The following is a 72,089-nucleotide window of genomic DNA, read 5'->3' as shown; positions in this document are numbered from 1 at the left end:
GTGACTAGGTCAGGTCCGGGCTATACTGGAATATAATAATAAGACAGATGATATAATAAAAATGAAGTAAAACGGAGAATTTAACAGAAAAAATTCACAGAGAAATAACAACACAACACAATGAGATAACAACAGGGGCGCTCCTGAGATACCGTCTCGTAGTCCCAAAAGTAAATACTCAACGGGGGATCTCCCGAGATACCGTCTCGTAGTCCCAAAAGTAAATATGCAGGGAGAACTTCTGAGGAACCACCTCGTAGTCTCAAAAGTAAATACACAGCTCAAACCGATAAATACAATAGTTAACAGCAAGAATTCTATAGTTAAGACTAATAAAGATCAAGGAAGAACAGGAAAACAACTAGGCATGTTGCATAGTTAAAGCACGTAGACATGCGATATTAGACTAAACAGGATAACCACACATGTTGGTATAACTTAATTAAGATGAGAATAGGTTACTACTCAGTAAAATGGTATAACTCAATAAACATGAAAACAAGTTACTACTCAGTAAAAAATCGGGTTTTACAACAAATAGCCCGTGTACGTACTCGTCACCTCACGTACATTGCGCTCACATATCACAACAGTACCAAATCTTAAGGGGATTTCCCCCACACAAGGTTAGGCAAGCCACTTATCTCGAACCAAGCTCAGATCAATCCGTAAGAATGCCTTTTCCTCGATTATCCGACTCTGAATGGCCCAAATCTAGCCAAAAATAATTACATACCATAAATACAACTATAGTAGACTAATCTAATTAATGAAATCAAGACTTTAACAAAAGTTTTGAAAATCGTCCTAAAAAGTCGACCCGGGCCCACGTCTCGGAATTGGATAAAAATCACACAATACGAACACCCAATTAACCACGAGTTCACTCGTACCAAAATTATCCAAATCCCGTATCAAAATCCTAACCAAAACTCAAAAACTTAGTTGAAGAACTTCCAACCTTTTTCCCCAAATTTCTCACCCAAATTCGTTAATTTAATGATGAATTCAACTATAGATTAATGGAGAATAGCCATAACTGAATCCCAATCCAATAGATTTCTCTAAAACAACTCTTGAATTATCGCCTCAATCCGAGCTCTGAAAGACCCAAAATTGAAAATGGAATAAAACCCTCGAACTTAGCCTTTTCTGCCCAGCGATTTCGCTTCTACTGGCTTCCAGTCGCACCTGCGATGCCGCACCTGCGAAAATTCCATCGCAGGTGCAGACTTGACTTAAGTCCCCTGGGTTCGCATCTGCAAGAGGAGAGCCGCACCTGCGGATGCACTCCTGCGACCTCATCGCTACGAACCCAGCCTGGGTTGCCCAAATACGCATCTGCGCTCCTCCTTTTGCACGTGTGAGTCCGCACCTGCGGACTCCCCACCGCAAGTGCGAAAACACCAGAAACCAGAAAACTTCAGCAATTTGCAAAAGTCCAAATTTAATTCGTTAAGCATTTGTAACACACCCGAGGCCCCCTGGGCCTCAACTAAACATATCAACAAGTCCTAAAATACCATACGAACTTAGCCGAGCCCTCAAATCATATCAAACAATGCTAAAAACACGAATCACCCTCCAATTCAAACTTATTGGACTTTGAAACTTCAAACTTCAACAACCGATACCGAAACCTATCAAATCACGTCTGACTGACCTCAAATTTTGCACACAAGTCTTATTCGACATTACGGACCTACTCCAACTTTAGGAATCGAAATCCGACCCCGATATCAAAAAGTTGACTTCCGGTCAAACTTTCCAAAAATTCAACTTTTGCCATTTCAAGCCTAATTTAGTTATAGAGCTCTAACTCACAATCCGGACACGCTCCTAAGTCCAAAATTACCCAACGGAGCTAACGGAACTAACAAAGCTCTATTCTAGAGTCGTCTTCCTATAGTTCCGACTACAGTAAAAATTCTAGAACTTAAGCTTTATCTTTAGGGACTAAGGGTCCCAAATCACTTTGAAACCACAAATAAAACTTCCCGGCATGTCACATAAGCAGAAAAAGATATGGGGAAAGCAGTAAATAGGGGATCGAGGCTAATACTCTCAAAACGACCGACCGGGTCGTTATATCTTCCCCCTCTTAAAATAACCGTTCGCCCTTGAACGAGCATATAGACATACCTAAAGTGGTAAAAAGATGAGGATAATGGCTGCACATATCATGCTCGGTGTCCCAAGTAGCCTCCTCGACCGGCTAACCCTTCCACTGAACCTTCACAAAGCAATGTTCTTTGACCTCAGCTTTCGAACTTGTCTGTCCAAAATAGCCACTGGCTCCTTGACATAAGATAAATCCTTGTCCACAATCACCCAAACTGCATCAAACTTCCGCTGAATCCGTGGAAGCCCAACAACAAAATCCATAGTGATCCGCTCCCATTTCCACTCCGGAATCTCTAACTTCTGAAGCAATCCACCTGGTTGCTGATGCTCATACTTTACCTGCTGGAAATTTAGATACCGAGCTACATACTCCACCAGTAAAGTTGCTTCAAGTCCTGATACATCTTCGCGGTACCCGGATGAATGGAATACCGCAAACTGTGAGCCTCATGTAGGATCAACTCATGCAAACCATCTACATTGGCCACACATAGCCTACCCTGCATCCTCAATGCACCATCATCTCCAATAGTGATCTCCTTAGCATCACCGTGCTGAACCGTGTTCTTAAGGACAAGCAGATGGGGGTCATCATATTGACGCTCCTTGATACGATCATAAAAAGAACACCGAGAGACTACACAAGCCAACATCCGACATGACTCAGAAATATCCAATCTAACTAACTGGATGGATAAGGCCTGAACATCCAACGCCAATGGCCTCTCTGCTGCTGGTAGATATGCTAAGCTCCCCAAACTCTCCGTCCGGTGACTCAAGGCATAGGCCACCACATTGGCCTTCCAGGGATGGTACAAAATAGTGATATCACAATCCTTAAGCAACTTTAACCACCTCCGCTGACGCAAGTTAAGATCATTCTGTTTGAACAAATGCTGCAAACTTCGGTGATCGGTGTAAATCTCATAAGGGACAACGTATAAACAGTGCCGCCAAATCTTCAAGGCATGAACAATAGCTGCTAACTCAATGTCATGGACAGGATAACTCTTTTCATGCACCTTCAACTGTCTGGAGGCGTAGGCAATCACCCTACCTTCCTGCATCAACATCGCGCCGAGACCAATCCGCGATGCATCACAATATCCAGTATAAGATCCTGGACCTGTAGGCAATACCAATACTGGGACTATAGTCAAAGCTATCTTGAGCTTCTGAAAGAAATCCTTACATTCCTCTTTCCATCTGCGAGAGGAGAGCCGCATATGAGGATGCGCTCCTACGACCAAGGAGCCGCACCTGCGACCTCATCGCTCCTGCGCACCTTCCCACCACAGAAGTGAGGTCGCTTCTGCGTAAATCTTTCCGCACCTGCGAACCCAGCCTGGGAAGCCCAAATCCACATCTGCGCTCCTCTTTCCGCACGTGTGAGTCTGCACCTGCGGTCTCCCCAACGTAGGTGCGAAAACACCAGAAACCAGAAAACTTCAGCAATTTGCATAAGTCCAAATTCAATCTGTTAAGCATCTTAAACATACCCGAGGCCCCCGGGACCTCAACCAAACATACCAACAAGTCCTAAAACACCATACGAACTAAGTCGAGCCCTCAAATCTCATCAAACAATGTTAAAAACACGAATCACCCTCTAATTCAAACTTATTGAACTTTGAAACTTCAAACTTATATAATCGATGCCAAAACCTATCAAATCACGTCCGATTGACCACAAATTTTTTCCACAAGTCATATTAGACATTACGTACCTACTCCAACTTCAGGAATCGAAATCCAACCCCGATATCAAAAAGTCCACTTCCGATCAAACTTCCCAAAAATTCAACTTTCGCCATTTCAAGCCTAATTCAGTTACGGACCTCCAATTCACAATCCGGACATGCTCCTAAGTCCAAAATCACCCAACGGGGGGAATTGACGAAGCTCCATTTTGGAGTCGTCCTCCCACAGTTCCAACTATGGTTAAAATTCTAGAACTTAAGCTTCAGCTTTAGGGACTAAGTGTCCCAAATCACTTTGAAACCACAAACAAAACCTCCCAGCAAGTCACATAAGTAGAAAACGATACGAGGAAAGTAGTAAATAGGGAATCAGGGCTATTACTCTCAAAATGACCGGTCGGGTCGTTACATCACTGCCTTGGCAGTGTCGGCAGCAAGGTCTGGCTTCTCAGACTGGCCAGCCAACGGTATTGTTGGTGCTGTAGGATATGGGCCTAAATGGTATGGGTCAATAAGCATGTCAAAAGGGAGATATTCGGCTGTAGCAAGCCTGTCACCTTTCTCCAAAGCTTGTCCACTGACTTCTTGTTGGCTTGGGACTTTCTCATCTTCTTTACTTTTTTTTATTCGATCATTGACCCGTGTTATACCTAGGTAGCCATAATAGTGTTTTGGTTCTCTAAGAGTTTCTTCAATGTTTCTTCAATTGTCGGGGGAAATTGAGGTGCTTGAGCAGTTGACTGTGCTGTAACAGTACTGAATAAGTCAGACAGCTTTGTTGTGGTTATCTGCATCCAGTTGTTGAGGCTCGCCAATGTATGAGAGACTCACAATGCAGAAAGTAGGACAGTAGGCATGGGCACTGGCTTCAAAGCCGAAGTAGAAGTTGTGGAAGGAGGTTCGGTAGGGACTGTGGATGATGGCAGAAGTATAGCTGCGACACTGGAGGAAGGCTCAGATGAAGTGGATGAAACATCAACTATCTCAGTAACTACCATGGCTGACTCATCAGACTGGCCCGCAGTGGTAGGAAGCTGAACTTTCTTCTTCGGATTGTTTGCATCCATCAGTGAATACCAAGTAAAAGGCTTTTTCGGCTTCACCTTTGTGTCATAATCCCTCGGCTCAACCCTTGCAAACATGAGGTATTCTGTAATAGTATTGGGATACGGGTAGGACGAGTCATCTTGCCAAGCAATCATTGAGATGTTAGCTGACATCATAACACCCACATTGATAGGCTACCCGGCCATAATAGAAGCATCCAAAACTGCCCGAGGAATCGGAAGGTATGTCTCATTCTAACTCGGGTCCAGTCTGCTATAGACAATTGTTTTTCACCCATTTGCCTCGATATTGAGAGTGTTCTGGTGGATAAGAACCCCAGTGATAATCCATGGTGGTGCCCTGGTTCTGCTAGAATCTCCACCAACCAAGGCCAGACTGCGTCTCCCATTTCATACTTCTCCAAATATTCCTTTGGCTCAACATCTTCACAGCCCTAGTACGTGTTGAGTGTATGTTAATCAAATCTCACTTTTAAGTTACGTACTTTAGTCACTTTTATCCCTTTTTTTTATATGAGCCACATTTGAATAGAATTCTCGGATTAAGTACTCTTTGGAGTCCACTACACTTTGAGTGAACCACATCCACCCATTTGTGTTCCCTGAAATTTCTCAACACTGCTGGGTTGTACCTCTCCAAATCTTTAAATAGAAACTGTCGCTTGAGAGTTAGCGACCTCACTGGCCACATGTACGAAAGCTGGTGAGGCAGCCAAGCCGAAAAATCGGTCCTCCCAAACCTCTTTCTTCTTTGAACTTTCAAGGCCGACTGTTGTAGCATATCCCCCTCTGCCATCATCGGGGATATCCTGAACTGGTGTATCTTGTGCCTCGGGGACAAGTGTAGCGAGTGGATCCAAAGCCTGACTAGCACTCTCCGAGTCCTCGGAAGTGCTATGAGATGAGGACGGCTCGTCCCTGAGTTGGTATCTTCCTTGCGGCCTTAACTGTACGACCGACTGCCCCTGAACAGAGGTTGAGTTATCCTCTGATGCTTCCCTAGACATTACATATGAGCTCGTCTCGGAGAGATCTGCAGGTCTCCCTCTGTCGCCTGTAGATTTCTTTGTAATTGTCTTTTGTTGGCCAAGAGGTAAGGCACTCTTACTTCAACCCCGAGAAGGGCCACCCCTCCCTTTAGATGTGTCTCCTCGTGCCTTAGATCGAACCATTGTCTGTATCAAGCAAAGGTGATTTTTAGTTGCAATTCAATGTTCAGACATACCCAGGAGATATGCAAGTAACATATAAACCAGAAGACACAGTGAGGGTACACAGTCAAAGCATGCTTACAGGAAACCAGATTTGTGGTCCGCACAATTTTCTTACAGCCATAGATTTAAACTTGCGGACAACACAATTTTGTCTTGCGGCCACAAAAGTAAAGTGCGGTCTGCACAATTTCACTTGCGGTAGCACCTTTGAATCCCAAAAAGTGCCAACTCTCTACTGACAGGGAATTGGCTGATGTGTGTCCACAACCTGTTTTCTGCGGTACGCACAATTAGACATGTGACCGCACAATTGAGTCAAAACGTATAGACTCTCTGATGACAGTAAAAGGGCTATTTTGCGATCGAAAATGGAAATTTATGGTCCGCACATTTTATCTTGTGGCAGCAGATACCTTCTTTCACTATGTTGCCCTAAAATCACAATCTGCGGACTGCACAATTTCTGGTGCGTCCGCGAAATTCAAAAACTACGAACAGTCCAGTTTTTTTCTATCTAGGTTTTGCAATTTTGTGCAAATTTTGACATGGCAACATCATAGAGGCTTGCAAATATCTTGACCCAGTCCCCATAGAGAATGTATTAGTTAACCCATTATAGATTTACCCCCACATGAATGCACAATTGAATTCTATTGACAAATGGCCTGAAAATGACTAAAACTCTACAGATTAAAAGAAAAATATTAACAAGGAACTGAAGGATACCAGATGAATAAGTGTGATGAGTGACAGAACAAAGATGTTGTGTGTGTGGACAGATAGATTCACCAAGAAATTTCAATAGAGTATTGTTTTTGTGCTCAGAGAGGGAAAGAAAAAAATGTAGAATAGCCTTTATTCCACTATTTATACTACTTGGTTTTGCTAAGGGAAGGAAGGGCGAGTGGGTCCGCACAATTTTGTGTGTGGCCGCAAATTTCATGTTGCGGCCGCAAATTTCCTTTTTCGGTCGCACATCGACCTTTTCTCAAACAGACTAAAATTCAGAGACTTTATATTTTCCACCTTTCATTTGTGTGGTCCACAAGATAATAATGCGGTTGCATTGCACTTTTGCTGCAACAACCATAAACGTGTGGTCCGCACTTCTTTCAATACTTAGCCACATCTTTGTCCACAGTTCCTGTAAGTCACACTCAGCTCTGTAGCACACTTCAAATCAAGTTATAACACAAATAACAACTAACTACCAAAGGAAAAAGAAAAGAAACATGGGTTGCCTCCCAAGAAGCGCCTGATTTAACGTCGGGACACGACGCAGAATACCATTAATTGAAATGAATGACCGCCACGATGTGGCTCTCTCTAACTTTTCCCAAGAAGTGTTTCACCAGGTGACCATTGACTCGAATTACTTTATTGCTTTTATTCTTCAAGTCCAATGAACCAAAAGGTGCCACACCCATAATTTCAAAACGACCACTCCATTTAGACTTTAGCTTCCCAAGAAACATCGTCAAAGTCAAACAACAAGACAAGATCGCCTACCTTGAACTCTTTGTTCCAAATGTATTTCTCATGAAGATATTTTATCTTTTCTTTGTACAAGGAAGAACTTGCATAAGCTTGGTACCGGGACTCATCTAATTCATTCAAATGTGCAACCCTCAAGTTAGTGGCTACATCCCAATCAAGATTCAACTTCTTTAGAGCCCACATGGCCTTGTGCTCAAGTTCCACCGGAAGGTGAAAAGCTTTCCCGAACACCAACCGGTATGGTGACATTCCGATAGGTGTTTTGTAAGTCGTTCGATAAGACCATAGTGCATCATCAAGCTTCTTGTCCTAATCCGTCCGATTAACATTCACCGTTTTGGACAACATACTTTTTATCTCCTGGTTGAAAACTTGCACTTGACTGCTAGCTTGTGGATGATAGGGAGTCATGACTTTATGAGTGACACCATACTTGCTATGTAAAGTGTCGAAAGCCTTGTTGAAAAAATGTGACCCCCCATCGCTTATAGTTGCCCGCAGAGTACCAAACCTTGTGAAAATATTCTTCTTCAAGAATGACACCACATTGCTCGCCTCATTGTTGGATAGAGCAACAACCTCAAGCCATTTGGACACATAATTCACCGCGACCAAGATGTAGGTGTTTCCACATGAACTCACAAAAGGACCCATGAAGTCAATACCTCACACATAAAAAATATAAATCTCCAAAATGGTAGTGAGATGCATTTTATTTTTCTTTGAGATTCCACCGGCCCGTTGACATTCATCACATCTTTTCACTAGCTCACTAGCATCCTTGTAAAGATTGGGCCAATAGAAACTTCAACTCAGCACTTTGGCCGCCGTTCTTTCTCTACCATGATGAGCACCATATGGCGACGAATGACAAGCCCCAAGAATTTTACCTTGCCCTTCTTCCGGTACACATCTCCTAATCACCCCATCCGTACATATCTGAAAGAGGTATGGTTCATCCCAATAATAATCTTGACAATCCCGTTTGAGCTTCTTTCTTTGGTTTGAAGAGAACTCATCTGGGATGATTCCACATACAAGGAAATTTGCTAGATCCGCGAACCATGCCACATTTTTCATTGAAATAGCCAAGATTTTCTCATCAGGAAAGGAGTCATTGATTTCAAGGCCATCATGGACCTTCCCTCCTCCTCCAAACGAGACAAGTGGTCCGCCACTTGATTTTCACTCCCTTTTCTATCTTGGATGTCAATATCAAACTCTTACAACAAAATCACCCATCTCATCAACCGAGCTTTAGAGTCCTTCTTGATCATAAGATAACGAAACGCCGCATGGTCTGTGTGGACAATAACCTTTGCACCCATAAAGTACAGGAGAAACTTATTAATTGCAAACACAATGGTAAAAAGCTCTTTCTCCGTAATGGTGTAGTTGACTTAGGAACTATTGATGGTTTTACTAGAATAGTAGACTGGATAAAAAGTTTATTGATGCATTGCCCCAAAACAACTCCAACCGCTACATCACTTGCATCACACATGAGTTCAAAAGGGACACTCCAATTTGGAGCGGTGATGATGGGGTAGTTGTCAACTTGAACTTCAACAATTCAAAATCTCTCATGCAATCATCATTGAATTTGAACTTAGAATCCTTCTCAAGAAGCTTGCACAACAGATTCACCACCTTAGAGAAATCTTTGATGAAGCGCTGGTAGAAACTCGCGTGGCGTAAGAAACTCCACACACCTTTTACCGAAGTTGGAGGTGGAAGTTTAGAAATCACCTCAATTTTTTACTTGTCAACTTCAGTTTCATTCTTTGATATTTTGTGGCCAAGGACAATGCCTTCCTCGACCATGAAATGACATTTCTCCCAATTGAGCATCAAATTTGTTTCTTCACATCTTGCCAACACTCTATCCAAATTTTTAAGAGAATCATCAAAATAATCTCCAACCACCGAGAAGTCATCCATGAAAACTTCAAGGTAGTCCTCCACCATGTCCGTGAAAATAGCCATCATACATCTTTGAAAAGTCACTAACATATTGCACAAACCAAATGGCATCCGCTTGAAGGTAAAAGTACCATAGGGACATGTAAAGGTTGTTTTCTCTTGATCCTCAAGAGCAATAACAATTTGGTTGTAGCCCGAATATCCGTCAAGAAAGCAATAGAAAGCATGGCTGGCTAATCTATCAAGCATTTAATCTAAGAAAGGAAGTGTAAAATGATCCTTCCTTGTGACTTTGTTGAGATTGTGATAGTCCATACACACCCTTCATCCATTCACCATTCTTGTAGGAATCAACTCATTCTTGTCATTGGTGACCACCGTCATGCCCCCTTCTTTAGGACACATTGAATCAGAGAAATCCATGAACTATCGGAGATGGGGTAGACAACCCCGGAATCCAACCACTTGATAATCTCCTTCTTGACAACTTCTTGCATAGCTTCATTGAGTCTCCTTTGATGTTAAATAGATGGTTTGGCGCCTTCCTACAAGTTGATCTTATGTATGCAACATGTGGGGCTTATCCCCCGAATATCCGCCAAAGTCCACCCAATAGCCTTTTTCCTCTTTTGTAGCACTGCGAAAGTTGAGTCTACCTGCACGTTAGTCAAACAAGAGAAAAGAATAACCGATAAAGTAGAAGAAGGACCAAGAAATTCAAATCGAAGATGTGGAGGCAATGACTTCAAATCCAAGGTAGGAGGCTCCTCAATAGAAGGCTTTGTAGGAGGAGTTGTCCTATTTTTAAGATCCAAGGATAATTGTTGGGGTGCATAGTTGTACGAGCCAATTTCTTGCAAAGATTTCACACATTCCATGAAGCCATCTATCTCGTCATCATCAAAGTTGATCAAGACGGCCTCTAACATATCACCAATATTGATCATAGCACTTGATTCATCAACAATAACATCGGTCACCAAATCCACAAAAGAGCACACCTTATTACTATTTGGTTGCCGTGTGGACTTACACACATGGAAGACCACTTTTTCATCACCAAACCGGAATGTAAGTTCTCCGACTTCAACTCACAAAGAGCCTTCCCCATAGAAAGGAAAGGAATTCCAAGAATAATCGGCACCTCATAATCAACTTCATAATCTAGAATGATAAAATCTGCTGGAAGAATGAATTTATCAACACGAACCAAGACATATTCAATCACTCCCAAAGGTCTCTTCATAGTACGATCTGCTATTTGCAATCTCATAGAGGTGGGTATTGGTTGCCCAATTCCCAAGATCTTGAAAATCGAATAGGGCATCAAATTGATACTTGCCCCAAGATCACAAAGAGCTTTTGCAAACTCGACACTTCTAATTGTACAAGGAATTGTGAAAGCACCGGGATCCTACAACTTAGGAGCCATTGAATGCACGATTGCACTCACTTTATGAGTGACTTTTATGGTTTCAAAATTCATTGACCGATTCTTTGTCACGAGATCCTTCATAAACTTTGCATAGCTGGGCATTTTTCCAAAGCATCAACTAATGGCACATTGATTGAGAGACTCTTCATCATTTGAATGAACTTCTTGAATTGATTCTTGCTATTTTGCTTGGCAAGTCTTTGAGGGTATGGAGGTGGAGGCTTAGGCAATGGTGCCTTATACTTTTGCACTACCTGCTCTGGTATGTCAATAATGTGATCCCTAGATGGGTTCACCTCCTCTTGATTCTCTTCCACACTATCATCAATATCAATTCGAACTCCATTATTTGATTGCACCACATTGTTTGGGACCTCTTCTTCTTGTACGTCTTACTCACTATCCATAAGTTACAGTTGACTTGAGGTGGGTGCATTCCCACCTCTTTCATTTCTTGTAGTAACGGCCATGGCATGCCCTGTGTTGTTTCCACCCTTTGGGTTTACTACCGTGTCACTTGGTAGTGCCTCCTTAGGATAAGAATTTAGAACTTGAGAGATTTTCCCCTTTTGAACTTCTAAGTTACGGATTGATGTGGTATGTGAGGCAAGTTGGGCATCTTAATCGGCATTATTTTCCATTATTTTCTTAAAAATATTCTCAATACGCCCCATCTAATTATTTGAAGACTTTGGACCATGGGAAGGATAAGGAGGCGGGTTGTTCAGTTGTTGATACATCGGGGGCCTTTGAAAACCCAACCCCCGGTTGCCTTGATTATTTTGCCATCTGCCTTGATTGTTACCCCCCCCCCCCAATTTCCTTGATTATTACCACTCAAATTTCCTTGTTTGTTGTTGTTATGCTAATTCCTTTGATTGTTGCCACCACTCAAAATTTTAGAATTCTAATTGCCTTGATTATTTTGAGGTCGCCATTGTTGTTGGTTTGGTACTTGAAAGTTGTTTCTTTGCCCTTAAAAGTTGTTCGCATATTGCATCTCCTCTTCTTTTTCATTGTAAGAATCATCTTGATCAAAACCACTATCCTCTTGCACATAATTCTCCATTTGATTTTGCACTTGTGGACCCTTAGTCCTTCTTTTGTTTACCGTCATATTCACCCCTTCCATGGCATTGACTTGCTTAGAATTTTGCACTTATTGAAGTTGAACCTTTGCTAGTTGATTCATGGTGGTAGTCAATTCGGCAATGGCTTGCCTATGGTCATGCAACTCTTTGTGAAGGTGGATCACGTTCAGGTCACCTTGTGGAACATTATCCCAAGATTTCCACGCCGATGATGTTTCCGCCATTTCATCCAAAATCTTGCACGCCTCCGCATACAACGTAGTCATAAAGTTACCACTGGCAATTTGATTCACTACACATTGGTTGGTTGTGTTAATCCCACGATAGAAGGTTTGTTGAATCATATTTTCTGTCATATCGTTGTTGTGACATTCCTTGACCATTGTTCTATACCGCTCCTAAATCTCGTGTAGTGGTTTATTCGGCTCTTGCTTGAATGCAAATATCTCATCTCGAAGTGTAGCCATATGCCCAGGATAGAAGAACTTAGAGATAAACTTTTCCGTCAACACATCCCAAGTACGAATGGAATAATTCGGTAGTCGTTCCAACCAATCTAACACTTTCCCCTGTAAATATAAGGGAAAATGCCTTAGCCTCAATGTATCCTCAGAGACATTTGTTTGTTTGCTCCCCCAACAAGTGTTACACCCTATATTTTCGTATGTAAAAATGCGTCGTAAGCAAACTAATGTAGGACAAAAAAATGAGATAATATTTAAAAGTATATAAAGTAAGTCAATCATGTTACCTCTGAGGTTACAAATATTGAAGATCATGAACAACAAGTACAAAGAGGGTTGGACAGTTCAGAAGCTAAAGCAATTAAATAAAACAATGTTTCATCGAAAGTCGACAAGTTGGGAATGTTATAACATGTACCTTTGGGGTGAGACTAGGGTGATTAACATGATAAAGAGATTATGTTATGATTTATATTAGTCGTATTACATCCGTGTGTTATATTTTTAAGTCAAGCGAGTTGTGGAACAAAAGTCGATGAAAGTCATCACAAGTTACATTCATAAGTTTTACTGAAACTTTGGGTCAAATGTAACTGCAATTTTCTCCCAATATACTTAGAGTTATGGTGTGTTCCACCCATCAAATTAAAGATCTATGAGTCTATTTTCCAACGCATTAAACCATTTGTCAATACGACATCGGAGTAGAGAGATATGTGCATTTTTGCGATACTGCGCAAGCTGCTAGGTGACAAGTAGGTGTGTCACCTACTTGCTTAAATGAAAGCCCAAAAATGGGCCATTTCGGGTCGTCCAAAGAGGCCTTTTAAGGGCCTATTTTCTTCATATATTAGACTTAAAATAGAGCATAATAACCAGACATAAGCTCTGCAAAGAATCCTCCCAAAAATTTCCCACAAACCCTAATTGATTTTCTCTCCCTTTCAAGTTCCAATTGGAGGTAAAACTTAGAGTTTGAAGAACCAAGATAGGAGCTGAGTTATCCAACAAATAAGGTGAGTTTACTGCTCTCTTTCATCCATTTTTTCTTCTGTAAATTCATGGTAAGTCGTTCTATACATGTAAGAACTCACGGGATGGTGATCGGAAGCCGTGAGTTCGAGTTATTCACTTGTAGCGGACTGTTTTGTGGACTATTTTGTGTTGCTGTTGGGCTGCGTGTTTTATTACTATTTTGTGGAGTTTTGGAGGAGGAAGGGGGTTTATAAACACCATATAAATGTAGGGTGGTTGGCTGGTCATTCGTCATAACATTTTCGGGTCGTTTGACACTACTACGGTGGTCGTTTTGTGTACGAAGAGATTGGGGTGTGTTGGGCTGTTTTGTAGTATTTGATGGTGTATATAGGGCTGGAAAATGATGTATATATGTTGTTATTGTTCTGTCCTTGTATTGTTGGTGTTATCTTGAAGTTGGAGGAAGGGCATATTATAGGGGAGATGCTGCCCGTTTTAATACAAAATAGGTTTGTCGTTCGTTGTGCGATAGTTGTACCTTTCGTAACTTAACGATAGTATTATTATCATTCTTGTAGATTAAGGTGCGAAGAGGTGAGTTCAACTTGGTGATTGAAAAGATTGTGATAAGGTATGTTAAGGCTAAGCCTTCCTTCATTTTGGCATGATCTCGTAGCTACATGTGTTAGTAATGAGACAAAAAGAGAAGTTCATATTCATGAATTTATTCACACTATTCTAGTCTCATAAGTTACAATATTATTCCTTATCGAGACTCTATATTCAATTTTAGTATTGTCTTCTTTCAGTCAAGAGAGCAGCAAGCCTATATATACAGTATTACAGTATTTTCATTACCATCGAGCTATAATCGATGGGCAGGCCCCTATTGGGCAACCTCTGATCAGATGAAAAGTTATATACCGAGCCTACTGTGGCCGAGCGCCTATGAGCGAGCCCAGCATGGTCGAGATACATAGCCTAGTATGGCCGAGCGCCTATAAGCGAGCCTACTATGGCAGAGCAGTTATATATATCGAGCCTTATAAGGCCGTACAATTATTTTACTTACTATATTGAAGGAGTTGAGTCAGTATCAGCAGGTAAGTATATCTCCAGATCATCTTTGACTCCCAGTTAATTTCAGTTATCATATTATCAGTTCAGTTTCAGATTTCAGTTATTTTATTGCCTTACATACTCGGTACATTATTTCGTACTGACGTCCCTTTTTTGGGGGCGCTGCATTTCATGCGTGCAGGTTCAGACAGACAGACGGGTAGACCTCCTCAGTAGGTGTTTTCCGAGTTCCGCCTGATCGGTAAGCTCCACGTCTTTCGGAGTTGCCAGGACTAGAGTTTTGTGTACATCTTATGTATATCTGTATATATGTTATGGGTAGGTCGGGGCCCTGTTCCGATCACAGTACATCTATCAGTAGAGGCTTGTAGGCATATCCTGTTGGTTAGTGCAGTATGTTGGGTTTGTATAAATTGGTGGTTTGTCAGCTGTAGTAGCTATGACGGCCTTGTCGGCCTAGCTTTATATTGATATTTAGTTAGTGCTAGTTTCCATTCAGTTTTATATTTTGCTTCGCAAATTGTCTTGCAAGGTGGCCCCATGGCCAAAGTATGACATTATGTGTTCAGAGTCCCTTAGTCGCAATTTGGTACGCCAGGTTAGGTGAGGCACGGGGTGCTTGTCTCGCTCCTAGGTTCGGGGCGTGACAAACTTGGTATCAGAGCAGTTCTGTCCTAGGGAGTCTACAAGCCGTGTCTAGTAGGGTCTTGTTTATAGATGTGTTGTGCACCACATTATATAAGCAAGGAACTACAGGGCATTTAGGAGTTGGTTACACTTCTTTGAAATCTAAATCGTGCTATAGAACTGAGTTATAGGAAATTTGAATTAAACTTATGTGTTGGTGTTTGCATGCACAGATGACGGTGACTAGGAAGACTACGGCTAGCCAGAGGAGAGATACAGTAGTAGGTGAGGGGACCAACAGGGTACCCCCAGTAGATGGGGCCCAGTCTGAGGCTCAAGGGGAGACCCCTACTCAGCCATTACCGGCTCCTCCACCAACTACGGAGATTCCTAGGGAAACCGCACATCCAGTTCCCCCTCCACTTCCATCAGATCAGGACTTAAGGAGTGCGGTGCATTTGTTGACACAGTTGGTAGCTACCCAGCAACATGCTAGGGCATCAGCTAGTGCAGGAACTTCTGAGGGGTCTGGGAGTTCAAGGGTCCGAGAGTTTATTGCTTTGAGTCCCCCAGAGTTCACGGGGACAGATCAGAGGGAGGACCCGCAGGATTTCATAGATCAGCTTCACAGGATCTTTCGTGTTATGCATGCCACGGAGAAAGAGGCAGTTGAGCTAGCAGCTTTTCGACTCCGAGATATAGCCATCCTTTGGTATGAGGGATGGGAGAGGTCCAGGGGACGTGATACACCTCCAGCTATTTGGGAGAATTTTTCAGATGCTTTCCTTGACCAGTACTTACCGCGGGAGATCCGACAGGCTCGAGTCGATCAGTTTCTAGCCCTCAAGCAGGGTAATATGAGTGTTCGAGAGTATAGTCTCCGTTTTGACTCATTGGCCAGATATGCACCATCCATAGTTTCTACTATGCGGGACAGGATTCACAGGTTTATAGCAGGGTTAGCCCCAGAGTTAACCGAGGCATGTGCCACTGCTGCATTGCAGGATAGTATGGATATCTCCCGGATTCAGGCATTCGCCCAGAATATAGAAAGGGGTAGGCGTCGGCAGCAGGGTACAGAGAGGGCTGAGCAAGGGCAACGTAAGAGGATGAGATTTCCCAGGTCTCAGGAGCAATCTCAGGGTAGTTATAGGACCCAGTACTTCAGACGGCCACCTAGGCCTCCGCCACCTCAGTTACAGGGTTACGGGTATGACCGCTATACTCAGTCAGGACCAGGTGAGAGCTCACGGGCGTCGGGTTTGCAGCGACAACGAGGTTCTGCGCAGACATGGTCATTTCCTCCGCGGTGTGACATCTGTGGTAGAGGACACTTGGGTCAATGCCGAGCAGGTTCTGATGCTTGTTATACATGTGGGCGTCCGGGGCATATGATGCGAGATTGCCCAAATAGAGATTCTGGGGGAATGGCACAACCAGCGAGTTCAGCAACAGGATCGTCTATGTCCGTGCATCCTTCAAGGCGTGAGTCTCAGTCTTCGGTTGGTAGAGGTCGAGGCAGAGGTAGAGGTTCCAGTTCAAGTGGTAATCAGAACCGTATCTATGCTTTAGCGGGTCGACAGGACCAGGAGTCTTCACCAGACGTTGTGACAGGTATATTAACCATTTGCTCTCACGATGCTTATGCTTTGATAGACCCAGGATCTACTTTATCGTATATTACCCCATTTGTCACGAGGAAGTTTGGTATAGTGCCTGAAATACTAAGTGATCCTTTTGCGGTATCTACACCGGTCGGAGAATCGATTATTGCTAGACGGGTTTACCGAGGTTGTACGGTGACAATTTGTAGTCGTCAGACCTCAGCTGACCTAGTTGAGCTAGAGATGATGGACTTTGATGCTATCATGGGCATGGACTGGTTGGCAGCTTGCTATGCCACAGTTGATTGCCGAGCAAAGGTAGCCAAATTTCATTTTCCGGGTGAGCCAGTCCTTGAATGGGTAGGTAATACACCAACACCCAGAGGTAGGTTTATTTCCTATCTGAAGGCGAGGAAAATGATCGCAAAAGGGTGCATTTATCATATTGTGCGAGTTAGAGATGCAGATGCTGAGATACCTACACTTCAGTCTATTCCCATAGTCAAAGAGTATGCAGATGTGTTTCCAGATGAGCTTCCAGGTATTCCTCCAGAGCGAGAGATTGATTTTAGCATCGATTTGCTTCCAGGAACTCAACCAATATCCGTCCCTCCGTATAGAATGGCACCTGCCGAATTGAAGGAGTTGAAGGAGCAGTTAAAAGATTTGCTGGAGAAAGGTTACATTAGGCCCAGTACCTCACCTTGGGGTGCACCGGTACTATTTGTGCGGAAGAAAGACGGCTCGCTGAGGATGTGTATCGATTATAGGCAGTTGAACAAGGTAACTATTAAGAATAAGTATCCACTTCCAAGGATCGATGACTTGTTTGATCAGTTGCAGGGAGCTAGATGCTTTTCCAAGATTGATTTGAGGTCGGGGTACCACCAGGTCAGAGTTCGGGAAAAAGATATTCCGAAGACAGCCTTCAGGACCCGATATGGCCACTTCGAGTTCCTTGTCATGTCCTTCGGGTTGACTAATGCACCCGCTGTATTTATGGACTTGATGAATAGCCTATTCCGGCCATTTTTAGATCTGTTCGTGATAGTATTTATTGATGATATTCTGGTTTATTCCCGTTCAGAGGATGAGCATGCGGACCACCTGCGAGCGGTACTCCAAACCCTCCGTGATCGTAAGTTGTATGCTAAGTTTTCTAAATGTGAGTTCTGGTTGAAGTCTGTAGCATTCTTGGGGCATATTGTATCAGATGAAGGGATAAAGGTGGACACTCAGAAGATTGAGGCCGTGAAATCTTGGCCTAGACCTACCACTCCGACAGAGGTTCGTAGCTTTCTAGGCTTAGCAGGATACTATCGGAGGTTCGTAGAGGGTTTTTCTTCCCTTTCGGCACCATTGACGAAGTTGACACAGAAAGAAACTAAGTTTCAATGGACAGAGGCTTGTGAGCGGAGTTTCCAAGAGCTTAAGAACAAGTTGACCTCAGCTCCAGTTCTAACACTTCCAGAGGGTCTAGAGGGTTATGCCGTGTATTGTGATGCATCAGGTGTCGGGTTAGGATGTGTCCTGATGCAACATGGGAAGGTAATTGCATATGCTTCAAGGCAGTTGAGGAAGCACGAGAGGAATTATCCGACCCACGACCTCGAGTTAGCTGCGGTTGTCCATGCACTTAAGATATGGCGGCATTATTTATATGGTGTTCATGTTGATATATTTACTGATCATAAAAGCCTACAATATATTTTCAAGCAGAAAGAGTTGAATTTGCGACAGAGGCGATGGCTTGAGTTATTGAAAGATTACGATGTTAACATTCTCTACCATCCAGGGAAAGCTAATGTTGTAGCAGATGCCTTAAGTCGCCGATCTATGGGTAGCTTAGCACATGTAGAGCCCGAGAAAAGACAATTAGCTAGAGATATTCATCAATTGGCTTCGTTGGGGGTTCGGTTAGTAGATTCTGAGGATGGTGGAGTTGTAATCCAAAACACTGCAAAATCATCCCTCATAGCTGAAGTCAAGGAAAGGCAGTACGAGGACCCAGAGTTGGTCGAGTTGAGAGAGCGAGTTCCGCAGCAGAAGAAGCCATTGTTAGAGCTCAAGGGAGATGGGGTTCTCAGATACAAGGGTCGTTTGTGTGTTCCAGATGTAGCAGGGCTACGAGACAGGATTATGTCAGAGGCACATTATTCATGGTATTCCATCCACCCTGGATCGACGAAGATGTATCATGACATTAAGGATATGTACTGGTGGAATGATATGAAGAAGAACATTGCTGAGTTTGTCGCCCAATGTACTAGTTGCCAGCAAGTGAAGGTAGAACACCAGAAGCCCGGAGGGCTAATGCAGACTATAGAGATCCCGACATGGAAATGGGAGGCGATAAACATGGACTTTATCATGGGTTTACCTCGTTCTAATCGTAAGTTCGATTCCATATGGGTGATAGTCGATAGGCTCACGAAATCAGCTCACTTCCTACCGGTCAGATCTACATATACAGCAGAAGATTATGCAAAGTTATATATTAAGGAGATAGTGCGGCTACACGGAGTACCAGTTTCTATTATATCTGACCGTGGGGCTCAGTTTACAGCACATTTTTGGAGGTCATTTCAGAGAGGTCTAGGGACTCAGGTGAATCTCAGCACAGCTTTTCATCCACAGACTGATGGACAAGCCGAGCGCACAATTCAGACGCTCGAGGATATGTTACGAGTATGTGTGTTGGATTTTAAAAGAAGTTGGGATGAACATCTACCTCTTATCGAGTTTGCATATAATAACAGTTACCACTCCAGTATCCAGATGGCTCCGTACGAGGCTTTGTATGGGCGTAAGTGCAGATCTCCTATAGGGTGGTTTGATGTTGGAGAATCTGGGTTACATGGGCCAGACCTGGTTCAGCAGGCCATAGAGAAAGTAAAGGTTATCCGGGAGCGACTGTTGACAGCTCAGAGTCGTCAGAAGTCATATTTTGACGTGCGGCGATGAGACTTAGAGTTCAGGATTAATGACTGGGTATTCTTAAAGGTATCACCTATGAAGGGCGTGATGAGGTTTGGCAAGAAAGGAAAGCTTAGCCCACGGTATATTGGGCCTTATAGGATCATTCGGAGAGTGGGCCAACTAGCTTATGAGTTAGAGTTGCCCTCAGAATTGGAGTCTGTCCATCTGGTTTTTCACGTATCTATGCTACGGAAGTGCATTGGCGATCCTACCCGAGTGGTGCCCACGGATGATGTACAGATTACAGAGGACTTGTCATACGAGGAAATTCCAGTTGCCATCCTAGACCGACAAATCCGCAATCTACGAAATAAGGAGGTAGCTTCCGTAAAGGTTTTATGGAGGAGCAAGAATGTAGAAGAGATGACGTGGGAATCGGAGGAAGAAATGAAGTCTAAATACCCCCACCTATTTCAAAATGAAGATATGGTTCGAGATGGGACGCTACAACATAGCTCTATGTAGGCTAGCAGGTCATCAGGTAAGCTTTTATTTTTCACTTTCAATATTTATGATTTACGGTCGGTGAGGCAAATTGCTGCTATTTATAAGATTGGCCATGTGTGGCATGCATAGTATGTTTCTGGCTACGTGCAGGTTGGTTTTAACCTAGTGTACGAAGGATACTCTGGAAAAAGTTTCCAAAGTCTCCAAGAGTAAACATTCGAGGACGAATGTTCCCAAGGGGGAGTGATGTTACACCCTATATTTTCGTATGTAAAAATGCGTCGTAAGCAAACTAATGTAGGACAAAAAAATGAGATAATATTTAAAAGTATATAAAGTAAGTCAATCATGTTACCTCTGAGGTTACAAATATTGAAGATCATGAACAACAAGTACAAAGAGGGTTGGACAGTTCAGAAGCTAAAGCAATTAAATAAAACAATGTTTCATCGAAAGTCGACAAGTTGGGAATGTTATAACATGTACCTTTGGGGTGAGACTAGGGTGATTAACATGATAAAGAGATTATGTTATGATTTATATTAGTCGTATTACATCCGTGTGTTATTTTTTTAAGTCAAGCGAGTTGTGGAACAAAAGTCGATGAAAGTCATCACAAGTTACATTCATAAGTTTTACTGAAACTTTGGGTCAAATGTAACTGCAATTTTCTCCCAATATACTTAGAGTTATGGTGTGTTCCACCCATCAAATTAAAGATCTATGAGTCTATTTTCCAACGCATTAAACCATTTGTCAATACGACATCGGAGTAGAGAGATATGTGCATTTTTGCGATACTGCGCAAGCTGCTAGGTGACAAGTAGGTGTGTCACCTACTTGCTTAAATGAAAGCCCAAAAATGGGCCATTTCGGGTCGTCCAAAGAGGCCTTTTAAGGGCCTATTTTCTTCATATATTAGACTTAAAATAGAGCATAATAACCAGACATAAGCTCTGCAAAGAATCCTCCCAAAAATTTTCCACAAAACCCTAATTGATTTTCTCTCCCTTTCAAGTTCCAATTGGAGGTAAAACTTAGAGTTTGAAGAACCAAGATAGGAGCTGAGTTATCCAACAAATAAGGTGATTTTACTGCTCTCTTTCATCCATTTTTTCTTCTGTAAATTCATGGTAAGTCGTTCTATACTTGTAAGAACTCACGGGATGGTGATCGGAAGCCGTGAGTTCGAGTTATTCACTTGTAGCGGACTGTTTTGTGGACTATTTTGTGTTGCTGTTGGGCTGCGTGTTTTATTACTATTTTGTGGAGTTTTGGAGGAGGAAGGGGGTTTATAAACACCATATAAATGTAGGGTGGTTGGCTGGTCGTTCGTCATAACATTTTCGGGTCGTTTGACACTACTACGGTGGTCGTTTTGTGTACGAAGAGATTGGGGTGTGTTGGGCTGTTTTGTAGTATTTGATGGTGTATATAGGGCTGGAAAATGATGTATATATGTTGTTATTGTTCTGTCCTTGTATTGTTGGTGTTATCTTGAAGTTGGAGGAAGGGCATATTATAGGGGAGATGCTGCCCGTTTTAATACAAAATAGGTTTGTCGTTCGTTGTGCGATAGTTGTACCTTTCGTAACTTAACGATAGTATTATTATCATTCTTGTAGATTAAGGTGCGAAGAGGTGAGTTCAACTTGGTGATTGAAAAGATTGTGATAAGGTATGTTAAGGCTAAGCCTTCCTTCATTTTGGCATGATCTCGTAGCTACATGTGTTAGTAATGAGACAAAAAGAGAAGTTCATATTCATGAATTTATTCACACTATTCTAGTCTCATAAGTTACAATATTATTCCTTATCGAGACTCTATATTCAATTTTAGTATTGTCTTCTTTCAGTCAAGAGAGCAGCAAGCCTATATATACAGTATTACAGTATTTTCATTACCATCGAGCTATAATCGATGGGCAAGCCCCTATTGGGCAACCTCTGATCAGATGGAAAGTTATATACCGAGCCTACTGTGGCCGAGCGCCTATGAGCGAGCCCAGCATGGTCGAGATACATAGCCTAGTATGGCCGAGCGCCTATAAGCGAGCCTACTATGGCAGAGCAGTTATATATATCGAGCCTTATAAGGCCGTACAATTATTTTACTTACTATATTGAAGGAGTTGAGTCAGTATCAGCAGGTAAGTATATCTCCAGATCATCTTTGACTCCCAGTTAATTTCAGTTATCATATTATCAGTTCAGTTTCAGATTTCAATTATTTTATTGCCTTACATACTCGGTACATTATTTCGTACTGACGTCCCTTTTTGGGGGCGCTGCATTTCATGCGTGCAGGTTCAGACAGACAGACGGGTAGACCTCCTCAGTAGGTGTTTTCCGAGTTCCGCCTGATCGGTAAGCTCCACGTCTTTCGGAGTTGCCAGGACTAGAGTTTTGTGTACATCTTATGTATATCTGTATATATGTTATGGGTAGGTCGGGGCCCTGTTCCGATCACAGTACATCTATCAGTAGAGGCTTGTAGGCATATCCTGTTGGTTAGTGCAGTATGTTGGGTTTGTATAAATTGGTGGTTTGTCAGCTGTAGTAGCTATGACGGCCTTGTCGGCCTAGCTTTATATTGATATTTAGTTAGTGCTAGTTTCCATTCAGTTTTATATTTTGCTTCGCAAATTGTCTTGCAAGGTGGCCCCATGGCCAAAGTATGACATTATGTGTTCAGAGTCCCTTAGTCGCAATTTGGTACGCCAGGTTAGGTGAGGCACGGGGTGCTTGTCTCGCTCCTAGGTTCGGGGCGTGACAACAAGTGTCCACAAACCCCTTCAAATGTTTGTACGCATTTTGACATGAAGCACCGGTGAAGAAACCTCGTTGCTCTAGCAAAGTGAGCATCACATTGGTGATTTGAAAGTTGCCCGTTCTAATACGGGGATGGACAATTGCACTAGCATATCCTTCATTGGGTAACACCCGGTATGGAACCGCTCGTGGTGGAGGTGGGGGTGGAGCGGGGACATTGTCATGGGGCACTCGACCTCTTCTATTGGCTTGAGGTTCAAGAGGAATCTCATCAACTTGCTCATCCTCGACGTCCACATCCCCCAAAGGCAAATTTTTGAGCTCATTGTTCGCCATGGTTATACCTAAGATTTCTCAAACAAGTTAGTAACACGGAAGGAAAAGAAGATATTCCAAAAACACACTCAAATATATAGCTAACACCGTTTTAACTCTCCAGCAAGGTCGTATGCAATAATAGTTACCCAACTAGGAGTCGGGATCGAATCCACTGTAGTTATGATGGGAGTTAGGAGTATATATTTAAAGCAAGCAAATAGGTTATCTAAGATTGCACTTCCACAATAAGGTTTTGTTTTATATTTCTATTGTTACTCTAAAATAAATGCAAGATAAAGAAAATAGATTATTAATAAATATTTTTGAGGTTTTTTCCAATTGGATTAAAGGCCTAGGGTTGCGACCACAACCTAGGTGTTTGCCTAATGGAATAAAGACGTTAATGCTTGTTTTGTTGATTGGGGAGTCACAACCCTAGTAAAAGTCTAGCTACTCATAATGGAAATTGCAGAAAATAAAGAAGAGAAACTAATTAAACTCTTAATGGAAGATTAAAATAATGAAATCTAATGTTAAAACGCCAAAATAATGTAAAACTTCCTAAAGTAGTAAAGAAAAATGTTTACAGCGGCTTCAGATGTTCAAACTTGACCTAATTTTGTGAAACTCGTCTATTTATACAGGGCCAAAAATCTCAAACAAAAATGCCCCCCGGAGGTTCTGCGGCCGCACAATTCCATGTACGGTCCATAGATTTCTTCAGCTGGCAGGAAGTGGAGTTCTACGGCCGCACATATCTGAACTGCGGCCGCGAGGCAATCTTCTGCAGCCGCATATTTCTTGTGCAGTCCGCAATTCACAAAGGCTCCTGGACTTGGTCTTTTTGCATACTCTCTGATCTTCGACTCTTAGCCCAGTTCTGCGGCCGCACAATTCATGTGCGGTCCACACATTCCTGAAAGTTCTGCTAAACTTTTCTTCTTGGTTTGCAGCCGCAGATGGAGTTCTGCGGTCTGCAATTTCTTTTGCGGACCGTACATTTGTACTTTTGTTCCCTTTATTGCTTTGTGCTTCGAAACATTCCTTTTTTAGTCGGATTTTATCTCGGGAGACCAAACTTCCAGTATTCCTATAATTTTGTACAATTTTGTTAGTTTTGGGAACATAATTAAATACTTTCGGACTAAAATAAAAGCTAAAATGTGCTAATAACCAGTCAAAATACCCACTTATCAATGTCCTCGATGGAAACTGCAATGAACTGTTCCATCTACCCACGATTGTTGTCATCATCCATGCTGGTTACCAGAGCATGGTGGCCACGTTTGCTGAAATTTATCATTCCCCCGCGAAAATTCTTGGGGGAATAAAAGTTCATTAATCGAGCTAGGGTTAGCTCCTCTCCCATCTCCTGGCACAGACACCGACGACAAGCGACTGTCCTCCACATATGAGGACTTACTTGTGCCAGGCATACCTGGTAACGGATGCAGAACTCCACAATAACAGAGTCAAGCTCCCCACTCAAAGAGAACGGCCCAAAAGTGAAGGGATACGTATAAAAATACGTGAAACCCTTCTTGGGTAAGGTAATCTGCTCTGCCAGATCCAGGAGTGATAATGTCTAAATCTTGGCAATTGTAGTCTTCCTTCACAGCAGGAATACTAGAAGGACAGATGAAAGAATGGTACATACCGACAGCTCATGTACGAGGGTTAGCGGAAGAATACTTTTCTTCGAAGTCTTTAGTTGTGACAAGACATCTTGGGATGATGGTGCTCATCGTAGGAGGAGGAGAATCATCAGCTTTACCTTTATTTTTTGAAGAACTATGGTTTCTGGAAGAATAGGTCATTGTTATAAGAAGAGAGAAGGCTTTTTTTACTAAAAAAAAGATTTGAGAAAGTTGAAGACAAGTATGAGTTAAGCAAAGAGAGTTCGAGAGATCTTGGAAAGTTAAGAAGTGTAAATGACGTGCGTCTAATCAACCGTCTGAAACTTTTCAGAGAGGGTCAGAGAATTTTTTGCCAAAAAAGATATCTCTACCAACTTCCCGGTGACACAAAGATATGCCACCGTAAAGTAGGGGGACTATCTGTATAGGGTAAAATATACTCATATTAAATAATCGCATGAGAAAATGACATGTGGTGCCGAATACAGAAGACAGTCGGGTTCGAAGACAATGATCTCGTTTGTTATCGGAGAGAATGATGTTCATAAAAGCGAGATAAATGCTTGCCCCCGGTAGAATGTAATGGGGGATATTCTAAAGCATTAAGTATATGGTCCGTTACAGAGAATATGACATTCATTGCCCACCATTACACATTCTTCAATGACCCTCATAGTTATTATTAAAGAGTGGCTTGATTCTAGGACCTTCTTCCCTAGGTGCAACTATAAATAGTGAGTCATATTATCATTGTAAAGGGTGCACGAATTTTCTGACAAGCATACACTACACTTTGTTCAAAGCTCAATAATATTTTACTTTCTCGCTTATTTTTATTGTCCTTACTGCCTCCAGAAGCTTTGTTCCCGGGCTCAAGATCTCTATCGTCTTATCTCGATTTTAACACTAAGTCTTACATTTTTTTCTAATTCATTTATCATTTTAGGATCAAATCGATTCACTTGTATATAAATCACATATTAATTCAATTGTACAGTTTTACGGGTAAACAATCACCTAAAAGATATATAATTGTATATAATTGTCCAATAAATGGGATATTAATCTCGAAAATGAGACAAATAGGCTACTGTAACATGTTAAAATACACTTGTGGTGTAAACAAATATACAATGTCACTATATATAAGTTAAATATTTTTCTATTTTTCCATCATAGATAGGTCCTCCCAAGTTAATATTTGACTCTATGAAGATGATTGTGAGGAAAATCTAGAGCTTGTGGTTTGTTTAAGTAGCTAACTGAAGACCGCAGTTGAGAGAAGATACCAAGAAGAAAGACTTAGAAAACTCTACTGACAGAAAAAAGAGACGACTTTGACCGGAGGCAGAATAACAGAGTGTAGAGAAGTGGCTATCGTGTACTCATTTTTATGCTTTCCCTAGTCTTCCTATGAAAAAGGAAACTATATTTGGAAGTCAAAAAAGAACGAACTTAATAGAGATAGTTCAACCGAAGATTCTTGAAAGTGGAGTCTTCCACTTCGTCAAATGAAATGCGGAGTAGTTTCGTGCTTGATATATTTGCTAAGGTCTATTCTTCTCTTTGAATTTTCGATCTAAATTACTTCCTCTGAGTTTTTCTTACGTTTTCCTCGTGTTTGACACCTGAAAAGGATGGACAATTAAAATCAAATCCGGTTGCATCTCTCTTCTTCTCGTAAAAAGCATTCTTTTTTATGGTTTTTTACTCTAGTTTAATACTCTTGGAAAAGTGACATTATATAGCCGCTGTAAAAATAATAGTCGAAAAAATGTATAAAATTTGTATATTTTATATATATATATATATATATATATACATTCTGTATGTTATATACAAATTTTATACACTTTTTCGACTACCAGATGTAAATAGTTTCTGTCGCGGGCTAAAAGTGATAATAAGGTTAAGGACTAAGGACTAGAGTGACATGTGTTCTCCTTTTCTCAATGACTTGTATTCTTGTTTTCACCATTTTTATTCTACTTTCTATAAAATAATAATAGGTAGGAGATTAAGGACTAGAGTTAAACTATGGAAAAAGATGCTTTTATAAGAAGAGGAGAAATGCATTTGCAATATGGATGTGTCTTAGCATTTGATTTTATTTAGCGGGTGAATTTTTATTTTTAGCAGGTTAGACTGGCTGTTTGTGTGGATTTTTGATGTTTTTCTTGGGTATTAATTATTTTATTTGGTCTAAATATACAAAAAAATTATATTGACTGCCACATCATATTTTTTCACCAAAAAGTTTGATAATTTCGGTTGAGTGATCATTTGTGTGTAATAGAAATAGTTGAGTGACTTTCTTGTTACAAATGAAAGAAAAGTGACGTTAGTCTATAATTTTGGATTGTTGAATGATCAGCTGAGTTATGGACTACGCGATGAATAAAAAAATTTATTTGTTTACTGATTAAATCGAAGAATGCGAGACATGTACATTTCTATTCATATATCTAGACAAAGATTTATCAATAAGCATGGTTATGTGATATCTACTCTTACTTTAATTTGTAACTATTAAAAATTAAAATTCTAAGTTTGGAATAATACCGAGTGCAAATATATTTTACTTGAACTGACTTAGCTTTTGCAGGGGTATATATCTATAATGTAAGAAATTGAAATAGGTTTCTAGGAACTGTGTTTTCTTCTTTTGTTTATTTAATCTTTTCTAGATTTCTAGAGTGAAAATAGACCCGTAAAGAGTATAGGAGAAAACAGTACAAGAATTGAGGAAAATATATGGGACTGAGAGCTGCAAAATTTAGACAACTCCTCAAAACACAATGTAACTCATCATATATATAATTCTATTCATCACTGTAAAAGAAAAGAGGAATAAATTGCTTCTAAGTTGATTATAAAATATAAGAAACAATTTTATGGGCAAGGATATGTAAAATCTTGGAGAACAATGGGTGTGTTTGGTATAACGGAAAATGTTTTCCAAGAAAATATATTTTCTTGGAAAATAAGTAGTAATATTATTTATTTTTTGGTGTTTGGTACGTAAATTAAGGAAAATAACTTCTTAAGAGTATTCATAAATAATTTAGATACAATAAACATGAAGTCATAAACTTTCGAACCAACAACCTTTCGAACCCACAAATTTCATAAACTTTCGAACCGCTAAACTTTCGAAACCGTGAAATTTCAAACCCGTAAACTTTATAATTTCTAAACCCATAAACTTCCAAACACATAAACCTCCGAACTCATAACTTTGGAACTTGTAAAATTTCAAACCTGTAAACCGAAAGATGAAAAAACTAAAACTGAAAATATATAAAAAAAATATTTTTTTTCCCGAGAGGGGCAGAGGCGGCAGCGGGGGAGGGGGGTGCAGAAAAATAAAAAAACAAAAATTTAAAATTATAAAAAAAAAAGTTAAAAAAAAAAATTGTGCGGGGTGAGAGGGCAGTGGGGTGAGAGGTGGGTGGTGCAGAAAAACGAAAAAACAGAAATTTAAAATTACAAAAAAAAAAGTAAAAATATTTTTTTTTTCGGGGGTGTAGGGTGGGTGGTGACGGAAAAAATAACTAAAATTTGAAAAGAAAAAAAAAGCTTTTTTGGAGAGAGGGATGGGGTTAGGTGGGTGGGTGAGGGTGAGAAGGTTGAGAAGGAGTTTTGAAAAATATTTTTCCTTCTCTTGATAAGAAAAATATTTTGGAGGAAAATGAGTTCATAAGAAAAATATTTTCCAAAACAATTAAACCAACAAAACATAAAAAAAATTCCAATATGTCATGCAATTGAAATGAACGTATTAACATGAGTTTTATCCGGAGCTTAGAATCTACAACAAAGACAAACAGCCTCAGCTCCTAACATAAACAAAGGACGTAGCAACAAAATGCACTCTATTTATTTACCGCACTTATCATGACAACATATGATATATTTATCTGACTTTAACTTCTTTATTATACTTACAATATATAGTTATTTTTTACATAATCATATATGAGTGACGTACATCAAACAAGTAATTGCCTATACCAAATCTAATAGTTTAATAAATAGAAGATTAAGCTAAAGAGTGTACGGGAAGAAGAAAATAGCAGACTGGGGTATGAGGGGACCATTGATCGTTTGCTGTAGTTTTTATGAATTAACTTGAAGTCTTGAATGAATGCATCAGCAGCATATTCGTGAAAGAGTGAAAACAAAATTGAGCGTGCACATACTATCAAGTTTCACCTTTTGTTTTTGATTAACTTTTTTAAGAATACAAATACCAGTTATCATAAATTAATACTCAATCCATCTTGATTCAACTCATCTCAGTTCATCTAAAGTGAACCGATTTTTAGCCCAATGATCCATGAGCAACTTTGCAAAATATTTTTAAAATAATTTTCTTTTTGTTTGATATGTTATATAAGTCCATAACAAAAGAAGAAGTTTTTTTTATTTGGTAATTAAACAATTCATAAGAAAACAACACACATTAATTAAAAACTTGGTAAGAGTTGGGAGGGTTGGGCTATGACCCAAATTTTAGCCTATTTTGATCCCGCTCATCTCGCCTAAGTAACTTTTGGGTAGGTCATTAACCTACTTATTTATTGACTCACCTCATTTTGACCTGCTCAAAATCTGTCCAACCCGTACATTTGATGATAAATATATCATATGCTGTGATGATTAGTTGTGATAAATGGAAGGGCAAATCCATGATTGTTCGTAATTTGAATTTTATTATTGCAAAATAAAGACCAGCACGCTTCAGTCTTAAAAATCTTTTGCGCTTACACTCAACGATTTTCTTTGTTGCACTCACTTGTTTCTCACCTTCTCTCTTGCAATTCTTTCTTAATCACACACTTTTGGCTTTGTTTGCACTCACTTCTTACTTGAGGACACACAACTCAAATGGACCTCCTCTGCTTATAGGTGGTGATGGAAGAATTTAGTGGAAGTAATATTCTAAACTATACCTTTCATTTATTTCTAGAGTTACTCTTAATTTCTACAATAGTTCTAGACTTCTCAGTCTGTAATGTGTTGAGTGATGCGTCATATGTAACCAATCCAGGTCATAAAACAGTTTAAAAAATTAGTACATCCAATTAGCAATATCTTTCTTTACTTAAAAAAATATGAAAACGGACACACTTCTATCCTACGGCCTACACACAACTTAATCTTTTTGACATGTTGATTTGGGCTTATAACCCTCTTGTGACCCGTTACATATTTAATAGTCCAACCCAATAAAATTGAACAACTTACATAAGAAAGACACACACACACACACACATATGATAAAAATGGAACACAATGGACGCAAACATGTGAATATGGTTAACTAATTACTTAAAAAAACACAAGTAGTTTTTCTAGTTCAAGCAGATGTATGACCAAAGTTGGTCAAGTTCTAGCAAGTTACAGCATCATTAAGTAAAATATTAGGTTGAATACACCCTGCAGAAAAATGAAGGATGTTGGATTAGAAATTGAACAAAGAAAGAGCAAAAAGAAAAAAAATCAAAGCTCCACAATAATGAACAAACGATGACTAGTTTCTAAATAAATCGGGGAAAGCAAAGAAGGAACTGTAACTGTTTATGAACCATTATCCTGTCAACAGCTAATAAAGAACTGCATCTTCTATTAGTGCAGCATCTAAAAAAGGACGAGGCATTGGAGGAGTCATCAGAAACAAACAGTACACATAAGGGAGTGGCAAATATAGGCTTTGCAGAAATTCAAAGCATGGTAACAAACATATATCTTAGCTAAACTCCTAACTCTACAACAAAGGTTGAAAAAAGGCATTGGAAAAGAAAGTAACTTCCTATATTAATAAATGTAGATTCTAAAGAAATCTTAAAGATGATTGAAATAGGAAATGACAGTAGCAGATAGTATAACAAAGAAGGAACTAATTAAGCTAAGATACATATATGATAAAACTTTTGTATATCATGAATCCCACCCTGTTTTGTACAAGATATATTATTGTGCTATTTCTTTGTATATAGGGAAAGAAATCACCTAACTTTTTTGCCATTACTGGGATTTGAGCACATCTCCCATGATTTTTATCCCACTTTATTGACCGTAAGGCCACAAACATTAATTGCATATAAATTTGTCAATTACCAGGATCAATGATCATAGGACTTTGGAAGTTTATAATTTGCATTATCTTTTTGAGCAAGGGGATTCAGTAATTTAACCTTCAAATCCTCATTTTTCACAGTTTTGAAGTTTAGTAAACAAAGAAGTCAAAACAAGGTCAATCAAAATATAATGTACTAGATTGAAACCTAGTAAACAATACTACAAAGTTGAAGTCACTTACTTGAAACTCCATTCATTTCCAGTAAGGTGTCATGTTCAGTATTGACCTGGGAATTCGTCTCACTTTGGTCTTTACCATTGTCTGCTTCAGTATTGACCTGAGAATTTTTCACATTGTAGTCTTTTACACCATTCTCTGCTACGGAATTGACCTGTGAATTTTTCAAACTCTGGTCTGTTTTACCATGGTCGGCTTCTTTATTAACCTGGGAGTTTTTCCCATTATTGTCTTTTTCACCATTGTCTGCTTCCTTCTCCAGTGATTTCTTACTCCTAGGAGCTATAACAAGAACACAAATAAACTTATCATGCAATGCAATTTCAAAGGCTTTAAAATACACCAATTTGTGCTACTTTTCACTTTTTATGAATGATTACCTGTAATGTTATTTTTAAGTGACTTGATTACGCTGTAGTTAAACTCACAATTAAATCCAATAGAAAAGAGACCACTCTTACCTCGTGGTGATACATTTCCAGCAAGTTGAACCTCAATGTTGCAATCTTGGTGATTCCCTTCATGAGAAACAGATTTGTCAGACCCACAATCACTATCATTGCTACATTTCACGTCAATCTGGTTCTCAACGTCAGAGTTATAAGCACCATTTGATAAAGCCTTGTAAGAACCCCCGTTATCCACTCCATTAGACGCTGAGGCGTAGCAGTTGACTTGACATCTAGGCGCATTTGATAAAGCCTCGTAAGAATCGCTTTTTTGCACTCCATTAGGCGTTGAGGCGTAGCAGTTGACTTGACATCTAGGCTCATTTGATAAAGCCTCGTAAGAATCGCTTTTTTGCACTCCATTAGGCGTTGAAGCGTTGCAGTTGACTTGACATCTAGGCTCATTTGATAAAGCCTCGTAAGAATCGCTTTTTTGCACTCCATTAGGCGTTGAGCCGTAGCAGTTGACTGGACATCTAGCCGCATTTGGTAAAGTCTCGTTAGAACCCTTGTTATCCACTCCATTAGGCGCTGAGGCATAGCAGTTGACTGGACACCTAGGCGTATTTGATAAAGCCTCGTAAGAACCCCCATTGTCCACTCCATTAGGCGTTGAGGCGTAGTAGTTAACTGGATGTCTAGGAGTATAGCACTGTATCTGTGCAGGCTGTGAGACCGATATATTTGTGTCCGAATAATTAAACGGAAAACTCTGACGAGGTACCATAGCAGGATTGACCAAATAGTAATTATAATTAGGAGCATAAATCTCATTAGTATTCAAAACTGGCACCAATACATAGCCTGAGTTTGTAGGATAAGAACTGTAAGTGCAAGTATCCATAACTCTCTTTTCCTTTGGCATGGCTTTCTTTATCTCAACAAATTTATTATTCAACATGTGAAATCTCCTCTGTAACACATTTGTTACAGCTTCCTCTGAATCATAGGTGATAAACCCAAATCCCCTAGGCGTATTGGTTTCTCTATCATAGATAATTTTTGCATCTTCAATTCTTCCAAATCGCTCAAAATATTGTTTAAAATCTTTCTCTGATAAATACTGAGGCAATCCCCCAACAAAAATCTTCTTCCTGTGACTTTTGCTAGTCTGTTGGCATTCTGAACAACGCTGGCTTTGAGACTTTTCACCTTTGGGTCTTGCCAAGGAAACATCAACCTAGAATAATCACCGTATAGAAAGTAGATAAGATAAAAGTAGTCAAAAGCAGAAACATATTGTAAAAGAGAGAGCATAGAGTAGAAAGAATATTAATGCAATATGGCCAATCGATGAGATTTTAATATCCTTGAATAGTCTTCATCCCACCATGATAGCGATAAGGTCTGCGTACTATCTTTCCCAGACCCCACTTGTGAGATTATACTGTATTGTTGTTGTTGTTGCAATCTTCATCCCTAAGTTAGATAATGATGCAATAGTTCATGCGAACACTTGCAAAATAAAACACCTAATTTTCGTGTGAATTTAGGCATATATAGACTCCCTTTGAATTGTACGAGGATCAAAACACCTAATTCTCGTGTGAATTTAGGCATATATAGATTCTTCAAGTTTATTACAATAAAATTCACATATTTAAAAACTACATGAAAAGTACTCTAAGTCGACAAAGTTGATTTAATTCAGTTATAATGTTAGTTTCACTTTCAATACTATATAACTAATCCGTCATTGTTCGTGTAATTAATGTTTGTGAATTATTGAGATATCTGTTACATCCACAAGTATTGCTGAGAGAAGCAAAAACTGCGCATTCATATATGGTTGCAGATAAAACAACCACATAAACAAAATCACATGACGAACTAGAGCATAATTAAGCCACAAAACAGGAGAATAAAAGAAAAGGAAAGAATGAAATTTCTACGCACTAACAGTATATCAATATATTTTTTACACCACATCCGCGCACTTTTTGTGACATAAAAAATAAGACAAGTAATCTACTATATATATAACGTGAAAAAAATACACTGCATGTGGATATAATTAAGTTAAATCGGAAAAGAAAAGCAGTGCAGTGCATTACCGTTCTACCAAGAATGATATGTTGGTCTTGAAGAAGCTTATCAAAAACAGAAGAATCAGTAAAGGTAACAAAACCAAAGCCTTTTCCAAAACCTGTTTCCCAAACTTTAGGTATTTCTGACTTGACCACTTCTCCATAGCGACTAAAGTGTTTTTTAAGTGTCTCTTCAGTTGTTTCCCACGATATTCCACCAACAAAAATCTTCCCTTGTTTCACAGTATTCTCCATTAATGCTTGATCAAAACAATATAATATTTCTCAAACTGTAAAAACGAAAAATTAAAAACTTCTGTGCCCTAACTCTGCAAGCAAGATAAGAGGGTTGAGAAAAAAAGGGGATATTGTCCTTTGTTTTTGAGTTTGTTCTGAATTATAGTTAGTAGGAGTACATTATTACTCTTCGCTCATTAATGGGGAATTGGAGTTTGGTTTGGAGTGTATAATTAATTTATACTTGTATTTGCACTCTCCGAATATTATGAGGAAACCCGCTAATTACAGGAGTTATTTTTGGGCCTATATCCTGATAACCCTAGATTTCCGTTTGTTTACACTTTCTTTTCTTCCTCCTTTTTCTCCCCTATGTACTAAAAAATTACTCCCTCTTAAGTAACAGCGAGTTCTTCTTCTACGAAGGTAAATTTCCATTAGTACATACGGTAAAATTACTATGATTTAAAATTTTAATTTTTTATATGTATTCAAAATATATTATTTTATTTCTTTAGAAAAATAAAATCTATAGAGTTTTTCTTAAAAGTTACATACGGTGTACTACAGATAATAATGTTTCATTCATGATTAAACATATCGAAAACTGTTTTAAGAATATTAAAACATTGAACTCTTCAAATTATAGTGTCATATAAGTAGAAGAGAGGTATATATGAACAGTCTAATAGTGTCTATGGTAATTAAGGTATCAACTATTGTTTGTTTCTTTCATTTATCATGTGCACTGTGATGTGTGGGTTTTTTTCTTCCAAAACAAGAGGTAATATTATTAACTAATATCACGAGGAGACCCGTCAATTAAAAATTCACTCGCATATATCAGGGTCATGGTTAAGTATAAATTAAGGTAAGAATGTGCATTTAATTAACTATAATTTAGTGGTGATCATGTTTGTGAAGATATGTGTTATGTACTTAATATGTTAGGTAATTCAAAAATAGAAAGAATATAAATAAAGGCGCATGCGCAGGAAGGGGCATGCGAAGGCCTTTCGGAGATTGACCTTTCTTTCTCTTCTTCCCGGTCTGATCGGTCGAGCTCTCGTAATCGATCGCTCACATGTGTCCATTTCGTTCTGGCTAGCGCTCACACTACAAAAATAATTGAAATTAGTTACGAACGTCGTTGCTAATTTGTCGCTAACAGAATTTCTTGATAATCCGTTGCTAATCTATCGCTAAATAAGATTAGCGACGGATTTTTCTGTTTAGCTACAGAATTTGTCCGTCGCTAAAACCTGATTTTTAGTAGTGTCATCTCCAGCTCTATTTCCAATCTTTCATTTAATATATCATTCCCGTATGTACCACCCGGTGCAACTAATTAAGTATTTAGAGGAAATAATACAAAGTGGCTATTTGGACCAATTTAATTATCCGGTTTTGCCCATCGAAAACTGTTTTAAGAATATTAAAACATTCAACTCTTCAAATCATAGTGTCATATAAGTAGAATAGAGGTATATATGAACAGTCTAATGGTGTCTATGGTAATAAGGTATCAACTATTGTTTGTTTCTTTCATTTATCTTATGCAGTTATGCACTGTGATGTGTGGTTTTTTTGTCTTCCACAAAACAAAGAAGTAATATTATTAACTAGTATCATGAGGAGACCCGTCAATTAAAAATTTACTAGTATCATGAGAAGTAATATTATTAACTAGTATCAGGGTCATAATAAAGTGATAAATTTATATGAGAATGTGTATTAATTAATTATATGATAATCATGTTTGTGAAGATAGATATTTAGAGTTAACTATATATTAACTACAGTATATATTATGTAGTATTTTTTATGTTAGCGTAACCATCCGATGCCGACAGATATTTAGAGGAAATAACGTAAAGTGGCTATTTGGAGCAATTTAGTTACCCGGTTTTGCCCATCATAGACTTCGTTGCAAACATTGCCTTCTCCTTTCAACAATAAATTTGAAAATCCCATAACTTTTCTCTTCTCATGCATTGTGAAACTAAACCCCATTGCTTTTTGGATTACAAATTTCTTCACCATTTCACATCGTTTTCTTATTATATTTTGTCTTATTTTGGAACTGATTTGAGTTACTTGGTATCCCAATTTTTCAAAAATATATCGTGATTGTATATAATTGCATATGTAATCATAATTGTTGCAAGAATTGTATTACAAATGTATGATAATAGTATATTCATTGTATATTGTTACAAGCAATAGTGAGTTCGTGACGAATTTTACGGTTTGTATCACAAATATATGATAATTGTATATTAATTTATTAGTATTGTATCAGGATTTTTTGGGTATTAATGTGCAGGATATAAGTTAGATACAAGTATGATACAATTATGTTTTATGATTGATGTATCTGATACAATTAAAATACAATTATGATACAATTATCATACAATTCCTGAATATTTCTTCATTTTCAGTGTTGTCCAGTCTCCCAACAAAAGAATGATACAATTGACGATTTTTTAATAATATAAAGTTGTCAGCAATGGTGGGAAGAGAGAAGAAGGAGATTCTTGGCGTAGATTAAGGGATTTTGATGTAAAAGAAAAAAGGAGAGAGAAGAGGAAAGCGAAAAAAAAAAAGAAAAGAAAATAATGTAATTGAATCCCTTAATTGAAGGCACTAACAACGGGGTGGGAGCCTTTTAACGAGTAATGTATACAATTTGTAAGAAAAATCTAGATACTTATTAAGAACTACAAAACATAGAGAATATAGATAAATAAATTTCTAATATAGTGTAGCTTGGTAAAATCCCTAAATTTGAGGAATTTTCAGAAACCATTGTTTAGTGATATTAACTTCCTATAGCTACTATATACATAATTACTTCCTATAGCTACTATTCAGTTGTTACAGTAATGTATTTGTTGTATTCGAAAGTTGCCTAAAAACAGGGGGTTACAGCTGTACGCAACTGCATTCACATGTATTCGCACCATGTATTCATGAATACAACAACGACAATCACCTTAAAAATAGGTCTGTCCAGCTGTCTAATAACGAAAATAGAATCAATTAGCGTGATACACTCCTAATATAACTCAACAAAATTAATTCTAACACGCCTCATTATCAACCCAATTAATTAGAATGATTTTTCAGACGCTAAACACAAACCTACTGCCTGTATTCAGTTGTATATAACTGTAGTATTTACCTCTTGTATTTAGTGTGTTTCAATAGTTATTTTTTACTGTTGCATTCAATAGATTCAACGTTTGTATTTACTGTATTCACTATTTTGTATTCAGTGTATTCAAATGTATTTGTATTAATAATATTTTAGTTATTCCTAATACATATTATTATTGCTGCATTCAGTATATTTCATTGGTTGTATTCAGTGTATTTCTATTAGTATTCAGTATATTTTACTGTATTTCACTATATTTTAAAATTAAATGTATTCACTGTTTATATTTTGTTATATTTCAATGATAGTATACAGTGTATTTCAATGTTTATATCATGTATTCATGCATATTGTATGTACAATATGTATGAATACAGGCATACTCAGCTGTATTAAAAAAATACAAATCTTCGAAATACATAAATACAGGCAAAAAATAATGTATTTATACAAAACAATAATGTACTTGAGTGAATTTGTACAGAATACAATGTATTTGTATTTTGCTATAAAATATAAAAGGTAGCTATAGAAAATATTAAAATGGTTTTGGTTTATAATAAATATGGTGTATATCTTTGCTATAGGAGGTAAAATTTCCTAATGTTTATTGGGGTATTATCACTTTTAACCCGCACCAGAAACTATTTACATTCGATAACCGAAAAAGTGTATAAAGTTTGAATAATTTTTATATATAACATATAGAATGTAAATATATACAAAACATATATATTTTTCGACTATTATCAGTGTTATTTTCCCATGTTTTATTGTCTATTACATTACCAGTCCGCTTTTATTTAAGGAAAATTGTATTATGACATTTCGATACTTTTTATACCTCAAGTGTTTTACAATTCAATTCAGTAAGGGCAAATATATAGACGGCCCCTTAGATTTGGCTCCAGTTTCCATTTTGACACCTTAATTTAGCTTTTTTCCTATTAAACATTTTAATTCTATTTTGGTGTATACCATTTAATCACAACGCATGTCCGGCCAAAGAAGCGTTATGTCCACACATGATAAGCGCGTGAATGTTATTAATATTTGCTTAGGTGGATATTCCAACGGTAAAAATAAAACCCACCCGTTAGATCCACTTTAAACACCCGATTTTCCTATTTTTTCTCTCAAGAATGCCCTAATTCCTCTTTCGTCCTCTTCCTTTGCAAATTCGCCATTTTCCCCTTCTACTGAAGCTTAGGTGCCCAAGTTTGAATCTTGATCTGATTTCTTCCTCATCTTTCTCGTTTATCAGTTCCATGTCACAAAAATCAATAACTTCTCGCAATGGAATGGAAATTTATCACTGACTATATCATGGTCATCTGCAAACCCAGGTCGCAGATTTTATGGTTGTAAATTGGTAAGTCGATCGTATTGTTTTTATTAGACCCTTGAATTTCTTAATAAAGAAATCTGTTTTTAATTTTTTTGGCCGTATTTCCTTTTGAATTTTGTAGGGTCGAGATGGCTGCAAATATTTCAGATGGAATGATGATGAAATGCCTGACCAAACTAAGAGGGTTATACGGGGTCTGTTGAAGAGAGTCGAAAGAACTGAGAAAATAGTTGCGCGGTTGAAGTGGTTATTTGTCGTGGTGGTGGTGCTATTTCTATGGATTTGGCTTTGGTGATGCTGGCGGTTTGAAGAACAATGTAGTATTTTTATGATATGCTGGTGCTAATAGTGTTGTAGTTGTTGCTATTAGTTCAAGAAAAATATAGTATGTTGGAAGTAGGTACTAGGAATTTGGCCTTTTGTTAATGTACACTATCTTGTTATGAATGAAATGGAAATGACCAATTTTTAATGTAAATTTAAGTTCAGCTGCACTTCCATAATGTGTTATGAATGAAATGCAAATTCATATTCATGAATTGAAAACATAACTGCCTAAACATTCCATTACATAATGTGATGGACTAACATTACATCCAAGCTCAAAAATAGAGCATTATTTTGGTCTACAAATTACAAAAAATAGAGCATTGTTTTCCCAAACATATAACTGTCCAAACTAGTAAACTCTAATAGAGCATAACTGCCCAAACAAAAAACTAGTAGTGACATCTTAGATAACATAAATAAAAATGGGTCTACTTCACAGTGTAGATGCAGCTGAACTTGTTTGACTTGAAGAACCTTTTTTCCTTGCTGCACTCATTTGCTGAAGTTGTGACCTTGTCACTGTATTTCTTCCTTTAAACTTCAATCTGGGAGGCTTAAATCCAATGTCTATGTTAGTTGCAGATGTATCCTTGAATGTCCCGGCTGATATGACTCTCTCAGATAATATACCAGGCTGTAAAATACAATGAATTAGTAAAAAATAGAACAATTCCAGCCCACAAAACTGCATTATAATAAACTATACACCCTTACATTCAGGATAGTAGTTCCAGACATAGTGTCAGTGAAAATCCCAAAACCAGTATGCCTTGGCCTTTTATGTCCAATGGTTGCTGCATTAGCCAAGCCTCCTCCTAGTGTAGTCCCTTTTCCTTTTCCCTTACCTAGCCCATGGCCTCTTCCTCTTCCTCTTCCTCTTCTTCTTCCTCTACTAAGCCCAGTTGATTGATTGTTGCTTTGTCTTTTGACAACACTTGTATCCTCACATATAGAGGATGGATTGCTTTATTGAGATGGTATTTCCTGAGATGATCTTGGTGGAGGTGGTGGCATATTGACTTTGTTGAGTAGCACTTCTTGGAACATGCTGACAAAAGTAAAAGAAAAGAATATCAGAATTGCAAAAAAAAAATATAAAAGACAGAATTACAAATATCATAACTTACCCCTTTCCTGCATCCAGATTTGTTGTGTCATGTTTGTTGGCAGTTTGAACAAGTCATCTTTACCCCTTTCTTTGATAGTTTACCATGTTTTTTTCTTGGTTCATCCTTGGCTTTTCTCCTACATCTCTTTGGTCTACCTGGCATAGGTTTAGGTTCTGGAGGCTCTATAGATGGATTTTTTGAATCCGACTACATCTTCATGTTGAGAATTGGTTGAATGATATGCTGGTAAGCTTTAAGGAAAGTTTCCTTCCTATACCAGTGGGCAACATAATCATCTGGGTCCATTTCTCTATCATAGAATGTACATACTGCATGTTGACATGGAATGCCCCTCAACATCCATGATCTACAAGTACATGTCATGGTCCTAAAATCAACAATGAATCTGTACACACCTTCATCAACTCCAAACCCATGTTCTGCATTTCACATAACCTTACACCTCCTAGAAAGGGTTTTGTTCTCTTCCAGTATCATCCTAGCCATTGGTGCAATGTCAATGACATCACACTTTGAATCTTCTCTAAAGTATGCCCTACACCAATACTCTTTATCATACTTCAACAAGTCTTCACATATCTTATAACCAAGCTTATTCATTGCTTCCAGTTCTTCCTTGAATTTTACTTCATAAGATGCTTTGGCACATCTCCAGAATAGTTTCCTCCTTTCTTCACCTCTCCAGTTCTTGGACCAGTTAGACCAAATGTGTCTAGAACACATTCTGTGCTCTGCCATTGGTAGTAATTCCCTTGTAGTTGGTACTAGTCCCTACAAAAAATAGTAATAATTGTTAGTAGACAGTATATATAAAGCAGGAAAAAGAAAAATTAAAAGTTGATTGTAACTTTACCTTTTGCATATCTGACATAACAGCTAAGCCAAGACCATCTCCTAACTGTAAATCCGCAATCAAATATGTAATGAACCATCTCCATGAGTGTTTTGTCTCTTGAACAACTACAGCCCATGCAATAGAAAACATTTGATTGTTTCCATTTCTACCAACTGCAACAAGTAACTCACCCTTGCAGATTCCCTTTAGAAAACAGCCATCAAATCCTATAATCCTTCTGCACCCTTCTAACCATCCTCTTTTCAAAGCATCTAAACATAAATAGAAATAGACAAACAGATTCTTGCCAGGAATAGTCTCACTATCTGTTCTGATCCAGCATGAACTCCCAGGATTTGTTTGCTTAATAATATCAGCATAATCAACAAGTCTGTTAAATTCCATCCTCCAGTCACCCATGAATTGACCTATCACCCTATACTTAGCCCTGTAACAAACAGTCCTTCCAATATACAAACCTAACTTATCCCTGACCAAATCCTGAATCTCCCACAACTTAATATTTGGCTGAAAAATAAACCTATCTTTATACTTATTGGCAATTTACTTAGAAGTACATAATTTGTTCTTATTTTTGGTGTTACACTTATGAGCTGGATGGTACTTCTTCACAGTAAAGTCACATAAATCTCCATAATTGCTTGCATACAATTCCCAGTTACACTTGGCTCCTTTACACTTAATCTAACCCTATCATTTTCATTAGGCCTAATTGTTAGTGCACTTTGTTCTCCACAGCATATGAGGCTACTACTTTTCTAAACTCTACAACATTTTCAAATATCATACCAAGCTCAAAAATAGCAAGGTAATAGTCAGGGTCAAACCTTACCTTTTTACTTCTTCTTCTAGGAGGTAAGTCAATACCCCTTTCAGCTAAAATATCTAACTCATCTGTGCTATCATCACTTCCAATATCAGAACTGGTGTAGTAGTCTTCATCCCCTCCTAATTTTCCAGCAAACCTGTCCTCCTTAGATGGTCTGCCAATATCCTGAAAGCCTTTATCTATTCCAGCTTCTCCCAGAATAATCTCTTCAGTTGGAGTAGGTTTCTTTCTTTGTTTCTTCTGTTTTTTCTTCTTTCTTCTTTCATGCCTTAATGAAGTGAGCTCCTCATTCACATCACTATCATCTTCATCAGGAATGTTATCTAATTCAGACTCACTATTTGACAGATCTGATGCCAAACTAGCATCTATATTTGTTGTTTCCTCAGCCCCTTGTAAATTCTCACCTGCAACCCCAATATCAGCTAGATTTTTCTCAGGCACAAATGTGTTATTAGCAGCACTTTCTTGGACATTTATATCCTCTGAAACAGTAAATGTTGCCCTAGCCTCTTTATTTAATGTATTTTCACTTGGTTCAACAACTTCTGGCCCACATAAAAGGCCACATGGGACAGTCTCATCAAGCAACACAGGCTCATTAACTACTTGCTTAATATACAAATCTAAATGATCAAGATGATTAAGGTGACAAACTATATTATACAGTTGTTCATCATTTTCAATCAAGACAAAGTCATTAGATTTAGGATTAATTAAATAAAAACCCTCTACCTCAGCATAACCCATATCCTTTGTGTAGGACAAAAGCTCAAAAAGAGAAAAATGGTCCTTGTCTATCATGTGACCATCCTCACCCCTCTCTCCTATATATTTTGGAACAGGATCCTTGACAATATGTCCACCATGGTAAAAATCGACAAGAATATATTCGTCTGCAGACATGTCTAGACCCTCGAAACTTCAGTCACGACCAACTCCAGTCACGACCAGCTCCAGTTACGACCAACTCCACTCACCACCACGGTCAAAAGAAGCAAACGATTACCCGTATTAGTAATATAATGGCCAAATAGTTGACGGACAGCTGAATCTAACTCAAAATCGATGAAGATTCCACCGAAAATCGGTCTCAATGTGGTTTATTAGGGTTTATTAGGCTAAAGAAAGGGGATTTTGGGTGGAAGATCGATTAAGTGAGGCGACGTATGTGGGTAAGGTAAAAACGGGGTTTTTTATCCGACCTGGATAAATAAACATGTGTCAGACTATTATTGGTATGTTATTCTACGTGGGAAGCATTTAAAAAAACGCGCTTAAGTTTTTACAGTCCGGTCATGCATTGTGTTTAAATGGTATAGTCCAAAGTACAGTTAAAATGTTCAATAGGAAAAGAACTAAATTAATGTGTCAAAATGGAAAGTGGAGCCAAGTTTAAGGGGTCGTACACCGATTTGGCCATTCAATAATGATATACTATTTTCTAAACATGTCACTTTAAATTAATTCAATGCATAAATAGAGAACTCTTTTTTATGTCGATTTAAACTCTGAATTTTGACTCCAAACAGTCGAAATCATCAATAATCTTCTTCAAATTTGCATTTTCACATCACCTCGTGTTTCCAACAAATCTCAACACACACACACTCAAAAGAAAAAAAATGTATCTTTTGGTGTTTCATTTGAGACGAAGATACCATCCCCTACTACGTTGCCATGGCTTCCACATATGATTTTGCCCTTCTAGTAAATATCTATGCGTGTTCTGAAGATGTGATGGATGTTACAACTTGGAAGCATTATGATGAACATTAATGGTGATTTGGCTATAACATGTTGGGGCTACAGCTGCTAAGTCTTATCTTTGGCTAAAATACAGGTAATAGAGCTATTAGCAGTAGTATATATTATATATATGTGCCAATGTCCGCAAAATAAATATTAAATTTTACCAATTACGGCTCTTGTGATATTTCATTACCAGATTTATAATATACTTGCATACTTGTTGAAATTTGCTATATATAAGCTATTTACCTCTCACTCTCCTCCTCATATTTGGTTATAACATTTAGCAAATTTACAAGATAAACAAGGAGAAACTTAAATTCTATATGTATCCACTTCCCTTGAATAGGCTTTATACAACAGGAACTTTGCAGCAAACATGAAAGATATCTTCCATCGGAGCATGGTCACCTGTTCCTTCATCCTTCCATGCATACAACAATTGCTTCCCTTTGAAGAGAAACATCCCTCCCTGATTATGAATATACAAATGAATATTACTACCTTCCACTAAGGCCTCTTTTAGAGCAATCATGATTATAGAAGCGTCAAATGGACTACATTTGGGCGGGTTAACATGGGCTAAAACAATATCATAACCCGCTCAATGTTTTCTTGTCAATTTGGATTAAACAATAAGTCATCCAACTCAAAATCATTTTTCATTATTTGTTTAATTACATAATCAAACTATATTTCCATGGGCTAAACTTGACACCCCTAATTATGAACAAAAATGTAGCAGTAGAAAGAAAAAGCTTAAACCTGCTGCAAGACGCCACTTCTGTCATCGGGGGTGGCTTCAATGGTGTAGTTCTTTGTAGCTTCTTGCAGTTCTTTGAGTCTGGAGAGCACTTTAGCCTGGCATGTTAAATAGTCAAGTAAAGCTAAAATTAGGTAAAGATCAAGTAATTACTATATATATTGATCATCTTTATGAAGAGAAACTAGCTTCTTGAGATCATTACACTTGCTGGGTTGAAAAATGTGCGCCCAAAACCATAATACAAGCCTAGAACATCGTATGCCTGAGATACAAAAGTAGTGTGAAAATTTTCAAAGAAAAAAACACCAAAGGAAAATAAAGTATTTGCATAGTTGTGGAGATAAACAGATACTAACCCTGCGGTCTGGATCAGCATACAAGCAATCCAATGGAAATGGTAGCTGGCCACATGAATAATGAAGCTAAAAGAATCAGATCTCACGATCCTTAAAAGATATAATCAAGTTATTAACAGCATGATCAGTTGCCAGTTTAAATTAAGAACAATAACAGCTACTAAGGCTCAATCCCAAACTAGTTTAGTTCGACTATATGAATCCTCAATATCCATCCTACACCCTTATATCCTTTTCATTTACCAGCACCGAACCTAATATAAGCATACCAACATGAATAAGCTTTACTTCCAACAACCACTATTACCTATGTGGAGTTTAAACTAGAGAAACTTCAGAAAATACTCTACCATCATGTACTTAGATGCCAAATTTAAAACTACTTCAACGGATCAACAATGCAGCTTATTTTCCATGAATAAGGCTGAATATTTCATGCATAAGATGGATCAGGGCAGCCTGTGAGCATTGTAGAAGTTCAACATAAATGCATTCTCCAGATGCCACTTACAAGGGATACATGTCAACTGAGTCCACTCCGTATATCTCTTTGCTTTTTCTCCATTACATAAGACTTTCCATGATGTGTTATTTAACAAAGCATAATGCAATCAAATAGTGTACATGCTACATGAAGTCTAAAGTCAGTGTGTAACTAAACACAATTGTTTAGATATATATATCTCCGTCCTTATTTAACTCCTTCATAAGTAAATCAAGTGTCAAATCCAGAGCAGATTCCTCAACAAATCGTCAATATTTGATCACATTAACTTACTCCACATCAAGGACAAATGAGACAAAAAAAAGTCCGCATGCTTGTTATGGGTGCATCCGGGGCGGAGCTAGAAGCCCGGCTACGGGTTCGGCCGAACCCACTGGCTTATGCTCAAACAGTGTATCTATGTTAAAAAATTCATTAAATATGTACAAATATTAAATTGAGAACCCAGTTATCAGCATTTGAAGTCGTCGTTCTAAAATCCAGAACCCATAAAGTTGAAATCCTAGCTCCGATTCTGACCCACTTATTTGCTTAAACAAACATGGCATACAAATCAAGGATAAAGAAGGCAAAATCCCAAATTGCGAAATCAATTTTAGCCAGTAATCATCAAAAGTTCCCAATCAATGACAAAACCAGGATTTCAAGTCCCTGGATTAATTTTTAACTCTTGCTCTTCCTATTTTTTTAAAGTTTCAATCACCAGAACTCTAACTTTAGTTCACGTTTTTCAGTGAGCATGCATTTTTCAACTTTTAACATATACATACCAAACCTCAATGTTAGTCCCCATCTTTCATTGAGCACACGTGGGTCTTTACCTTCTTAGAGATAAAACCTTTATTCGCAATATTTCAATAAACCTTCAAAGCAAAGGAGTGAGCTCAAGGTGCTATTACCTTCAGAGATATTCAACTCTTAAAGGAAAAGAATGTAAAAAAAAAGAGTTCTGAACCGAGTGCCCTTTACTGGATCAAGTTGCTGCAGTATTGGAACTCACTGAAAAAATAGACAAGAACGGGTTTTGTGGATGCTTTAGGAACCAAATTCCCCTGTTCCAGATGTGTCAAATGAAGAAAAGATGATGAAGATGATTGGGACTGAACACATCCCCTTTATTCATTAGGGCTTAGGAACGATATTGGCAAACAATTGTTGACTATAGTTAAGCTGAGAAGAGCATTGCCAAATACTTTCAACCTTTCTACTAAATTTGTATATGGTTAGATGTCAGAAAGTAAAGTAACGGTTTTGATACTACATGCTGATTTCCTGCAACTCATTCAACAATAACACTCAATGTTATTAGCAAAAGGGCAGCCCGGTGCACTAAGCTCCCGCTATGCGCGGGGAAGGGCCGGACCACAAGGGTCTATTGTACGCAGCCTTACCCTGCATTTCTGCAAGAGGTTGTTTCCACGGCTTGAACCCATGACCTCCTGGTCACATGACACCAACTTTACCAGTTACGCCAAGGCTCCCCTTCAATGTTATTAGCAAAAGTTCTTTAAATAACTTACTTAAATCACAATAATGAGCTAACCTAGCTTGCTATTTTAACATGGGAAAAACGGAAGAGAAAGGGGAGAACTACACAACTAAAAAGGGAAGAAGATAGCAATATGGGGATGATTAGCGTTAAAGTCCAACGAATCAAACCAGAGGTCAACAAAGTTGATAGCATTGTGTGTTTGATTTGGTGTGCTCCATGCTTAGAGATAATTACATTTTATTCAAACTGGAAAGGTTAAAATAATATGTGCACCTTTTCCAAGAAATTTTAGCTAAATCTAATTATAGTTAAAGCCATCTGGTTAGGTCAAGTACAACTGCAGTATCAACAGGATCAATGCAGGTCCAAGCTTAGGATTAAGGTAAATCTAGACTTATAGCAACCCAACTCTCGTTCGACTGGTCAAACCCCAATTAATCCTTAAAATGGGGAAACTTTGATCCAAAAGGAATTGAATCTTAATTTAAAGTTAGTTTCTGAAAACTGACATGTTACTCCCACTGAATCCCAAATTGTTTATGCTGAAAACAACTTTCTTTATTTTTTCTGAAGAGCTCCAAAGCTAATATTGTATCTGAAAGGTAACATCTTTTGTTCTCAAATCACCACAGCACGGGGTACCAGACTTGCACCCTTATTTTAAAGGGTTCCACTGGAATGATTAATCACATAATACTTAAATGATGTTTATTAACAGACACATCGTCAAAGATAAAATCATCACCTTCAATGATTATTTTTTCTTTTTTGAATAGGAACTCCAGATTGTTGGTCCACTTAATGTATGCTCAAATGATAATACCACTGTAAATGACATGGTAACATGGAATGTCACCTTATCTTTTACCTAAAGGCTTCACTAATAGTTGAGGAAAGATAACAAGAGCACATGTAAATCTGTATGCAAAATTAAAATCAAGTGAAAAAGAACTTGCAAATCTGAGGAGTGGACTATGTATACGAAGGTTCTAACAAAAACCAAATTCCCACCAACAAAGATACTAACTATGTCTAAATATTAGGTAAATCAAATTTCGTCCAAATCCAAATAGAGGCCGATCAGACAAACAGTTAAAAAATTTCTACCAAGGACACATAGTTACCAATGAGCACAAACTTTTAGTTTTAGCTAAGGTCGGTCAAGATTTAAGGCAAGTCCTACACTATATTCTTGCAGAAACCACATTTTGACATTTAGGGAATCCATTATGGTGGCGTTTGTCTGTGGACTTGACTTCCAAATAAAGAGATTTACGCTTGCAAGTTGGCATTTCTTTGTCAAAAACTGAGATGAAAATTTGAATTTGAACTGGTTTTTTCAAGTTGAAGTTGTGGTCTGATTCTGAAGATGTATTCCGAGTGACATTTTTCAAATATTCAACTTTCGCTCACGTGTCTTCAACTTTCACAAACCTTTTTTCTTTTGATAAATAACTTCAACTTCCATAAATATTTTCAACTTCAACTTCATTTTTTCCGATTTCAACTTCAAATATATGTCAAGGGGCTCTAAGTTTGCTTCACCAAGTGCGTCAGAAGTTTGATATGACAGAAAGTGCAATTCAAAGTAAGAGCTCAACTAGCTTATTTGAAAGAAATACAAATAATATGCCACAGAACTAAATCATTAGCAAATTTTTGAAGTAAACAACGGAATGCAACATTAGTGGTGAAGTTGACATACCCTTTCAGCAAGAATACGAGCTTTGCTAGGAGCACCGATACCGACAGCAATTAGCTTTACACCAGCAGATTCAAATCTTTCCCTTGACTCTTTGAGTGCTTTAGCAAGTTCCCAACTAATAATGCATATTAAGCAAGGATATGAAAAGAACAATTGTAGATAATATACCAAAATATTGTCTTGAAAAAGCAAAGAGCATCATGATTTACCAGCATGGACAGCCAAAATGCCTCAAGAGTGCAACAACAGCTACTCCCTGGGGGATCAAACAAAACCAAGAACAAAAATCTTAACTTGGCCATAACAAATGCAACTATGGAACAAAAAACGTCACTCAGCCAATTGACCATGCATTTAAAGAAAATTTTTCAGTGTAGAACAATCCTTGAATACTTAAAAGCATAGGCGTGTCAAGACCCAAAATCTCGCCTTAGGCGTCATGATGGCACCTAGTCTCTAAGACTAGGTAAGCCGATTACTTGCAACAGTTGAGCCAGTTTAACAATGATATTTTAAAGCAGAGTTTAATATAAATATCGAAATAAATGTGAAACAAGCCTACGCGGCAATAATCACAACAGCCTCCCAAGACTAGGTAATACAGAATACATGTGCATGATCAATGAATGTCAAGTTTCATACTCCTGAACCGATGTAAACGGCATGCTATGGTGTATGCTTGTGCAAGTGTATTATTATAGTCCAAGCCAACAAGTAGTATCAAAGATATCGAGTAGCTCACCAGAAGCAACACAACAAGTCACGTAAGGTGCATAACACACACAAGGAAAATCACACCATCACACGAATATCATCAACATTGTGCCCCCAGGCCGTCACATATCATCCCTGACATAGCCACCCTTGTCTCCCCGTATTGACAATATCCTAATGGCCACCTGTATCGCTCCGCCCAGATATGTAACATAATAGACACCCGCATTACTCTGCCTAGACATTAACACAATAGCCACCGGTATCACTCCGCCCAGACAATATATCAATAGCCACCCGTACCACTCCGCATGATCAACAACAGTGAGATGCCACCTTTATGCTCCGCATAACAACAATCAATCCACAGAGCAAATCCACATGTGCTAACATCACAACAACACGACATATCAACTCGTACCACAAGTGCACATAGGCCGCAACCTTTTCACAACAACATTACCAATATCACCACAACACATAGCCCACGGCTCAAACACGATGTGTACAAAATCTCAATAGCAACAAAATGAACGGGGAAAATAACTCAACAATGAACAATACACCATTAAACAACCACTTCAACTAAACCAGGTTAATGACTTTTCAATAACTTCAACTTCAATTAATTGCTTGAGAATAAACTCAATAATGAAGGTATTTCCATGAAATGGCAACTTCGAATTCTAGTGTATGACATAAGTTAACAATGAAAGAGATGGCATGAACTAGCAACTACGTCTAAATATATGAGAATAACTTGACAACGAAGTGATATCATTTAATAGCAACTTCACATAAGAATAATTCAACAATGAAAGAGGTAACGTGAAGATAACAAGGTAACAACTTCAAGTAAAGTATATAAGAGTAAACTTGACAAATAAAAAATAGAACATATGCTAACAACCTCAAATAAAGCATATAAGAATAAACTTGATAATGGAATATAGAACATGAAATGACAAATTCAATGAAAAGCATATAAGAAGCCTAAGAGTCTAATCCAGTTAATGCCACATATAAGGTCGTGTACACACTCGTCACCTCATGTACATATTTTCACATAATCCAAATAGTGCAATTAATCTCAATCCTACGGGGTAGTTCCCTCACACAAAGTTAGGCAAGATACTTACCTCAAAGAAACTAAATCAATACACTAAAAGACCTTCTCGTGTGAAACAACCTACGGACGGTTCAAATCTAGCCAAAATAACTTAGGGCAGCCCGGTGCACTAAGCTCCCGCTATGCGCGGGATCCGGGGAAGGGCCGGACTACAAGGGTCTATCGTGCGAAGCCTTACCTTGCATTCATAAATAAAAGTCATAGGAAACAATTTCGAATAATAAAGCTTCGATGTGGGGGCTGGGGTGCACACCGCAACAGTGTGATGTTGGGTACAGTTCCCTATACCTACTCTTGTGTGTTTTGTTTCTCATTTTCTGAGGAAGGTTCATAACATCTTTTCGGTTGTTTAAATAGCTACGTGGGGTGAGTAGTTCTTTCCAGAGTGCGTTCCCTTATGCATCACATTCGAGTTTGTAGCTTGTTGGCACATTGTGGCATTATATGAGACTTTTGGCAGTGTCTGAGGTGGCTTATTGCCTGAGCAACTTGTACTGGGTGAGACGCGATTATTGGACCTGAGATCAGTGCGATCGGATTTATGTGAGGCATAGTTGAGAGCAAATATCGTTATTTGGTTCATAATGAGGTAATGGTTCTTGTCAGAAGGAGAAACTCAATGATTTGTTGACTCGGCAGTTGGTTATGAATTTCTACACATTTCTTCCATCGTGGAAGCATTGCAAGAGTTGGAACAGGACTTATATGTGTCATGAGGTGTTGTTGGCATCAGATTCGTGGAATTTCGGCTATTGTAATCGGAGGATGTTATTATAGTCATGTGAATTATGCGGTGCATGGTCTAAATTCAACAAAGGTATGCAATCCTGTTTTGGTGCATCGTTTAGTGATTGATACGGTGTTCGTATGTTCGAAACAGGACTGGTGGAGAATTCTGAATGTTAGAATTGGGTTCTAAGGCTTATTTGCCTAAATAAAGGGGAGTATCTTTAGATTGGCTCGAGCTAATGTGCTCAACTGAGTAGTGGTAGCACGGGTAGGTGCCCGAGGTGTTAAACAGTGATTTTGGACAATTCCGGAACAGTTCTTAGCACATTCGAGGACGAACGTATATTTACGTGGGAGAGAATGTAACGACCCAACCGGTCGTTTTGACTATTAGAACCCCGTTCCCCTAAATAAGACCCCCGTATGTACTTTTACTAATTTATGACTTGCGGAGATGGTTGGTTCGGGATTTGGAAGTGTTCGAGTTGAAATCGGAACACTTGGTTCCTTAGTTGGCTTTAAAAAGGACGAGTTTGACTTCGATCAACATTTTTAGAAAACAACCTCGGAATCGGGATTTGACGGTTCCAATAGGCTCGTATGATGAATTTGGACTTGGGTGTATGATCGGATCGGGTTTTGGATGACCCGGGAACGTTTCGGCGCCTATTGTGGAAAGTTGGCATTTTGGAAAAATTTCATAAATTTGAGTTGAAGTGCATTTCAATGTTATCGATGTCCTTTTGGGATTCCGAGTCTGGGAATAGCTCTGTATGGTGATTATGGTCTTAGTAGCGCGTTCGGATGTTAATTTGGAGGTCCGTAAGTAATTTTGGAGTCATTTGGCGAAAGTTAGAAATTTAAAGGTTTTTAAGAAGTTTAACCGGGAGTGGACTTTTTGATATCGGGGTCGGATTCCGATTCCGAAACTTGGAGTAGGTCCGTAATGTCAATTATGACTTGTGTGCAAAATTCGAGGTCAATCGGATTTGATTTGATAGGTTTCGGCGTCGAATGTAGAAGTTTGAAGTTCTAAAGTTCATAAAGCTTGAATTTGGGTGCGATTCGTGGTTTTGATGTTGTTTGATGTGATTTGAGGCCTCGAGCAGGTTCGTGTTATGTATTGGGACTGGTTGGTACGATTGAACGAGGTCTCGGGGGCCTCGGGTGTGATTCGGGGTGGTTTCGGACCAAGTTTGAGTGTTTAATGCTGCTGGTTGCTGGTTCTGATGTTGTTCTTCGCGTTCGCGAAGAAGAATTTTGCAGCTGGGACTTTGTTCTTCGCGTTCGCTAAGAAGGAATTTCTGTTGTCCGTCGTCTGACTCGGAAGCTTACATCTCTCAATTTATAATGAATCGAGAGGTGATCCAAAAATGAAAGTTGTAGCCCTTGGTGTCTAGTTTTCAAAAAGGTAAGTCATTTGTCATTTGGAGTTGTGTACAAAAAGGTTATGGTGGATACACTACACACTATCCGGGAAGAGTTTGTCTCTACTGCACATGACTGACGTTGGAAGCTTATATCTCGCAATCTACAATGAATTGGAAGATGATCAACATATGAAAGTTATAGCCCTTGATGTCTAGTTTGCAGAAAGTCAAACCATTTGTGATTTGGAGTTTTATACAAAAAGTTATGACCATTATACTAGAGGATGTCTTAGAAGAGTTTGAAAAATGACTTTCGAGAATTTTGTTCATCACGAACACGATGGGGGGCTCGTGAACGCGAACAAGGATCGTCTGGGCAGTGTATAAGTTTGCAAAAACGGGTTTGGCTCATTTCATCTCATTTTCTTCATGGGAAGCGACCTAGGAGCGATTTTGGAGCTCCATCTTCATCATCTATGTCAAGGTAAATGATTCCTACCTATTGCAAGTTAAATACTTGGTTTATATACGAATTTAGGCGTGAAAATTTATGGAAATTAGTAAAAATTTGGGGTTTTGAAGAAAAACCTAGAAATTGATATTTTGGATTTTGACCACGAAACTGGACATGGAATTGGATGAAAATTATATATTTGAGTTCTTGAGATTATGGGTAACGTTTTCCTCCGAAAAATTTCCGGAATCCGGGTAACGTTTATGGGTAACGTTTAAGAATATTACCATTTTGGGTTGGGTAATTAATTTAATAGCCCAATTTCGAATTATTGAGCATGTATTAATTATTTTTCATAACATTTGGTTAGTTTTGGAATTTTCGGCATTAAATTGAGACTTTAACGCGACGTTGTGATCGGGAAGTGAGCTTTGAGACAAGGTAAGTCTCTTGTCTAACCTTGTAAGAGGGAATTTACCCCATAGGTGATTTAAATTAATAATTGTTGCTAATTGTCGGGGCTACGTACGCACGAAGTGACGAGAGTCCGTGCGTAGCTACTAATATTGCTAAAGTACGGATAGTTTAGGACTCAAATCATGAATTACTTGTGATAATTGCCTCTTTTAATTGCTTAAATTACTGGAATTATATTGTAAATTGTTTGAGGAAATAGTAAAAGATCGAACCTTCGTATACTCGAATTTTGTGTAAATTATTGAATTGTTAATAAAGATTGAACATCCTACGTGTTAATATTATAATAACTTCTCATTCCGGAGGTTCATAAGAAAATAATGCCCTCTTTTCTTATGGAGCGGGCCGAACGCCTCGGCAGTATAGATGCATCTATGGATCGCGCCGCACGTCCCTCGGCAGTGTACACGACACTCTGGATCGGGTCGTACGACCTCGGCAGAAATCGTGCCTAATAATAATAATTACACGATACCTTAATATTTTATTGTAGCTTGTGAAGCTAATTGATAAATTGAAAATTATTGGAATCGAAAGAGTTGATTATTTCAGCTGGTTAAAGAAAATTATTGTTATTCCTATAAATCATGTTGATTTAACTATCTCTATTTTAATATTATTGACCCTTAGTGAGTGTCAAAGTCGACCTCTCGTCACTACTTCTTCGTGGTTAGGCTTGATACTTACTGGGTACACGTTATTTTTCGTACTCATGTTACACTTGCTGCACATTTTTATTGTGCAGGTACAGATATGTCTAGCGGCCTTGTGGGCGCAGAGGTGTGGTTAAAAATGCGGGAACTTAGGTGAGCTGCATTCTATATTACGATCCGCAGCCAACAGAGTATCCTTCAGAGTTATTTACATTTTTCTTGTCTAATTTGTATTCCGGACAGATGCTGTATTTTATTTTAACTCCCTAGTAAATGCTCATGCACTTGTGACACCGGGTTTTGGGAGTGGTTATGGGTTGTTTAGAAATTTAGTTGCTAAAATATTTATCACTTACTTTATGAGTTTTATCTTTACTATTTAATTGAACAAATTTTTATTTCAAAAATACTAAAATAGGTAATTAAGTTAATTAATTATGGTTGGCTTGCCTGACAGCGGTGTTAGGCGTCATCACGACCTTTAATGGATTTTGGGTCGTGACAGAAGCGCACCTGCGATGATAGCCTACCAGACCCATAATCCGCATCTGCGCAAAGGAAGTCGCATCTGCGACACCGCAGAAGCGTAAAAATATCCGCAGAAGCAGACAATCACCCTGAGCCACAAGCATGCATCCGCGATCGACAATGCGCAGATGCGTCCTCATACCTGCGTTCACCTACCCGCAGAGACGGAAAGCCTGACCATGCAAGAACTCGCAGAAGTGGCAAAAATCACGCAGAAGCGGATCCGCATTTGTGCTCCAAAATGTACAAATGCGAAACACTAGAACTAGTCCTCCTCAACAATATGGAAATGACTCGAAACTCATCCGAAATACACCCGAGGCCCCCAGTACCCCGTCCAATTATACCAACCAATCCCAAAACATAACTCGGATCTACTCGAGGCCTCAAATCACAGCAAACAACATTGAAATTACGAATGGCACCCCAATTCAAGCCTAATGAAACTAATAAACTTTCAACTTCTAAAATTCATGCCGAAACATATCAAACCAATCAGGAACGACGTCAAATTTTGCATGCAAGTCCCAAATGACACAACGGACCTATACTAACTCCCGAAACCACAATCCGAGCTCGATAACAATAAAGTCAACTCCCGGTCAAACCTCTCAACCTTCCAAATTTTCAACTTTACAATTTTCGCCAAAAAGTATCAAATCAACCTACGGACCTCCAAATACAAATCCGGACGCACGCCTAAGTCCAAAATCCCTATACGAAATTATTGGAATCATCAAAACACCATTCTGGAGTCGTCTACACAAAAGTCAAAATTCTGGTCAACTATCATTCTACCAAATCAATCCCGAATACCTCGAAAATCGAAATTGACTATACACGCAAGTCCTAATACATAATATGAAGCTTTTCAATAACTTAAACTACCGAACGGAATGCTAAAGTTCAAAACGACCAGCCAGGTCGTTACAAGGCGAATCTGTGATTTAAATTCAATGGATTCAACCTTTTAAGATTCTTGTCACCGAAAGCATTGCAGTTTTTAACTTTTGGGTTCAATTTTTCATATTAATTGAATATTCAGTTGAACCCATCATTTCCAAGCTCCATCAGCCCCTTTCAATATATATATATATTGAGTTTAAGTTCTATGCACTAACGGAGTAAATAGTATTTATAAGGTATTAGTTATATGTAATTGTGATAACTAAGATGTTCCGACCAGCTTGCGCACCCCTCAATTTATTCACGCACAACAAGCTACAACCCACAAGTACAGGTGCTAAACTAACTAGTTTTGTAAGAACAATTTTCTTTGGCACTCTACAATTATATAGCCATTTCAGGAATTCAGACACCTTAAGAACCCAAAATCTTGGAAAATTTTCAAGCCCCTCCCTACCCCCCCCCCCCCCCAAAAAAAAAAGATCGTCAAATAAGAAGGCAAATACCTCATTTTGATCCCAAAGGTCCTCAAACTTGACGGACTCACCAGTGGCAGTGAAGATTGTAACATCAGCGAGGACATCACCGATATTCTGGGGGAAAGCAGTGGTGGAAGAAGCATTAGTCACCAACGAAATTCGTTTTGGTTTAGTGGGTCTAATTGGAGAAAAGATAGATGCAGTGGCAGTGAAAGAAGCAGCAGAGGGTGATAAGGAAGCTGGAAAAGGGTCAAGAAACTTGAAAGAGGTGGGAGTCAGGGAAGAAAGTGAAGGGAATTTTGCAAGTGTTAGGCTCTGCAGAGATGTCATGGTTGCCATTTTTTGTCTTCACTTCCCCTCGATCAGAATTCGTGTGCAGTACTATAAAAATGACGAGAGATGATTTTGTGTGGACTTGGCAGCTTCTAGTTAGGCAAGGATTTCTAACTAGACAAAAATATGACCGTCCATTTCCTTTTCAGTGGCCTAGCAAAATTTAAAGTTGACGGGTGTAAAACAAGTTTGAGCCCGTTACATGCTAAGTTTCCGTAATTATAACAGTCTTTCTTTCTGTTAATCTTTGAAAGGTAAACTTTATAATTTCATCAATAGTAACAAATTTAGGCAGAAGAAGTAAAAAATATTAGTTTTGCTTGTCGCATTGTCACACTTCCGCTATTTTTGACTTAGCAGGTTTTAATTTTTACAAGAGCACCTCTTAGAATGTGACTCGGACGCCTTTGAACTTGGGCGAGGTACAAAACAGTAACAGTTTTAGACCAAAAAATTACATGGCATGTCCCCCCTGACGGAACTGGTCTTGGCTGAATATCTTCGTTTTTTATGGTCTTAGCGAAAAGTTCCCATTTTGTTTTTTACTTAAACACATATTTAAAGCTTGAAATTTCTATTTGGTGATGAAAAATAGAAGGTTAATAATCCATTATTGTTAAAATTATTTGAATATTAATAATTTATGCTTATATTTTAATTCAAACACCGATTTAATTAGTGATTTACTTTTAAAAACTCGAAACTTTGTTGTTGAACTTTAGAAAGTGTTGAAGAAGATAAAGTGGGTCTTTTTGATTTGATTTTATTTGAATAAAATGGTGACTGAGAATTATTTCTGTTAGTATTTGAAAGCCTTGTTTCAAATTTGTGATCATTTGGAGCAGTTTTTTGGTGGGTTTGATAGAAATTAAAATTGCATATTTGAAGAACACTTTATTAAACAATAAAAAATTATGTGAATTGGGTAGACTTGATGAACAACTTAACAGATAGGTAGAATAAATATAGCATAAATTTTTACCAATTCAATAGAAAAATTCCTGAAGAGAAAAATCATATCAATCCGGTAGACTTTGATGAACAAATTATTAGACAGACAGAGTAAAAATAGCATAGCTCTACCAATCTGGTAGCGAAATACGGAAGAGCAATAATGGTGGGCAGGTCGAGGCTATTTTGAATACCGTCAATTTTGGGACCGTACGTGCGGCCGTTCATTTCAATTACCCTTTTAGACTTGTAGTCTGGTAGTAGTAATATCGCAAGCTACTCACTTTTTAGCCTTGTAATTAAAAAAATAGCCACAATAACAATGACCATATATGTGAAAATTGAAGTTTTAGTTACGGATTTGAAACTCTACTATGTTGACTATTCAATTACGGAGGCTGAAAAATAATTATTTGTGAATTTTATCCAGTGCGATGAGTCATTGGGTTTTTTGTAATGCTGTAGTTCGGACATTTTCTAGAATTTCTTCCCTTTGTAGGTTGTAGGCTTAATAAACAAGATGCCTCTGATTTATTTTAAGACAAAAAGTGCTCAAATTCGGATGGGAGATGCGATCAAAGCATACTGAACCTGCCGCATTTTCGACAACTTAAGATGTTCAAAAGGTCAGATCCCTAAATTAAGTGCCTAAATAAAATCTTTTACCAAATTCAAGAGGTTAGCTATGCGCTCAACTTCTTTCTGTTTGAGGCTTTGAGCTGTCTTTTAGACTGCAAATCATTAAAAAAATGGAATTTACTTGTCATGCAAATATATATTAAGAAATTTGGGAGTGACCCAATTTTTGGTGCTTCCATGCTTGATAATTTATTCTATCATAATTTTTGGTATACTTGTCATGCTTATATATATAAAGATGGATAATTGCTGCTTTATTTAGTGTTAGGATGCTGTTAAAGTGAAACAAGTTGAAGCAGAAGAGAGCTGCAACTGACCCCAGGAAAGAAGAATGTCTAGAGTTCGAGGACTTTGGCAGCTCATCTTGATTATATCTACACCCAAAAGCTAAACCCCTAAATTGTTCCGAGGGAAGAGAATCTGTATATTAGAAAGAAAGAAAAAACAGAATAGTTTGCTTCTAACTTTCGAAGTTTGTTTCAATATTTAGTGATAGCCTTGCAAGTCTAAACGTGATACTATAATACGGTTGTCCGGGATAGGGTTAAATTGCTTTTGATGTATCCCTTGTTGATTTTCATGGTTTTTTTCCTTCAAAAAGACATTCAAGGGATGAATGGGAAGGAGATCGAGAAAAATATTGTAAAATAGAGTTATTGACACTTGTGCTAGTAAGAAATAATACGTAATTTAGTGGAATGTATAGGCTGGTTTTGAATGCCATCGTTATTAAAAAGAAGGATGTTTAGAATCAAATTTCAGCTATAATGTGGAAGACTTCCACTTGTACTATTAGATTATAAATCTAGGTAATGATATTTTAGATACTTAAAAGTGTTATTTGGAGTTCGTAATCATACCATGAATTTTTCATCGAGCAATGTTTTGTGCAATGAGGGCTTCTAACTTAGAACTATATAGTTGAACAACATTAAAATGTATATCTATTATATTAAGCTTACGGCTATCTCCATAAAAAAGAATGACATTTGATTCTTCTAACAGAATTAAACAAAAAACTAGCAGCTTGAAGTCAAATCAAAACTAAGCATTGCAACTGATGTTATAATTTATAAATTAAAGGTTGAGAAATGTTAACAAGAAGTCTTGCTTACTGCAACAGGTGAGACATCACAAAAGTTCAGCCGTTAAAAGCGAAAGAACTAAAGAGCAGAGATCAAAGACTAGAGAGACAACATACAGTGTTAAATTCATTCAACTAGTACAATAAATCTAAGACAGAGAGAGTAAATATGCAAAGAGTTTAAGAACCTCTTGCTGGAATATTGTGACAGTGATAAACTTTAAGTAAGAACCAAAATCCAAGGGCCATTCAAAATGTCTACACACAAACTAAGGCATAAGTTAATAACAGCAGAGGACTTCACACACACACACCTATAAACTTCTGTAGTTCTGTCAACAACCTCCTCATTGATAAAATCTACATATCTTCTCAAACACTCGTATAACTTTTCCAGTAGAAACTCCACAAAAGATTTAACACACTCAAAAATAACTCTCCCACTCAAATCAAGAATAAACCTCGTATTGCATGGCACTACCAAAGTATTTGATACTTTATTCATCCACTCACTGTCCTCATCCAAAAACTGTTCCCCTTTGAAGCTATTAACTGAAACAGCAGATGAATCCATCTCGGTACTTGTCAAAATTTGATGAGAAGTTTTGACAAAAGTTTCTACTGCACCATTACATATGGTCACTAGCATTTCTCTCATTTTAGCTTCATTCTTGGGATTTGCCAACCCAGTGAATATCTCATTGTAGGTGTTGATATGCATTGTCTTGTCAAGATAAACAGTAACAGCAGTGCTCACAAATAATTGCACACAATTTCCAATCAATTCTCTGCACTTATCCTCAAACAAAGCAGCAACCCATACTGGAACAGCGTATTCAATATCTGAACTCTGTTTAACAGAATAAAAGGCCAGTACTAAATTCCTCGCGAAACTCCCTACAATAACTGAAGCAAAACCACTCCCTGCATCAGAAAACAGTTTATTTAGGATTTGGTCAAACAAACCAGAATCAGTTCTCTCCGTCTCTTGCTCGTAACCTTTGAGAAATCCAATAGTCAAAGCACTAGTAACCTTAACAACAGACTCTGAAAGCTCATCTGACTGAGGAATCTTTAAAATCTGCTTTAAACTTCTAGGAATTTGATCAGATTCTGATCGTATAAATTCCTTTAGATCTCTTGAGAAAATCCCAATTGCATCAGCAGAATCAGATACCATTTCAGCTAAAGAAACAACTGCATCAACAAGCTTAAGCAATCTTTCCCTTTTTAAAGCCATAGAAGATGAGTTATAAGCTTTGTATGCACCAAAATCAGTGACACCTAGAGCTGCCAAAGCAACAATCAACTTCTTATTCTTTTGAGTATAAACCAATTCCTTTTTTATTTGCTTCAAATCCATATAATTCACAGCCATACGTATGAAAATCTTCTAACTTTTGGACCCTGATTACTGGACCTTAATTCTCAAAAGGGGTTGAAAGACAGATTTAATATGCCAAAAGTGGCTTGGCTTCACTTAGAATTGGCTTAATGTAGAAGAATGAGAAAGGGGTTTCTAGTTTGGGCAAGGACGGAGAATCTGATCCAGTAGAAACTATGCATGTACTGTGATAAGGACGACTTAAATAAGGACAACTGTGGGGGTTTCTGTACTTTCTTGATTGATCAATTTCAGCTTTCAGGTTTCATATAGGGTAGGTTGGGGTTATTTTCAAGATTGATGCGTACATATTTCTTTTTGTAGTAATGGATAATTGGATATGGATGTAGGGTGCTTTATGTTTTTGCGTAGTAAACTGTGAATGGCAAGAAATTGCAAATTTGAGAGGATAGATACGAGACGACGGTTGTTTTATTATGTCATCGTTGCTTAATTTATGGCCCCGCACGCGCCTACTCTGGGTCTCTGTTTTCTGAACAGTTAAGTCGGTCGTCGAACATTAATTGAATAGTGACTTAGAGTTTTCATTTGCGATGTGGCCCAAAGGAACTGATAGTATTACCTGCTTTAATTTGCTTTACGATATATTTGCCACTAGCCAGTGCTCTGGTAGAGTGTTGCAGGATATGTGTTATCAAGCTCTAATCAACATTATTAAGAAACACTTAAATTTTTCACAAGCAGGTCCGAAGCTACAGTAGGGTTTAAGAGGATTAAGCAGAATTCAATACCTTAGGCCCAAACTTTATATTTCTATTAAAAAGTCTACTTAATCTATATCTATACTATCTATATTAAAAACATAAAAATCCTTAGCGAAATGTCGTTCGTCTTTTTTTACCTTTAAAAACAACTTTCACAATAGAAAAAATTATAATTTAAGTTACTCTCCTAATATTTAGGACTTTGAAATCAATTAAAATTTGGCATATTAAATCTATCCTTATTAAACTAGGTAGGAAGTTCTAATATTAGAAATTAGTATCGATTAATATTTTACCTTATATAAATTATACTAACTGAAATACATACTTGAACGAGATTATAGGTGCCTTCGTATGATTTCTAATTAAAGTGAAATATGAGGACATCAAGTCACATATTAAATTAACATTACTTAATACAAGAACGTCCAAATATGCATTAAAAATTCTTATTTTAATCATACAAATAATTAACTCATGTTCAATTAAGTATCCAAAATAATTATTTGATAGTATATTTAATATACTAAACCGTACACACTTAAATCTATATTATAAAAATATGAAATCTTTATAGAAAATGTTAAGTGACTTTTTATTCTATAAAAATAAATTTTATATTGAATAAATTATAATTTAAATATCTTACTAATATTTATCACTTCAAAATTAATTAAAATTATACTTATTAAATCTTTTCTTATTAGAACTATATAAAAAGTAAAAGTATTTAGATCTTCAAAATAAATAATATATATATATATATATATATATATATATATATATTTAGAACTTGAATGAACTATATAATGGCAGTTATGCCATTAATATTTATTAAGATCTAAAAACTTAAGGAACCTAGTAGGCAAAGGGAAAAAAGGAAATAATATTCATCAAACATGCCTTGAAATATAAACGTTCGTTCTTTGATGGTCAAAACTTCGAGTAATACGATGGATAATTAAATAATATTAAATGTCAGTTTGTTAGACTGACTCGACTTATAAGAAGAGTAATCACTAAGATTGAGAAAATAAAAAATACTCAAGCATCTTTAAGTAAATATAAAATTAAATAAATAAAATTTCATAGCTAATCGTAAGGGTGACTCAATAAAATTAATAGTCTAAAGTCAAACTATAATAAGAGGCCTTAGAATTATTTCATAAAATTCATGTACTAATATGACAATTTAAAAGGATTTACTTTTCCCTTTATAGATCAATCATAAGAGACAAGAAAAATAGCTTTTTAGAAGAAAAAAAGATAGATTGGCATTGCAAAGTTAAATTATTAGAAACATAAAAATGAAATAAATATAGTAGAGGGAAAATCAAACCTGAAGAAGGAGATAAAAGTACTAATTAATAAGAGAGAAGAAAATTGTAATGACCCAACCGGTCATTTTAACTTTTAGAATCATGTTTCCCTAAATAAAACTCCTCGTATGTGCTTTTATAATTTATGGCTTACGGGGATAGTTGGTTCGGGATTTGGAAGTGTTTGGATTGAAATCGGAACACTTGGTTCTTTAAGTTGGCTTTAAAAAGCCAAGTTTGACTTCGATCAACATATTGAGAAAACGACCCCGGAATAGAATTTTGACGATTCAAACAGCCCCGTATGGTGATTTTGGACATAGGAGCGTGTTCGAAATTTTATTTGGAAGTCCGTAGTTAAATTAGGTTTGAAATGGCTAAAATAGGAATTTAAGTTTGGAAGTTTGACCGGGGAGTTGACTTTTTGATATTGGAGTCGAAATTCAGTTCTGAAAATTTTCATAGCTCCGTTATGTCATTTATGACTTGTGTGCAAAATTTGAGGTCAATCGGACTTGATTTGATAGGTTTCGACATCGAATGTAGAAGTTGGAAATTTTAAGTTTCATTAAGCTTGAATTGGAGCATAATTCGTAGTTTTAGCGTTGTTTTATGTGATTTGAGATTTCAAATAAATTCGTATGATGTTTTAGGACTTGTTGGTATATTTGGTTGAGGTCCCGAAGGCCTCAGGTGATTTTCGGATGGTTAACGGATCAAAAGTTGGACTTAAAACAGCTCCTGTAATTTTTCGAGGGTCATGATCGAAGGTAGGGCTCAAAGGTCATGATCAAAGACCCATGCTCGAGGGTCATGATCGAAAGCCCATGATCGAAGGCAAAGGCTCGAGGGTCATGATCGAAGCCACGATCGAGGCTGAGGATCGAGGCCATGATCGAGGGTCATGATCGAAGGCCCAGGCTCGAGGGCCATGATCGAACCACGATCGAGGCCGAGGATCGAGGCCATGATCGAGGGCTACCTGGGCAGAATTATAAAGGAGGGCATTCGTCCCATTCGTCATTTTTGACAAATTGGAGCTTGAGCAGAGGCGATTTTTGATAGATTTTCAAGGAAAGACATTTGGGTAAGTGATTCTGACTCGGATTTGGTCAATATACACGAATATATTATTGTTTTCACCATTTAATTAGTGTTTTGAGATTGAAATTTGGAAAATTTTAGAAATTTCATAGAAACGAATTTTTGAGATTTCGATGGCGATTCGGAGTCAGATTTGAGTGAAACTGGTATGGTTGGACTCGTAATTGAATGAGTTGTCGGATTTTGTGAGTTTCTCCGGATTCCGAGACGTGGTCCCCAATGACGATTTTTGAATTAATTTTGGATTTTTATTGAAAAATGTAGTATTTTCTTATAGAATTGATTCCTATATTGTATCGAATTTTTTTGGCTAGATTCGAGTGAGACAGAGTTGGATAATCGGGAAAAAGGCTTTCTAGTAGATTAAATTGGAGCAAATTGAGGTAAGTCTATTGTCTAATCTTGTGAGGGAAAAATTACCCCATAGGTAATTAAAGTAATAATTGTTGCTAATTGTGAGGGATACGTACGCACGAGGCAACGAGAGTCCGTGCGTAGCTACTATTAATGCTAAAGTCCGGGTAGTTTAGGACTCAAAGCATAAATTACTTGTACAAATTGTATTCTTTATTTAATTAATATATATATATATATATATATATATACACTCTCCCGAATTTTCTGTTTAAATTAATTAATTGTTAAAAGAAATTGTTCATCCTCCCGAATTTATCTTATAATGAATATACTCTCCTTCCGGAGGTATATAAGAAAATGTCATCATTTCTTGTGGAGCGGGCCGAACGCCTCGGCAGGATAGATGCATCTATGGATCGCGCAGCACGTCCCTTGAGAGTGTACACGACACTCTGGATCGGGTCGTACGACCTCGGCAGAAATCGTACCTAATAATAATAATTACACGATACTTTGATAGTTTAATGCAGCTTGTGAAGCTAATTGATAAATTAAAAATCTTTAAAATTTAAAGAATCAATTATCTCTACTTATTAAAAAAATTATTATTATTCTTGTAAATGAGGCTAATTGATAAATTAAAAATTTAGTAAAATTGAAGGAATTTAATTAATATATTGAGAATTGTTGCATTTGAAGGAATTTAATTATTTCTGCTGGTTAAAGAAAATCATTATAAATTCTATAAATTATGTTGATCTAGATATTGCTATTTTTATTTTATTTATTATTATTAACTCTTAGTGAGTGTCAAAATCGGCCATCTCGTCTCTACCACTTCGAGATTAGGCTTGATACTTACTAGGTACACATTGTTTACGTACTCATGCTACATTTGCTGCACTTTTTTGTGCAGGATCTGAGGCAGGTACTAGCGGAGGACCTATCATCTTACACCCACGTTATCCAGAGGCGTAGGGGTGCCGTTCTGCAGCTACCAGTGTCTATTCTTGTATTTACATTCTGTCTATTTTATTTCACACAATATTTGGAGTTTTGTATAATCTACTAGATGCTCATACACTTGTGACACCAGGTCTTGGCACACATATTGGTAGAATTTGGAATTGTATTATTTTCTTGGATTTAAGTTAATCAGTATATTGCTAGAAAAATAATAAAATTACTTAGAATATTATTCTGAAAATAATTGATATATGTTTAATTTATTTGTTGGCTTGCCTAGCTGTAGTGTTGGGCGCCATCACGATTTATAGGTAAAACTGGGTTGTGACAACATGGTATCAGAGCACTAGGTTCGCGTAGGTCTCACAAGTTATAAGAAGACCTAATAGAGTCTTGCGGATCGGTACGAAGACGTTTGTATTTATCTTTGAGAGGTTATAGGGTGTTAGGAAACTACCTTTCTTCATATTCCATCGTGCAATTAATGTAGTACCAAATATCCTTCTCTTATTCTTTCACAGATGGTGAGAACGCGCTCTAATGAGGTTCCAGACCAGGGAAGAGCTACTCCCCTTTTTGCTAGAGGCCGAGGGAGAGCTCCAGCCCGTGGTAGAGGGCGAGGACGTCCCAGGACTGTTCCAGTTATGCCGCCAGTGGGTCCAACAGAGAACTTCATTGTTGAGGAACAGGATGAGGTGCCTGTGGCAGAGCCAGCTCCGGTGGATTTTACATCTGCATCGGGATTCGAGGATGTTATGGGTCGTATGCTGCAGTTTATGGACAATATGACTCAGGCCGGTTTATTTCCGGTAGACCCAACCACATCTCAGGCGAGCGGGGAGCACAGACCCCTACCGCACAGGCTCATGGGCAGGCAGCTGCTGTATATCAGACCTCGGGTGCACTACCCGTGGGTGGAGCCCAGCCATTGGCAGCAGCTACACCTGAGCCCAGGCCAGCTGCAGCCGCTGATCCTCAGAAACTATTGGACAGATGGACTAGACTATATCCTCCTGTCTTTAGGGGTGAGCGACATGAGAATCCCGAGGATTTCATTGATCGGTGCAAGGATAGACTGTACAACATAAGGATATTGGAGTCTCATGGGGTAGACTTTGCTACTTTTCAGCTAGAGGGCAGTGCCCCTAGATGGTGGCAGTCTTATGTTCTTAGTAAACTAGCAGATTCTCCTCCCATGACTTGGGACAGGTTCACCCGTATTTTCCTGGACAGGTATATTCCACCCTCCCAGAGGGAAGAGTTGAGGTTTTAGTTTGAGTAGCTCCAGCAGGGTCAGATGTCAGTGACCGATTATGAGGCGAGGTTCTCTGAGTTATCTCGCCATTCACTTATGATACTACCTACTGAGGCGGAGAGAGTGCAGAGGTTTGTTGCGGGTTTACATACTAGCATTCAGGCCACTATGGCTCGAGAGGTTGAGATGGGTACTTCTTATGAGCTAGTCGTAGAGACAGCCCGCAGGATTGAGGGTGTACGTCAGCGGAGCCGAGAGCAGGTTATGAGAGATAAACGGTTCAGGTATTCTGGAGAGTTCAGAGGTGCTCCGTCTAGGGGCAGAGGTCAGTTTGTGAGAGGGCAGTCCAGCAGGCCCCCATATCCAGCACCACTGCCTCCTCGAGGTGCTCCAGTGCGACCCTATCTCGGTGCTATACCAGAGAGTTCTTATCGCCCACCAGCTATTCAGTGTCCTCCCAGTGGGTATTCAGTTCCCCAGGGCCACACTCTTAGTCAGCAGCCCATAGCACCGAAGAGTTGTTACGAGTGCGGGGATCCCAGTCACATACGGAGATTCTGCCCCAGGCTTCGGGGTAAACTAGTACAACAGGGCAAGCAGCTAATGATTATCGGACCAGGTGCTCAACCAGTTGTCCGACCACCAAGAGGTGGCGGACAGGTGGGTAGGGGTCGTCCTAGAGGTGGAGGTCAGCCAGGCAGAGGCCAGCCAGTTAGCGCTCCATCTCGGTTCTATGCTTTTCCGGCCAGACCAGATGCAGAGGCCTCAGATGCCGTGATTACAAGTATTATTTCTCTTTGCGGCAAATATGCCTCGGTATTATTTGATCCAGGATCTACGTATTCATATGTGTCATCTCTATTTGCTCAATTCCTGGGTGTTTCTCGTGAGTCCTTGAGTACTCTTGTTTATGTTTCCACTCCTGTGGGCGATTCTGCTATTGTGAACCAGATCTACCGGTCCTGTATTATTACATTCTGTGGTTATGAAACTAGAGCAGATCTCCTATTGCTTGAGATGACCGATTTTGAAATTATTCTGGGCATGGACTAGTTATCTCCATATCATTCTATTCTAGATTGTCATGCGAAGACTGTTACCTTGGCTATTCCAGCATTGCCTAAGCTGGAGTGGAAGAGTTCATCTGTTAGTTCATTTAATCGAGTTATTTCTTTTATAAAGGCTCAACACATGGTTAAGAAGGGTTGTTTAGCTTATCTAGCTTATGTTCGGGATACTACTGCAGAGACTCCTGCTATTGATTCAGTGCATGTAGTTCGGGAGTTCTCTGATGTATTTCTTTCAGATCTTCCAGGTATGCCACCTGATCGTGATATTGATTTCTGTATTGATTTGGCTCCAGATACCCAGCCTATATCTATCCCACAGTATCGCATGGCTCCGAAAGAATTGAAAGAACATCTTGAAGAGTTACTAGCCAAAGGGTTCGTCAGACCGAGTGTATCGCCTTGGGGTGCACCGGTATTATTTGTGAAGAACAAGGATGGAACAATGCGGATGTGTATTGATTATCGCCAATTGAACAAAGTCACTATTAAGAACAAGTGCCCGTTGCCGCGTATTGATAATCTATTTGGGCAGTTGCAGAGTGTTAGGGTGTTCTCTAAGATAGACTTGAGGTCGGGGTACCATCAGTTGAAGATTCGGTATCCGGATGTTCCCAAGACTACTTTTCGGACTAGATATGGTCATTATGAGTTTCTGGTAATGTCATTCGGTTTGACTAACGCCCCGACAACATTTATGGATCTGATGAACAGGGTATTTAGGCCATTTATTGATTCGTTTGTCATTGTCTTCATTGATGACATTTTGATCTACTCGTGTTGTAAGGAGGAGCATGAGCAGCATATGAGAGTAGTGCTTTCAGACGTTGCGGGAACAAAAGCTATATGCTAAGTTCTCCAAATGTGAGTTCTAGCTAGAGTCTGTAGCATTTTGGGGCATATTGTATCGGGCGAGGGCATTAAGGTTGATCCCAAAAAGATTGAGGCAGTTCAAAATTGGCATCGTCCCACTTCAGCGACTGAGATCAGGAGTTTTCTAGGTTTAGCAGGTTATTATCGTCGGTTCGTAGAGGATTTTTCGTCTATTGCAGCACCTTTGACCAAATTAACCCAGAAGGGTGCTCCGTTTCGATGGTCTAATGATTGTGAAGTGAGCTTTCAGAAGCTCAAGACAGAATTTACTACAGCACCAGTGTTAGTGTTGCCTTCCGGTTCAGGGATGTATACAATGTATTGTGACGTTTCACGCGTTGGCTTGGGCTATGTATTGATGCAGAAAGGGCGAGTTATTATATATGCTTCACGTCAGTTGAAGCCCCACGAGAAGAATTATCCGGTACATGATTTGGAGTTAGCTGCAATTGTTCACGCTCTAAAGATTTGGCGGCATTGTCTTTATGGGGTGTCTTGTAAAATTTACACTGATCATCGCAGTTTGCAACATTTGTTCAAGCAAAGGGACCTAAATATGAGACAGCACAGATGGCTTGAGTTACTAAAAGATTATGATATTACTATATTGTATCATCCGGGCAAAGCAAATGTGGTTGCAGATGCCTTGAGAAGAAAGGCGGAGAGTATGGGTAGTTTGGCTCTCATTTCAGCAGAGGAGAGGCCATTAGCTTTGGATATTCACTCCTTGGCCAACAGACTTGTGCGTCTGGATATTTCAGAGCCCAGCCGAGTTCTTGCATGTGTTGTAGCTTAGTATTCACTATTTGAACAGATCAAGACTTGCCAGTATGATGATCCACACTTAATAGTTCTTCGAGAAACGGTACTACGGGTGGTGCCAAGGAAGTTACTATTGGAGCGGATGGTGTTCTGCGACTCCAGGATCGTCTATCTGTTCCTAATATGGATGGACTGAGGAAAAAGATCCTAGAGGAGGCACACAGTTCTCTGTATTATATTCATCCAGGTGCTACGAAGATGCATTGTGACCTGATGCAGCATTATTGGTGGCGACGAATGAAAAAGGACATAGTCGAGTATGTAGCTAGGTGTCTAAATTGCCAACAAGTTACATATGAGCACCAGAGGACAGGTGGCCTACTTCAGCAGATGACTATGTCAGAGTGGAAATGGGAACACATCACTATGGACTTTGCAGTTGGGTTGTCGTGGACCTTGCGAAAGTTTGATGCAGTTTGGGTCATTGTTGATAGGTTGACCAAGTCGGCACACTTTATTCCTGTTGTGACTATGTATACTTCAGAGAGGTTGGCCCAGATATATATTCAGGAGATAGTTCGGTTGCAAGGTGTGCCAATTTCTATCATATCAGATAGAGGCCCTCAGTTTACTTCACATTTCTGGAGAGCAGTACAGAGTGAATTGGGGACCCGTGTAGAGCTCAACACAGCTTTTCATCCGCATACCGACGGGCAATCAGAGTGGACAATTCAGATTTTGGAGGATATGCTCAGGGCATGTGTGATTGACTTTGGAGGTCAGTGTGATCGTTTCTTGCCTTTGGTCGAGTTTGCTTATAATAACAGTTACCAATCCAGTATCGAGATGGCTCCATTTGAGGCTTTATATGGTCGGCGATGTCGTTCGCCCATTGGATGGTTTGAGCCCGGTGAGGATAAGTTATATGGTACTGATTCGATGAAGGATGCCTTGGAAAAGGTAAAGTTGATTCAGGAGCGACTTCGTACAGCGCAGTCCATACAGAAGAGTTATGCAGATCAAAAAGCACGTGATTTATCCTTTATGATGGGTGAAAAGGTTCTCTTGAAGGTTTCACCGATGAAGGGAATCATGAGATTCGGGAAGAAGGGCAAGTTGAGCCCAAGGTTTATAGGCCCATTTGAGGTGTTGAGACGAGTTGGGGAGGTTGCTTATGAGCTTGCATTGCCTCCCAGTCTATCGGGAGTTCATCCGATTTTCCATGTATCTATGCTACAGAATTATTATGTCGACCTATCACATGTGCTAGACTTCAGCACAGTTCAACTAGATAATAGTTTGGGCTATGAAGAAGAACCAATTGCCATTGTTGATAAACATGTTCGCCAGTTGAGGTCCAAGAGGATTTCAACAGTAAAAGTCCAGTGGAGGGGCCAACTAGTCGAGGAAGCGACATGGGAGGCCGAGGAAAATATGCGGAGCAGATATCCACACTTATTCAGCACTTCAGGTATAATTCTAAACCCGTTTGAGGACGAACGTTTATTTAAGAGGTGGAGAATGTAATGACTCAACCGGTCATTTTAACTTTTAGAACCCCGTTCCTCTAAATAAAACTCCCCGTATGTGCTTTTATTAATTTATGGCTTGCGGGGATGGTTGGTTCGGGATTTGAAAAAGTTTGGATTGAAATCGGAACACTTGGTTCCTTAAGTTGGCTTTAAAAGGCGAAGTTTGACTTCGGTCAATATTTTGAGAAAACGACCCTGGAATAAAATTTTGACGATTCCAACAGCTCCGTATGGTGATTTTGGACTTAGGAACGTATTCGAAATTTTATTTGGAAGTCCGTAGTTAAATTAGGCTTGAAATGGCTAAAATAGGAATTTAAGTTTGGAAGTTTGACCGGGGAGTTGACTTTTTGATATCGGAGTCGGAATCCAGTTCTGAAAATTTTCATAGCTCCGTTATGTCATTTATGACTTATGTGCAAAGTTTGAGGTCAATCGGACTTGATTTGATAGGTTTCGACATCGAATGTAGAAGTTGAAAATTTTAAGTTTCATTAAGCTTGAATTGGAGCATAATTCATGGTTTTAGCGTCATTTTGTGTGATTTGAGGTTTCAAATAAGTTCGTATAATATTTTAGGACTTGTTGGTATATTTGGTTGAGATTCCGGGGGCCTCGGGTGAGTTTCAGATGGTTAACGGATCAAAAGTTGGACTTAAAACAGCTCCTGTAATTTTTCTCTTCTGATGGAAATTCTAGGCTGTGATCGAGCCCAAGATCTAGACCCAAGATCGAGGCCATGATCGAGGGTCATAATCGAAGCCAGGGTTTGAGGGTCATGATCGTCATGCTCGAGGCATGATCAAAGGCCCATGCTCGAAGGCAAAGGCTCGAGGGTCATGATCGAAGCCACAATCGAGGGTCATGATCGAAGACCCAGGCTCGAGGGCTATGATCGAACCACGATTGAGGCCGAGGATCGAGGGTTTCCTGGGCAGAATTATAAAGGAGGACATTCGTCCCATTCGTTATTTTTGACAAATTGGAGCTTGAGCAGAAGCGATTTTTGATAGATTTTTAAGGAAAGTTATTAGGGTAAGTGATTCTAACTCGGATTTGGTCAATATATACGAATATATCATTGTTCTCATCATTGAATTAGTGTTTTGAGATTGAAATTTGGGAAATTTTAGAAATCTCATAGAAACGATTTTTTGAGATTTCGGTGTCGATTCGGAGTCAGATTTGAGTGAAACTGGTATGGTTGGACTCGTAATTGAATGGGTTGTCATATTTTGTGAGTTTCATCGTATTCCGAGATTTGGGCCCCAGTGACGCCTTTTGAACTAATTTCGGATTTTTATTGAAAAATGTAGTATTTTCTTATAGAATTGATTCCTATAATTTTTAGTGATTGTATCGATTTGTTTTGGCTAGATTCGAGTGAGACAGAGTTGGATAATCGTGAAAAAGACCTTCTAGTAGATTAAATTGGAGCAAATTGAGGTAAGTCTCTTGTCTAATCTTGTGAGGGGGAAATTACCCCATAGTTAATTAAAGTAATAATTGTTGCTAATTATGGGAGATACGTACGCACGAGGTGACGAGAGCCCGTGCGTAGCTACTATTAATGCTAAAGTCCGGGTAGTTTAGGACTCAAAGCATGAATTACTTGTACAAATTGTATTCTTTGTTTAATTAATATTATTTGATATATATATATATATATATATATATATATATATATATATATATTGTGAATTGTTAGATAAAAATATTAAAAGATAAAAATCTCATATAATTAATTTTCTGTTTAAATTAGTTAATTGTTAAAAAAAATTATTCATCCTCCCGAATTTATCTTATAATGAATATACTCTCCTTCCGGAGGTACATAAGAAAATGTCCTTCTTTCTTGTGGAGCGGGCCGAACGCCTCGGCAGGATAGATGCATCTACGGATCGCGCCGCACGTCCCTCGGCAGTGTACACGACACTCTGGATCGGGTCGTACGACCTCAGCAGAAATTATGCGTAATAATAATAATTACACGATACTTTGATAGTTTATTGCAGCTTGTGAAGCTAATTGATAAATTGAAAATCTTTGGAATTTAAAGAATTAATTATCTCTGC

The 72,089-nt window shown here is 38.4% G+C and overlaps 3 protein-coding genes and 1 long non-coding RNA gene across 4 annotated transcripts; 1 reads left to right on the top strand and 3 right to left on the bottom strand.

The window, feature by feature from the left end:
• Positions 1 to 30,352: 30,352 nt before the first annotated feature.
• Positions 30,353 to 34,010, bottom strand: LOC104115213 (uncharacterized). The gene is made up of 4 exons (XM_018777334.3): positions 33,783 to 34,010; positions 31,741 to 32,908; positions 31,283 to 31,561; positions 30,353 to 30,399 (listed from the first exon to the last, which is right to left on the bottom strand). The coding sequence occupies exons 1-4, from the start codon at positions 34,008 to 34,010 to the stop codon at positions 30,353 to 30,355; spliced, it is 1,722 nt and encodes a 573-aa protein (XP_018632850.2).
• A 9,537-nt stretch (positions 34,011 to 43,547) lies between these two features.
• Positions 43,548 to 56,079, bottom strand: LOC104115214 (thioredoxin-like protein AAED1, chloroplastic). Its single transcript, XM_009625800.4, has 7 exons — positions 55,691 to 56,079; positions 48,434 to 48,480; positions 48,225 to 48,339; positions 44,523 to 44,567; positions 44,369 to 44,428; positions 44,166 to 44,261; positions 43,548 to 43,872 (listed from the first exon to the last, which is right to left on the bottom strand). Exons 1-7 carry the CDS (start codon positions 56,000 to 56,002, stop codon positions 43,753 to 43,755), a joined length of 795 nt encoding a protein of 264 aa, XP_009624095.1. The 5' UTR covers positions 56,003 to 56,079; the 3' UTR covers positions 43,548 to 43,752.
• Positions 56,080 to 57,289: 1,210 nt separating this feature from the next.
• Positions 57,290 to 58,281, top strand: LOC117281187 (uncharacterized). The gene is made up of 2 exons (XR_004511806.2): positions 57,290 to 57,573; positions 57,849 to 58,281. It is a non-coding gene; the product is annotated as an uncharacterized lncRNA (long non-coding RNA).
• Positions 58,282 to 58,890: 609 nt separating this feature from the next.
• LOC104115215 (protein PHLOEM PROTEIN 2-LIKE A10-like) lies at positions 58,891 to 60,048 on the bottom strand. The gene has a single exon (XM_009625801.1). The coding sequence runs from the start codon at positions 60,046 to 60,048 to the stop codon at positions 58,891 to 58,893; it is 1,158 nt and encodes a 385-aa protein (XP_009624096.1).
• Between the last annotated feature and the right edge of the window lie 12,041 nt (positions 60,049 to 72,089).

Source organism: Nicotiana tomentosiformis, chromosome 2 (assembly GCF_000390325.3).
Source record: "Nicotiana tomentosiformis chromosome 2, ASM39032v3, whole genome shotgun sequence".
Lineage (NCBI taxonomy): Eukaryota > Viridiplantae > Streptophyta > Magnoliopsida > Solanales > Solanaceae > Nicotiana > Nicotiana tomentosiformis.
This window is presented reverse-complemented; position numbering and strand designations above follow the sequence as displayed.

What these genes read in the sequence shown, in the direction of transcription:
- LOC104115213 (XM_018777334.3), bottom strand. Translation starts at nt 34,010, where the DNA reads ATGGAGAATACTGTGAAACAAGGGAAGATTTTTGTTGGTGGAATATCG. An exon ending in ATATCATTCTTGGTAGAACG is followed by an intron (nt 32,909 to 33,782) that starts GTAATGCACTGC and finishes TGATTATTCTAG; the next exon opens with GTTGATGTTTCCTTGGCAAG. An exon ending in TGGAAATGTATCACCACGAG is followed by an intron (nt 31,562 to 31,740) that starts GTAAGAGTGGTC and finishes TTCTTGTTATAG; the next exon opens with CTCCTAGGAGTAAGAAATCA.
- LOC104115214 (XM_009625800.4), bottom strand. Translation starts at nt 56,002, where the DNA reads ATGGCAACCATGACATCTCTGCAGAGCCTAACACTTGCAAAATTCCCT. An exon ending in ATGCTGATCCAGACCGCAGG is followed by an intron (nt 44,429 to 44,522) that starts GTTAGTATCTGT and finishes TTTGTATCTCAG; the next exon opens with GCATACGATGTTCTAGGCTT. An exon ending in CATTTTTCAACCCAGCAAGT is followed by an intron (nt 44,262 to 44,368) that starts GTAATGATCTCA and finishes TTAACATGCCAG; the next exon opens with GCTAAAGTGCTCTCCAGACT.
- LOC104115215 (XM_009625801.1), bottom strand. Translation starts at nt 60,048, where the DNA reads ATGGCTGTGAATTATATGGATTTGAAGCAAATAAAAAAGGAATTGGTT.